The sequence below is a fragment of the Coffea eugenioides genome, chromosome 1 (assembly GCF_003713205.1).
Source record: "Coffea eugenioides isolate CCC68of chromosome 1, Ceug_1.0, whole genome shotgun sequence".
NCBI classification, from domain to species: domain Eukaryota; kingdom Viridiplantae; phylum Streptophyta; class Magnoliopsida; order Gentianales; family Rubiaceae; genus Coffea; species Coffea eugenioides.
The window spans coordinates 21,443,330-21,515,418 of NC_040035.1; the positions used below are offsets into that span (position 1 = coordinate 21,443,330).

Genomic DNA, 72,089 nt, shown 5'->3' on the forward strand with positions numbered 1-72,089 from the left:
TACCTTCTACTATCTCCGATGGTTCAGGTAATGTCTGTTGTTCCAAGGCGTACACTCTAGCTGGCACTCTTGAGTGGTTCCCTCCTACATTCCCTTGTTCAGGGTTTAGGTGTGATCTACGGGGACAGGTTGCAAGCTGGTGCTCGGTACTTCCACACCATAAACATTTTCCTGCCTTTCGCCAACAATCATTCTCCACATGATTGGCCTTCCCACAGTACCCACAAGATACTTGAGGGGCTGAGGTCTGACCTCCTTGTGAGGCACCTCTTGCTTGGCCCCAGCCACGCGAAGCTCCCCTTGGAGTACTTTCCTTAGACATCCCTGAAGTTTTCTCACCACCATCTCCTCGACCTATCTTAAAGGGTGGCATATCTAATTCACATTGTCCTTGCCTATGACTTCCACCAGGCGCACCTCTCCTTTTTGCATGAAAAGCCCTCACCTGTGCCCTAGCAATTTATATTCGTTGGGCCTTCTCTAAAACCTTCGTAAACGTGTTAATTTGAGCTGCCGCTAAGGCTTCTTGTAACTCCACATTTAGCCCTTGCACAAACCTCCGTACTTTTCTTTGCTCCGTAGCTATCAGTTCAGGGGTAAATTTGGATAACTTTGTAAACAGAGTCTCATACTCAGTTACACTCAACATTCCCTGGCGGAGTTTAATGAAATCGTCCTCTCGCTTCTCCTGGACGATGGGTGGAAGGTATTTTTCGTTAAATTCCCGTACGAAGTTTAACCAGGTCCATGCAGTCGCCTCTCTCTCCCACTTGGCCCTCACTACGTTCCACCAAGCCCTAGCTGACCCCTCGAACTGGAAAACAGCGAATTGGACTTGCCTCTCCTCTGTATAGTTTAGGGCAGCAAAAATATTTATCATGGCCTCCTGCCATTTCTCGGCCCTATCCGGGTCTGGCCCTCCTAAGAATTTGGGTGGAGATAACTTATGGAATCTCTCTAAGGCCCTATCTTGCCCATTGTCAGGGTCCCTAGGTTGATGTACAGGGGCTTGACCCTGTTGTTCCACTAATCGACCCAGAATGTTAGTCATCTGCTGAATGGCAGTTGCCACTTGATCTCCCCCTGCAGCTTGGGGTTCAGGTTGTGGTTCAACCGTTGCCTCTCTTTCCTCTCTCGGTTCTCGTACCGGTTCCTGGGCTTGTCTACCCCCACGGCTACGACTAGGACCGCGTCCTCGGTTAGTTCCCCTAGCTTGACTTCTTCTACCCTCCATGGTTCGTAGCGAATCAACTATAACAATATAACAAACTAATCAATGATAGAATATAGCCACTAAGTAACTAAATAAATATAAACAGCACAAAACAGAATAATGCAAATCATAAACCCCTCTAAATCATAAAACAAGGCAATACAACACATTCAATCAAAACAAGTCACATAACTTATAAAGCATTAACCCTAGGTATCGTTCAGGCACTACACTTAATCAAGGCTCGAAACACGTGAATAAGAAGGAACCTGAATCCCATGAATATCTTCAATATATTACAAGTCCAGGCTATTCGCATTCCCCTTGCCTTTGCTTTCACAATCCAAACTTATCCCAATATTACGCGAGATCTCAACTTATCGTAAAGGTGTCACTCTTTGGTATTCGGGGACAAGAATCCGAAAATATGATAATTCACCACTCAAGCTGGCCAGGATCAAGAGCAAATCACCCATATTATTGATTCCTACCCAACATACATATCTAAGGTCCACAACAATAGACAATTGTTCCACACTTAACAAGTCAATCCCCACAGTCCGAGAACCCTCTCCCGGCACGAGCTCAATAGGAGCTCTGATACCTTCTGTGACGACCCCACCTCCCCCTGAGGCGTACCAAAAGGTTTGGCAGACCACCTGCCCAGCTCTCGCCAGGACTCACTCACTCGTATCACGTGCATTCATTCATGGACCATAAATAACATCGCAATTCAAACTTAGAATTTACATTGATGAAAATCAAGGTACAAAGCCTCAATATATAAAACATTCTATTCGAGGAATAGCGCTAGTACAAGTCAAAAGTCAAAAACAACTAGACTACGCTAGTCTTTACACCTCTCACGCCTCGCTCGTACCCCCTGTAAGGAAAACAAATAGCGTGGTATGAGCTAAAAGCCCAGCGAGGTTCCAAATAGCAAATTGACCATTATTTATAAGTACAAGTTTTCGATATAGCAAAGTAACGAGCATGAAGAGTTCATAAAAGTGAGCAATAACACTTCAAGTAGCAATCTCAAAATGAGCGAGTGTAAAAGTTTTCAGAAGAAACAATAATCCAATAAACAATATTCATTCCAAAGCATAAGGATACGGATGGCTCTCAGGAGCCAACTTCCCATTTTATCATCAGGAGCTTGATCACGTAATAGTTGACACTCCGTCAACTTTCAAGTAAAGGAACCAATCCAGTAGAGCACCACTTACACTACTCTCCGTCCACCATTCACACCCCCTACTGGGCCCAAAATCCTCAATAAATACGGGTGGTAATACTCGAGTATACCGATTAGTCGAGGAGATATCACTCCACTCGACAAAACAAGAGACCCAGGGTTCGTTACCCAATCGACCAAGCCCTTGCCGGCTCGACTAGAGTAACTCGCCACAGGGTTTCTGGAATTCCAAGAAGTGCGCACATCATAAACAAGTATATCAAGTCAATTGTAATCAATAAACAAGTATATCACGTAAGGGCAAGTGCGATAAAGTACACTCTTGCCCTATCAATTCACGTATATAACATGTACTCATATTGGTCACGTATCAAGTTCAAGTATCTAGTGTAATTCGGTATTTGAAAGCACTCACCACAAGATATAGTGCCTTTACTGGTCACTTTCAGGTTATACTCCGGGTTCGGAGTCCAAATCTGCGATAAAACTCAGTTTGAGAACTTTGAAACATGACTAAGATTCGAAACTTAGACGTTTCATTCAATAAAAATCAAGAAATTGGAATTCACTTGGAGAGTAGTCGTGAAACACTTGCTCGCCTTTTTAAACAGTAAAACTTTGTAATATTTATACTTGAAATTGTCATGCGAGTTGAAAGTACAAGGAAAACATATTTCGAGCAATCATGATTGCATTTCTCAAGGGTACAAGTTCGGCCAAATCCTTACTTATATACCTCGAAACAAGAAGACTCAAGTACCCTAGATGGTTCAAGTACTATTCATATCAACTCGACCCAAGTCGCAAGTGTATTTTTATAGTCCTCGAGCGTAAATTTGGGCAGCATGCCCTTTGTGTTTACCTAATTTTCCAGCCATTTAGGCTTCATTATTTTTCCTCAGCCAATCCCAAAGTCATACATATCATAGATTCAAGTATATAGCCGTTCCATAGGCTCATAACAATCATAAGAACAAAATCAAAGTGATAACAAGTGCGGAAATGTAACCTAGCAAAAGACAGATTTGACGTGTTGTTGCGGAAATAACACATCCGAGGCTATGCTTATCTGATTGAGGCGTAACTTATACCGTTTCGAAGCTAAGACACAGGAATACAATGTTCATGAAGATGACTTAGTCCAGTTTCCAATGAAACCTAGTCAAATCCTCAATTTACAGAACCAAAATCTAACTAGTCGGCTATTTAACCGCTCTGCACTTGAATGGTCATATATCAGGTTACCAAGGTCCGATTAAGGTGTTCTTGGAGGCGTTTAAAAGCTAAGTCAGAATACTAAAACTTTCATGTTTTGGTAAAAAGCTAAATCAGTACGGATCCTAGTGAATAAACGTGATAAACTGGATAAACTGACCAAACGAACTACTGGGAAAAACCTTAAAACAGTGAGCGTATTTTGGTCTTTTCACGGGATAAATTGCTCCGATTGAGCTGAAATTTTGTAGGCACCTATAAAATACCATTATCTACAACTTTCATGTTTTAGGACAATCCTAATTTTTCCTCTAACTATGAGTATTAAAATCGGACAGAATGTAATCCTGAAATTCCAGAAATCTGGAATTTTTGAATTCTCAAGTCAATCCTTCCATTTTCTTGCTTCCAATTCTACCAAAGCCCCTTATCTACTCTTATATACAACATATACTAAATATAAAACAAGGTTAGGCAGAAATTAATCAAACCCTAGCTTGCATATCTCATCCAAGAATCATCACAACAACTTGCTTATCTTGTAATCAAGCTAAAACATGATCTAAATAACATCTTAGACCAAAATTTAAAGGAGCAAGGATCATGATCAGATTTTTACCTCAAGAACAAGGCTTGGAAGAGTGATACTCCACTTCCTTTGAAATTTCTTAGTTCCTCTAGCTTCCCCACTCACCAACTAACACTTTAATCGGTCTAGTTTCCTTTCTTTCTCACTTGGTTGATCAAACTCAAGATGAAATGGTTGTTTTTCTTGCTCTCCCTTTTCTCTCTCTCTCTCGTCTGTGATGGTGCAGAAATGAAGAGCTTTGGAGTTGATTTTAGGGATAAATATGATGTAAATTCATTAGTCAACCAACCAAGGAAAGACTACCACTTGTTCCTTCAAGATTGGTTCTTAATTTTTTTCCTTTTCCTTGTTGTTTTTGGTCAAAAAATTCGGCCAGCTTGCTCAGCTTTATAGCTGATGTTTGGCTGTAATATTAAAGAGATTAAGTATATAAAAAAATGATGGTCAAGTGGTGTGTTCAATCGGTAGTGCACGATACCCGTCGGTTCGCACCGTTTTTCTTAAAAACACACGTACTAGGATTTTTACTTCCTATTCACTAACCTTATATCATTGCCCCTAATCACATATTATTTCTCACTTAAAAGTCACTTTTAATCACCAAATTTGATCCTTGCTCAGTACCGAAAATTCATCCGGCGAAAAATCGCGAAAACCCTAATTTTGCTCCAATCTTGAAACCAAAAGTGAAACCCTACTTTCTAGGTTTATTTGCACTTATTGTGAAACGATTGGGTAGTAGGGCTTTAATAAATAATGAATTTCCAAATAAAAGGAAGTTTTTAAGAAAAACGTGAGGGTTTTACAATTTCAGTGATTAAAATTAGGGTTTCTAGTCTTTTAAAACAAAATAAGGTTTTAAATCAAATCCAAAGAAATACACTTTAGTATCTTCTTTACAAACAACCTCCCAATATTCGGGGTGTCACAATCTCCCCTCCTTAAAAGAATTTCGTCCTCGAAATTCATACATGCACTTCGAAATAACATAGGGTATTTCCTTGTATATCCGTTTCTAGCTCTCAGGTCTCAATATAGCCAAATCTTAGTTAAACAATCGAAATCACGCATCGTACCTTCTACTATCTCCGATGGTTCAGGTAATGTCTGTTGTTCCAAGGCGTACACTCTAGCTGGCACTCTTGAGTGGTTCCCTCCTACATTCCCTTGTTCAGGGTTTAGGTGTGATCTACGGGGACAGGTTGCAAGCTGGTGCTCGGTACTACCACACCATAAATATTTTCCTGCCTTTCGCCAACAATCATTCTCCACATGATTGGCCTTCCCACAGTACCCACAAGATACTTGAGGGGCTGAGGTCTGACCTCCTTGTGAGGCACCTCTTGCTTGGCCCCAGCCACGCGAAGCTCCCCTTGGAGTACTTTCCTTAGACATCCCTGAAGTTTTCTCACCACCATCTCCTCGACCTATCTTAAAGGGTGGCATATCTAATTCACCTTGTCCTTGCCTATGACTTCCACCAGGCGCACCTCTCCTTTTTGCATGAAAAGCCCTCTCTTGTGCCCTAGCAATTTCTTTTCGTTGGGCCTTCTCCAAAACCTCCGTAAACGTGTTAATTTGAGCTGCCGCTAAGGCTTCTTGTAACTCCACATTTAGCCCTTGCACAAACGTCCGTACTTTTCTTTGCTCCGTAGCTATCAGTTCAGGGGCAAATTTGGACAACTTTGTAAACTGAGTCTCATACTCAGTTACACTCAACATTCCCTGGCGGAGTTTAATGAAATCGTCCTCTCGCTTCTCCTGGACGATGGGTGGAAGGTATTTTTCGTTAAATTCCCGTACGAAGTTTAACCAGGTCCATGCAGTCGCCTCTCTCTCCCACTTGGCCCTCACTACGTTCCACCAAGCCCTAGCTGGCCCCTCGAACTGGAAAACAGCGAATTGGACTTGCCTCTCCTCTGTATAGTTTAGGGCAGCAAAAATATTTGTCATGGCCTCCAGCCATTTCTCGGCCCCATCCGGGTCTGGCCCTCCTAGGAATTTGGGTGGAGAGAACTTATGGAATCTCTCTAAGGCCCTATCTTGCCCATTATCAGGGTCCCTAGGTTGATGTACAGGGGCTTGACCCTGTTGTTCCACTAACCGATCCAGAATGTTAGTCATCTGCTGAATGGCAGTTGCCACTTGATCTCCCCCTGCAGCTTGGGGTTCAGGTTGTGGTTCAACCGTTGCCTCACTTTCCTCTCTCGGTTCTCGTACCGGTTCCTGGGCTTGTCTACCCCCCACGGCTACGACTAGGACCGCGTCCTCGGTTAGTTCCCCTAGCTTGACTTCTTCTACCCTCCATGGTTCGTAGCGAATCAACTATAACAATATAACCAACTAATCAATGATAGAATATAGCCACTAAGTAACTATATAAATATAAACAGCACAAAACAGAATAATGCAAATCATAAACCCCTCTAAATCATAAAACAAAGCAATACAACACATTCAATCAAAACAAGTCGCATAACTTATAAAGCATTAAACCCTAGGTATCGTTCAGGCACTACACTTAATCAAGGCTCGAAACACGTGAATAAGAAGGATCCTGAATCCCATGAATATCTTCAATATATTACAAGTCCAGGCTATTCGCATTCCCCTTGCCTTTGCTTTCACAATCCAAACTTATCCCAATATTACGCGAGATCTCAACTTATCGTAAAGGTGTCACTCTTTGGTATTCGGGGACAAGAATCCGAAAATATGATAATTCACCACTCAAGCTGGCCAGGATCAAGAGCAAATCACCCATATTATTGATTCCTACCCAACATACATATCTAAGGTCCACAACAATAGACAATTGTTCCACACTTAACAAGTCAATCCCCACAGTCCGAGAACCCTCTCCCGGCACGAGCTCAATAGGAGCTCTGATACCTTCTGTGACGACCCCACCTCCCCCTGAGGCGTACCAAAAGGTTTGGCAGACCACCTGCCCAGCTCTCGCCAGGACTCACTCACTCGTATCACGTGCATTCATTCATGGACCATAAATAACATCGCAATTCAAACTTAGAATTTACATTGATGAAAATCAAGGTACAAAGCCTCAATATATAAAACATTCTATTCGAGGAATAGCGCTAGTACAAGTCAAAAGTCAAAAACAACTAGACTACGCTAGTCTTTACACCTCTCACGCCTCGCTCGTACCCCCTGTAAGGAAAACAAATAGCGTGGTATGAGCTAAAAGCCCAGCGAGGTTCCAAATAGCAAATTGACCATTATTTATAAGTACAAGTTTTCGATATAGCAAAGTAACGAGCATGAAGAGTTCATAAAAGTGAGCAATAACACTTCAAGTAGCAATCTCAAAATGAGCGAGTGTAAAAGTTTTCAGAAGAAACAATAATCCAATAAACAATATTCATTCCAAAGCATAAGGATACGGATGGCTCTCAGGAGCCAACTTCCCATTTCATCATCAGGAGCTTGATCACGTAATAGTTGACACTCCGTCAACTTTCAAGTAAAGGAACCAATCCAGTAGAGCACCACTTACACTACTCTCCGTCCACCATTCACACCCCCTACTGGGCCCAAAATCCTCAATAAACACGGGTGGTAATACTCGAGTATACCGATTAGTCGAGGAGATATCACTCCACTCGACAAAACAAGAGACCCAGGGTTCGTTACCCAATCGACCAAGCCCTTGCCGGCTCGACTAGAGTAACTCGCCACAGGGTTTCTGGAATTCCAGGAAGTGCGCACATCATAAACAAGTATATCAAGTCAATTGCAATCAATAAACAAGTATATCACGTAAGGGCAAGTGCGATAAAGTACACTCTTGCCCTATCAATTCACGTATATAACATGTACTCATATTGGTCACGTATCAAGTTCAAGTATCTAGTGCTATTCGGTATTTGAAAGCACTCACCACAAGATATAGTGCCTTTACTGGTCACTTTCAGGTTATACTCCGGGTTCGGAATCCAAATCTGCGATAAAACTCAGTTTGAGAACTTTGAAACATGACTAAGATTCGAAACTTAGACGTTTCATTCAATAAAAATCAAGAAATTGGAATTCACTTGGAGAGTAGTCGTGAAACACTTGCTCGCCTTTTTAAACAGTAAAACTTTGTAATATTGCATTTCTCAAGGGTACAAGTTCGGCCAAATCCTTACTTATATACCTCGAAACAAGAAGACTCAAGTACCCTAGATGGTTCAAGTACTATTCATATCAACTCGACCCAAGTCGCAAGTGTATTTTTATAGTCCTCGAGCGTAAATTTGGGCAGCATGCCCTTTGTGTTTACCTAATTTTCCAGCCATTTAGGCTTCATTATTTTTCCTCAGCCAATCCCAAAGTCATACATATCATAGATTCAAGTATATAGCCGTTCCATAGGCTCATAACAATCATAAGAACAAAATCAAAGTGATAACAAGTGCGGAAATGTAGGGCTTTAATAAATAATGAATTTCCAAATAAAAGGAAGTTTTTAAGAAAAACGTGAGGGTTTTACAATTTCAGTGATTAAAATTAGGGTTTCTAGTCTTTTAAAACAAAATAAGGTTTTAAATCAAATCCAAAGAAATACACTTTAGTATCTTCTTTACAAACAACCTCCCAATATTCGGGGTGTCACAAATTCAGCTATTTTTATTTATACAATTTTTTACTAATGAATTGCAATCTGGTGCTTGAGGATCAATTCAGCTATTTTCATGTATAAGTACATACATTTTTTTGCTAATAATGGTAAATGACAATTACACAAAATTTAGTTATAATTTTGAAGTTGTGTTTGGATAGATAATTATTTGAATTTTGTTTTAGTAAAAGTTTTTTTTTTTTGCTTTATTATGCATGTGAGACAAAAAAATGGTTGGAAAGCATATTTGTGATGAGAATAATTTTTTTTGGTAGATAAAAGAATAAGACCTAATTAGTGCACATTTGGAGTTGAACTGTTTTATTGAAAAGGGATAATTTCAGAAACCTCCCTTGATGTTTTCAACAATTTCACTCAACTCCCTTCAGATTTCAATAATTACATAGACCTTTCTTGGTCCTATCAAATGATTAAAATGTCCTGCACTTAATAGTTAATTCATAAAGGGACATTTAAAGCCAAAAAAGAAAAGAAAAAAACTTTACTTCTTATTATTCTACTTGTCATTTCCTAATCTCAAAGAACAATATCCATTCATTTTCTAGTTTTCATATCTTTCTGTCTCCCTCCCTCCCTCTCTCTTTCATACTCTTTTATCTTTCCTTCAATAACTATTTCTCCCTCTCATCAAATATTGCGCTCCTTTGTTACCAACCACACCACTATCAATTTTTTACTATCTACAATTTATTTGCATTTTTTGTCTACTTGTCTCTTTCTTACTATACAAATTTTAGATGCTTTCTTTTTTTTTCAATACTTTTATTCTTTACAAATATTAACCAATTGAAATTGCCAAATTAACAAGGTGTAGACTGTGGATTTTATTGTCAAAATAGGGGAAGATGAAGAAGGTGATAGTGATATAGGGAAAAAGAATGAAATTGAGAGTTGGAAGATAAAAAAGTGACTATTATATTTGTTAAGCTAAAAAGTCTAGCAATTAAAGAATTCATTGGTTCTCTCTTTTATTTCCACCTATTGATTGTGGTTTTACTACGAAAGTAGAATTTTGTCTCTATTTCTAGAGGTATTAGACCAATGATGAATTATGTTTTTGGGGACATAGAGGTATTTCTTGGTTTAGTATTGGTAGTGGTGGTAATGAGTTGTATTAGGTAAGAATTAGTATGTAATGGATTTTGAGGTGAGTTGGAGTTGTTGGACTCTATTTGCTTTAGTAGGTATGCCATGTACAATAAGTTAAAGATTAAAAGTTTGTTTTGTTTTGTCTTGCTCTCTAGAAGAAGGGTATTTTAGGATATTTGTGAAAAAATACATGCTATTGGACCTATATCATTACATAAACCTTAAAAGCAAGGGATGTAAGTGTAATTTTTGAAACTTGAGAGGAGCTTTCTGCAATAGTTGGAAACCTCAAGGGCGGCTTTTGAAATTATCCCTATTAAAAAATATTTCATCTAATAGAGTTTTTAATAAAATCACTTATTAAGTACGTAAGTATGTTGTTTGGATGCATACTTAGATAAGTATTTATTGTGTTAGATAATATATATTGGATAAAACAATTAAATTTCATATCTTATTTTTAAAATACCAAAATTATTGTAAGAGTACCAAATGTGTGTAATTTGCTAGATGTATTTTAACACCAGAAGCTCTACTCATAAATTTGTGAGGTAATGCTCATTAAACACCTAAAAAGTATTTTTATCACCTAAAATTATTTTTTTGCAAAAGTACCGTACTCACAAACGGGCCCTTACTTTTTGGGTTCTTTGCAGTTAAATATTCGCTGTACCTAATTGTTCTGTGTTTATCTTGAGGTCTAAAATTCGCACACCGGTGTGTGAACAAAACTTTTTGATCTTTGTAGTTTAGACCCCAAGGTCATATTAAAATTCTAAACAATTCCCTGAGGGGAAAAATGTAAATCCACCAGACACCACAGGCTAGGGTAAAAAGGTAAAATGACGAACAATACAGGGGATATCGGCACTCTAACCAGTTACGTCAACTATTGGTGGGAAGGATACGGGGCGGGAACGGTCATCAGATTGACCGTTCCCGAGCTGTTGTCTCACAAAAAGAAAGGTAAGGCCAGAAATAAACCACGTCAAAAGGCTTCAATTTGGCCCAAAACGACGTCGTTTTATTAAGTGAGACAGTCAAAAAAATGGTTATGCTCTGCTGACCGTAACGGCAAGAAACGGAACGTTATGACCACTAGTAAGCAAAATCCCGCCCAAAGCGAAACCTCGAAAATGAAAAGGCGCACTTGGACTCCCACCCAAACCAGACGAAGCAGTTGCTTGCGAAAAGCCACGAAGGGAGAAATAAGAGGGGAAAATGCGAGATTGGCAACACTCTCCGGCGTGACATTTCGAAAAGCTGTGGAAGTGCAACATTGGATACGGAAAAAAATAGCAAGGAGAAGCAAGAAGTGGTGGAGTGGTGGACAAATTTCTGGTGATTCGGATTTATTATAAGAAGAAGAAAGGTGAACCCAAGGTTGAAGAGTGGAAGATCGTAGGCGTGGGAGTAGTGAACGACCGAAAATCAGTCAGGTATTCAAATTTTTTTGAGTCCTACGATGATGTAGTAACGTGTGTGAATTGACATGCTTGTTGAAGGACCTTACTTGTGGATGTTGTTGGCGTACAGTATGATGATCGCTTAGAGGGATATCACGTGAGCACAATTTTGTGTATAGTAATGAGTAAGTGCAGCATGATAGGAGTATTATGTGTTAGTTTTTGAGCATGACAGAGTGAGAGTGGGAAAGAAGGGGGAAATCGTGCGGCACAACTGCTTGAGAAAATGTGTGTATGGGTTCTGGAGTTAGTATTGAAAAAATGGGTGCAGATTATAATTAGTATGCGGTAAGTAGGTAGTACAACGTGTTGAGTGTAGCATACACTGCTACATTCGTTGTTATGCATAAACACAAAACTGGAGAAGTAATGCAAGTTGTGGATCAACGGGAACATGACAGAAACAGAATAAAAATGTTATCATGAAATTGGGATGGCGTTTTTGGGTCTTGAATGGTGTAAGTTTATTGTATTAGTTCGTGTGCACGAACACAGTGTTGGATAATTGTTACATGTTGTGGTTGAATAGGTACATAGAAATAACAGAGTTCAAATGTTTTGTACTGAGTTGTGCGTCTCATACTTGCTAATGGAAATGTTATTTTGAAATTGAGATGTCGTATTTGGGTCTTGATTGGTGTAAGTTTATTGTATTAGGGCGTGCGCATGAACACAGTGTTGGATAATTGTTACATGTTGTGGTTTAACATGTACAGAGAAATAACAGAGTTTTACTGTTTTGTACTCAGTTGTGCTTCTCATATTTTCTTCTACATTGATGTTACAGGTTATTGGTTTAGTTGCATAAAGAGAGACAAGTTTCTAGGTTGGAAGTGAATGAGTACGAGAGTAGGTTATAAGTTGGCAATGTGAGGCAGACGGAATAACAAATCATGAGGTTTAGCATAGTCAGTGTGGAATAACGGTTAAGAATCTTACTAGTTATTGTAGGTGCACATCATGTTGGATAGTCATTACATGCAGTCATTTAGTAGTGACACTAGCAGAAGTGCACTGTAAAATTGGATGAACATACACGTAAAATTGTTTAACGGGTTTGTTGCTTCATTCATATTGTTCAAGAGTGTGATAAATAAAGGAGAAGGTGATTGAATCGAACTTGATAGACAGGGGAATAGATTATGAAATGACTAAATGAGGGATAATTAACCAGAAAATTTGGTATTGAGACAAACAAATTGTGAAAAGGAAGATGACTTGTACAATAATTGTTCTGGTTGGACATCATCTTTGATAGTTGTTACACGTAATAGATCAGAAGTTACAATAATAATACTGGTCTATAGAATATCATGAAGATACTATAAATTTGGATGGCCCCCTATTCTACTGCATTGGTATTGTACAGTAGCATAATAAATAGAAGAAGAAAATGATGGATGAAATACAATTTGATAGATAGAACAACAGATTATGTAGATTAGTGGCAGTTGGAATAAATAACAAACTGTGAAGAATGAGTTACTGAGTGTGAGAAAAAATGTTACAGGTTGTACTATAACTAGTGTGACTAATATTTGATGCTCATATATTATGTTTAGCAGTACTTCATGATATGTTATGACTGTGGCTGGAAATAAAATTTTGGAACTGAAGTGCAATATGTTTGTTAAAAACATTAGTTTACATGGCAAGAACGCGAGCAGGAAGCACACTTCAGGAAGCAGACAGAGAAGAACTTGCCGAAACAAGTGGTGGTACAGAACACGGTGCAGCACCCACTTCATCGAATAGGCAAGTGGCCAGTGCTTGCGTAAGGTCTTGGCAGGTTAGATTTGGCATCATTATAATGCATTACAATGTTGACTGTTCAGGGGCAGGATGGGAAGGAAAAGAAGCAGTAAAAGGAATGATCGTTTAGGTGGGGAGGAAGAACTGGTTATAGCGGGAACAAGCGAGGTCGCAGAACCAGTCCCACCATTGAATCCATGGATGAAGTTCAGGTAAGATTATTGAATTTGAGAAAAAAATAATGGTACTAAATAGCACATATAACTTTGGAGTTTTGAATGTGGACAGGAAAGAGTATCAACACACGGTTTCGGCGAAGGGTGTTAAGCTGACCGAGGTATGCTGTCCTAGCAAAATAAACTGAAGAATCATTGAACTGATGGGGTGCCTAAGGGAAAAATAGTAAAACGAGCAATTATTTTGTGTTTAGTCTAAAGTGTTTTTTGACTTAATTTATTCAATGCAGTACAATGACATTGCCCGGACAGCATTTAATAAGTTGAGTGAGGAAGAAATGAGGAAGCGAAAGGAGGAGTATTTGAAAGAGAAAGAAGAGTATGAGAAGAAATAGAACGTCTAGGAAAGCCGATATTGCGAAAAGCACGTGTTCAAATCAAGGTAAATACACGGCATGATTCATCAAACACGGATACGAAACTTATATTAGTCTAATGCATATATCTAAAAAATGGTGTAGAATCAGAAGTACACTATCCGATGCTCGCCAAAGCAGATGTCAAGCTTCGTTTCACGAATCGATGAAACTAAGAAGCAGCAGATTAGAGACATAGGATTTGGAGGGCTGCTAGACATACAGTGTCACTGGATTCCTAGTGGCATAGCCACCTGGCTTGTTGACAACTTTAATCCGACATTGAGCAGTTTAAATATACATGGAGATGGTGTGCTACCTTTAACGTCAAAGGATATCAGTTTAATCCTGGGGATCCCGAACGAAGGTCCCGTTCCAGTTGAAGACACCGATACAACCGAGGTTGGGGGAACTGGACCAAGTCATAGGACATACAAATGGAATGAGCTCCCAAATGAGTTGGTAGCCATGAATGCAGGGGAAGAATTCTTAAGACTATTCGTGGCATTTTGTTGTGGATGTCTACTGGTTCCAACCACTAGAGCCGAGCACAAAATAAAGCTTTGGAACTGTACGCAATTGGTTGATAGGGTAGCCAGATTGAACTGGGCTGAGTATGTGAGGATCGTACTATGCAATAAGGTGCTAGAGGTGCAAAAGAAAAGTGAAAAGCAGCACCAATACGTTGGCGGTTGTATCTTCGTTCTGCTGGTAAGATTAGACAGTTGTAGTCATGACGAAATATGCTCTAATTGTTACACAGTGCACCAGAGAGTTAATTAGTTTTGCGTGCCTTCATAACTACTGTCTGTATTTCCACATTTTATCGAATTCAGTGCGATGGATTGATTAGATTATGCTCAAATGAATGCGTCTACGATGATGTTTTAACAGTGTGGTCAAGTTTATCTACAGTTGAATTAATTGCTGTATTGTATTGCAGATTCATTATCTTGATCGGGTACAAATACTGAAGCATAAAGTGTCGAGGACTACTCCGCGAGCTAAGGCATGGACAGATGCTCTGATCTCTGAAAGGGATGCACTTGAGATTAAAAATCTTGGAGCTTATGGAAAAGGAAAACTGGTAAAATGTTATATATTGTTGACCTCATTTCATATAAAAGGTAGTGGTCTATGTAGTCCAATGTTTTTGCTATTGAAATGGTTGGTTTAATTTGTTGTTAAAGATTGGACAATATGATCCGGATGATAATGAATATGATGGGCAGAGTACTGAACTACCCCTGATTTGGTAGGGATGCTGATGAACAGCGGGCACGCCGATATCGGTGTAAGTGGGTCTGTTCCATGATTTAATGAAATTTGTTGTTTGATTAGACGTAATTACTGCATATTGTAAGAAATATTATTGGTTATTGATAGGCCTATCAACTTCATTCATGTTGTAGTATCATGTTAATATGTGATACCAATCCCAATATTACATCCCTGTCCAGAGAGTTATTAAAAATTAAGTCACATGAATGGAAATATAGAAATATAGTGATGTCTTGGCCAATCATGTTATAAATGTCTGAAGTTTCAATGATCCCGGGTGACCATTTTATTTTTTAGTATATAAGTTACAGTTATAGAACCTATGGCCGCAATTCAAATGTTAAATTAAGAACCTTTGCGTAAATGTACTATTGTATATGCCTGTATTGTATTCCATTGTTGAGAGCATGTGGCTCATTTATGGATTGATAATTTCATCATCTAACTGCAGGCTGAGCTAAATGAGCTGTATAACATTGCTGTTAGTAGCCAACGAAGGATATTGAAGATTGCAGAAATCCTCTCCTCTCAGCCGAGAGCAAAAGCTTCCACTTCTGAGCCTGAAGCATTGGACAAAGGAAAAAAACCTGTACAGGAGGACTATACAATGCACAAGAGTCCTGATACCGAAGAAGAGCTGGAATTTCAATCTGCCGAAGAAGGGGCTAACGACGAGGATGATGATGCTGAAGAAATTGATGCGAAAGGGTCTGATGAAGACGAGCATAATGCAGTGCAGGCCGAGAAAGACGATGCCAATACGAGGACAAATATTGAAGGTATCCCAGACCCAGAGCTGAATGAAGATGTAATGGACGTAGAGAATCCAATTCCTACCTCATCAGTCGTACCCGATAACATCAGTCGCGGATTGGAACAAGGGACCACCATGACAACAACTGCGCAGGGAAGCATTATACAGCTTCAAGAGCAAGAGCAGGAGCAATACAGGTCAAACGTCATAGAACCTGCCGAAGAGGGTCAATGTACGGTGCAACCACCTTTGCACGCTACTGCATCGACGTCACATCTGCTTGAGCAAGAAATACCACGAAGGTTGCGATCATATGGTCGAAAGTGGAAAGGTTGGTATACTATTATTATTCATAAGGTTCTAATTCAAGTAGTATGACTGTAACATCTATTATCATATACGGTAACTGTGTTTATACCATCATGATGGTCTGAACTCTTGCTTGTCATCATCGAAAACTTGTTAGGCATACTGTCATACCCTGTCCGATGTGAAACACATATGAAGTTGATGTAAAAACGTAATTAGGCATCGTAAGAAAGTATGACTTTATTCATGTTAAGAAATTAGTGTGTTTCGAAAAATGGTAGTTACATTGCGGTGGAAAAATGTTACAAAATAGTTATTGAATAGTTACAGTGTGTTTAAAAATTGTTACCAAAAAATTTGGTAACTTATAGATTAAAAATTAGTATGTTTGAAGAATGTTTACATTGTGCTTGAAGTTTGTCACAAAATAGTTACCTGAAAGTTACAGTTTGCTCTATTGAATACAAAACTCCATATTCGGGGATCGTTAGTCTCGAAATTTATTTTACATTATTGTACAATAGTTACCGGAAAGTTATACTGTGTTCGAAAGCTGTTACGAAATAGTTAATGGGGAAGATGCTATTTCATAATTAATGCAAAGTCCGTAATTCAAGAATGTTAGTTACGAAGTGTTTGTAACTTGTTACATTAGTGATTATTTAGACGAAAGTTGAATGTTATTGAAGACTGTTAGTCATTATAATTAATAGATAAGTTATAGTTTCTAAAATTAAAACATAACTCCATATTAAATGATTGCTGTTTAAATGTATGTTTGTAGGTTGATACTCACTTATTTATTGGTCAAAGTGCATTTGAAAACTCTTAGAAACAGTTAATTTAGCATACTGTTATGGTGTGATTGAAGCCTGTTACAAATTAGTTATTGAGAAGTTATAGTGTGTTTGAAAATTTATCACAACTGTTTGAAAAGTGTTAGTTACAGTGTGTTTGAAGAGTCGTACAAATAGTTCTTAGGACAGTTACATTGCATTTGAAAAATAATCGATTGGTGTTTGATGACTGCTAATTGCATTGTGTCTGAAGAATGAAGCAAAATACCTTATAATTTGTTAGACGACAACAAATGAATGTCATATGAAATGCATGTTATTTGCCTTTTGTAGGAGGCCTTGACGTTGAGGTGAAGCACAAGTCTACACGTGCAACAAAGAAGAGCACCGTTCTGCGGTCAGCAGAGTTCATTCTACCAGCACCTGTGACAGTTAGCCTATATGAAAAAAATGTGGCTGCATATGCATGGGATCCGGACCAAAATCCCAAGTAAGATTCTTGACAAAACTATTAATTCGATCTTGTGATCCATTCACTACAATAAGTACGCGTGTGGTTCATAATAAGATGGCATAGAAAAACAGATTGAATATGGATGAGATTCGAGTTCATATACATTAGTCAGATTTTCGTGTTTTGGAGTAGGAGTAATAATTATTAGTAAATCGTTTAATTGTGTCCTGGATGTGATAGGGACATACTTGTTCAAATGTATCAATTTTCGCTGACTCGGCTTGACTTGAAGATACTGGAAAATGGCATGCATGTGTCTAATCGGGTCAGTAGTTCATTACTTTTAGTCAAAAAGTTTGATTATGTATCTATTGATTGGAATAGTCATACGTAAACTCACCCAAGCAACACTCAATTATATGTTTTGATCACCATTTGCCATTGATTAGGTGATTGATATGTTTGCCCGTCTCATGAATTGGGGTGGAAGAACTACCAAAATTAGGAAGCTTGAACGCTACATCGTAGAACCTGTTGCAGTTGTGAGTTTGAAATTTGGACTGCATCCTACAGTTGTGTTAAAGTTTTTCATCATCATATCTGAATTGGTATTACGATCCAACGCACCATTATTAATGTCTTCTATGCACCTTTCACTCGGCTATGTTATTGGTTGCAGGAAGGAATTTTAAAAATGGGAAAATTCGACAAGCTCTCTGATGCCAGCTTATCAGCTAAGCTTCTAAAGCTCTTCAAGGTTCGCAATAACAATACGGGGGTTGATCCTGCAAATTGTGATTGGGTATGCAATTATCAGTTTTAATCCAAAACTTCTTATGTGACTGTTGAACATTCAAAACATGTGTGAACTCGGTTATGTAGAATGACCTGTCTGACCTTTTTCATACCTCATTTGGCTCAGATACTTGTGCCAGTATGCATAGAGGGGTCTTGGTTTGTCTACAGCTTTGGTGTCTCAGAGAAAGAAGTGCACATGCTAGACCCTGATAGCACTCAAGCAAAGAGCAAAGACATTAGTGTACTGAATCGACTGGTATGTTGGACAAATTGCTAAATGCATTACGCGATATGACAGTGACACATTAGTGGATTGTAATCAGTTTTACATAATCTTTGGTGATATAGAAACGTGCACTGGGTTTGGTCGTGGCGGCAAAGTTTGGCAAGGAAATTGACTTCTCCAGTTTCGGATTTTCTGTTGTCGATGTCCCTCATCACTCACCCAACAAAGTGTAAATAGTTTGACTTCTCCCGTCATTATTGTTAGAGCGTGTACTAAGTTTTTTGTCCAACATATACACCATAACTGACTAATGAGAAGACAACGTGAACAGGTGTGACAGTGGTGTTTTCGTTATGACATTCCTAGAGCATTGGAGCGGAAGGTTGGCTGTTCGGCTTACAGAGGTATTACAATTGATATCCCTTTTCTCCCTACAATCCATCTGAAATTGATTTAATGCTTGTTACCTCGACACTCAACTATAATAATTCCTACCTCTTGTACTGATAGGAAAATGTTGGCAAGTATCGAGTGCTATACACAGCTCGATTGTGTAACTCAGCGGAGAACTCAAAGTTTCCGGACAGCTTCGCAAACCTGCAAGTACCTAAACGGGCGCAGTTGAATGTTGGTAATGCCTGATTTATAAGTATTGATGACTGGGAGAGAAGGAAGTTCACAAAATTGCATTTGACGTGCTTTTGTATATTATTACGTGTATATGATAGCTTTTGGATTGCTGTAACTAATTTTATTTTGGAGTCTACTGAGAAGGACCTTTCTTTTGAGACAGTAGTTTTGTTTTTCTGGAGACATTAGCATCAATACTGATTAGCAATTTGTATCGTGGTGCTGTTTATTTATCATTTGTGGCCATAAATTATGAATTTAATTCAGGTTTTATGTTGACACTAGAATAATGTCAGTAATAACATTAACGGAGCATTAATTGGTTCAAATGTGTCGTGACTCTATGGTTCAAAGATGCTCGTCGTGATTCTGTGCCAACTATACTGGAACCTACCTTGAACAATGTGTAATTATAGAACAAGCGCCCAATTGTAAGGCTATTTGTTCGTTATGCAATTGGATGTAACTTGTCAGTAAATAATTGACATATGAACAAGTCAGTAAATAATGCAACGATTCATTTGACATGGGTATATACAAGTTGATGGGTATATACACCAAATACTTTAAATTTGACAAGTTGTACGCAGAAAATAATAAAGGGATTGACCCTCATCCAAAGGGAGAAAAGGCAGGGACGGTTACCCTCTGTGACAGTTAATGGCCAAGATTTGGCTAACAAAATTTGTTAGGGTCAGAATTTAACGTGTGCTACTCTTGTAACTGATTACCAACAAGGGGCCACCATGACAACAACTACACAAGGAAGCATTATACAGCTTCAAGAGCAAGACCATAAGCAATATAGGTCAAATGTCATAGAACCTGCCGAAAAAGGTCAAGCAACGGTGCAACCACCTTTGAACGTCAGTGCATCGACGTCACATCTACATGAGCCAGAAATACCACGTAGGTTGCGGTCATATGGTCGAAAGCGGAAAGGTTGGTATAGTTATATTATTCATAAGGTTCTAATTCAAGTAACATGACTGTAACAGTTATATACACACACGGTAACTCTGTTTATACCATCATGCTGCTACCTATATGGGTCTGAATTCTCGCTAATCATCATCGAAAACTTGTAGGCATACTGTCATAACACACCAATGTCAGCTGCATATAAAGCGGACCTGACAAACTGAATTGAGCATAATAATTAAGTATGATTTTATTCCAACCACATCCAGGTAAGGCTAATGTCATATTAAGCTAATTGGGAAGTTACAGTATGTTTGAAAAATTGTTAGTTACATCGTGTTTGAAGATTGTTATAAAATATTTATTGGGAAGTTACAGTGTGTTTAAAGATTGTTACAAAAAAAATTATTTTGGAAGTTACAGATTAAAAATTAATACTGATACTCCGTATTTGAAGACTTTTTACAGTGAATTTGTAGTTTGTTGCAAAATTAGTTATTGAAAGTTACAATTTGAAAATTAATACAAAATTTCATACATGAAAGCTGGTAGTTACAAAGTGTTTGTAGGTTGTTACAAAATAATTATTGGAAAGTTACAGGGTGTTCAAAGACTGTTACAAAATAGTTATTTGGGAAGTCACAGTTTCAAAATTAATACAAAACTTGATATTTGAAAATTGTTAGTTACGATGTGTTTGGACGTTATTACAAAATAGTTTGATTATCAATTTATTTATTGGATTAGTGATACGTAAACCCAATTGTAACAGTCAATTACATGTTTTGGAAACTATTGGAAATTGATTAGGTGATTGACATGTTTAGTTGTCCCATGAATTGGGGTGGAAGAACTGCCAAAAGTAGGTAGCTGGAACGCTACATCGTTGAACCTCTAACAGCTGTGAGTCTGAAGTTTGGACTGCATCCTATTATGCGCTAAATTTTCTCAGCATCATATTTAAATTGGTGTTACGAACCAACACCAACACACTATTATTGACGTCTTCTACACTACTCCCACTCGGGATACCCAAACACATAACCTAACAAATTCGGGTTTTGTGTTTGTTTTAAAAAAACATGTTACTTATTCTATACTTACTAATTCTCCAGAATTATGTTACTAGCTAGCTTATATCGTTTCTTGCCACATAATAACTCCCACCTGTGTGTTGGTCCGTAGCTCCTGATCGACACACAACCACTACTTCAACGGAAGGTTAAAACACAAAAGCTTATGTGGCCCAAAAGGAGTTTTAGATCGTTCAAATGTCTTCATCGAGCAATTTTGGTGGCGGATCTTCTGAGTTAAGGTACCAATATCGGTACTGTCACTGTGGAAAAAGGGCTGGGCTGAAGATCGTGGAGTCACAGAAACCAACGAAGGGGTTGCTGTACTTCGTCTGTGAAGGAAAAACTTGTGCTTTTTTCGCTTGGTGTCATTCAATAGGGAGGAATCATGAGCAAGTTCAGGCTAACTACTGCCCTCCCTCACCTAATCGACAAGCAATAAGTAGAGAAAGCTCCTTCGACAGTCCCGGAACAGTGCAAAATGAACCAAACTCTTTCCCGTACCATGTGCACCGAATCGAACAAGATATTCGACAAATGAAAACCTTCATGACGATATCGGTAGCGGTCACCTTTCTGTTGCTCCTAATAGCAATTTTTCGCTGACAGCACTTTCAATTTTTCGACCCATATGATATGAACTTCGCCTGTAGTTTGTCGGAGATATATCCTCTATAGGCAAAGTTACACTGACGTCCTTGTACTGTTGACTTTTCATTTTGGCAGTTGATCTAGAAGATAGAGTAAACAGTAGATGCAGTCGTATAGTTGAATGAAACTGGTGAAGTCACATTGAAAGTTTTTTGTGAAGTTATATGATTGCGTATTTTGTCTGAAATCACCTGTGTTGTTCAATTGTTTTGTGTTAATGACTCCAACTAATTGAAACTATGAATTGTATAATGATGCACAAATGGTTACCTTTATTGTAAATTGTTACAATTCGTACGTTCTTACTTACAGCTTTGTTCGTCCTAAGTTACAACATTCAAGGAAATTAGTTGTCAAATTGAAAATCTTTAATGAAGCATCAGGAGCAGAAGGAGGTGCTTATTCAGGTACTATCACATTGTGGGTCATTGAATGACCAAGGCCATTCAGTTTTACACATCTGACTCTGGGCCAAAAAACTGACATTCATTGTGAGATTTTATGCACAATGTTTTACGTATTACTGTGTATGCACATTGTCGAAATTAAGGTCACTGATGTGTAACTCTGTATTCACATCGGTACCCTTAATGTTGCAATACAGGTCTTACCATGATAAAAACTGTAAAATTTATTTTATTTTCTGATGCTGATTAGTGACACGACGTAACACTTATTAAGAGTATCGATACTAAAAAAATAGTTCAACATTTTGTCCATACGATTGACAAACTGTTCATATATTGTTACAATTCGTAAGTTCTTATTTACCTCTTTGTTCGTTCTGAGTTACAACATATATAAAATTTCTAGTCGAATTTGAAATCCCCTATAGAGCATTGGAGCAGAAGGAGGTATGAACTGCTCATAGAGGTAGTAAATTTGGGTCATACACTGACCAAGGCCATAGAGTGTTACACATCTGACTCTTGGCTAAGAGACTGTTGTTTTGGGCTGTCATACCTCCCTGTGACAGTGTAACTGTGTATGCACACAGTGAAACATACATGAATCTAATATGTAACTCTGTATATAGGTGCTCTCTTAAAAGTTGGTGTACAGGACCAAAACATGATAAAAGTTGCAAACATGTGTTGAAGTCTGTAAACGATTAGCAACAGCACGTAACAAGTATATTCACTGTCGGTACTACAAATCTGGCGCTTTGTACGTAACAAAACTTATCCGACATGGTTCAGTCACTGCATGTGGGTCTACAGTTTCTTCTCCCGTGATGTACTAGTTGCCCTCATATGCGTTCGGGAAGATCTCACTATTTTAATGAGATGTTCGAGAAGATCTCGCTACGCAATTGTTTTGGGGTTCGAAACGATCATCGTAACTATTCTCAATATATACTTAATAAAGTGTCTAACAAATTTAATGTGTCAGTGGGAAGAATTATCGTTTCTGCCAAGGGCAATAGCACAAACAAGAGAAGAGGAAAGGTTCATCGAATATTAACTAGTTGTATTATCACTAGTTGTAATATCGGAGAATATCTAGTTGGAATATTATTCAGTTTTAAATAGAGCAGACGAAAAGCTGCTGATTGCAAATTCATTAGTTATAATAAATTGTAACATACAGCTAACTGGTTGTAACGCAATCCGTACATAGTGAAACGTACAGGTCACTGATGTGTAACTGTTTATCCACATGACCCTTAATATTGGTGTACAGGTCATTTCATGACAAAAACTGCATAATTTGTTTTATTGTGTGAACAGATTTGACACAATTCAATGGCATGCATCGAACTCTACAGCTTCCACTAATTCGACAAAATTGTTTGGCCTGAAATACGTTGTCCAGTGATATTTTACCACATTGTGAGGGTCCTGCGAACTATAAAAGGGGGCGGTTGCAAAAGTATATCCCTCAACAACAAAAATTTTCCCGTCCACCTTTCATTGCTACACAAACATTTTTCATTTTCAATAACTTCACACTTCCCATTTCATTCTACTGAAGGGTGGCAATGAACCCGTGCATGAAATTTATTATGATTATTCTTCAACCCTCCTCTAACCTCAATTGCAGTGACATCAATAGAGGGTTCACACAAAAATCAAGTTCTTGGGTGCTAAATAGCAGCCAGTAGGTTGCATGATATTCGAGAAGATCTCGCTAATTTAATGAGATGTTCGAGAAGGCCTCGCTACATCAATTGTTTTGGGGTTTGAATCGACCATCTCTATGTTCTCAATAGACACTTACTAAAGTGTCTAAGAAATTTTATGTGTTGGGGGGAGGACTTATTGTTTGTGTCAAGTGCACTCGCGCAAACAAGAGAAGAGGAAAGGTTCATTAGATATTAACTGTCGGTAGTATCACTAGTTGTAATATCAGGAAATTTCTAGTTGTAATATCACTAGTTTTAACTAGATAAGATGAAAAACTGCCGATTGGAAATTCATTAGTTGTAATGAATTGTAACATATACATAACTGGTTGTAACTCAACATGTACATGGCGTAATCAAAATTTGTTGCATTTTAAATATTAGTTACCCTACTTTCAAATTACTTGTCCCAACGAAGTATCATGTTCTTCTGCGAAACTGTTACTTATTATGTGGTCATGTGGAACCAAGCCGAGCCGCCAATTGTAACTTCATTTCTGTACTGAAGGAGTAATACCTATTGAAGTGCCTGTAATACTATCTGTAATACTCATGTAAAAAAAATTGTAAACAAATTGTCTAAGTTTTAACATACGGGCAAATGACAAGGTGACTGTACAAGCACATCAATAAGCGGTAACGGCTTATTAACTTCTTGTAACGTACATATGCTGGTTGTAACTTCTTGTCACATATGAAAAGTAAGGTGACTGATGTATAACTGGGTATTCGCCTGACCCAATTGTTGTTGGAGTACAGGTCATGGCCCGATCGAATTGAATCATTATTTCATCAACACACTATACATTTGACCAAACATTTAGTCTATTCTCTCGTTAATAGGTGGCTGTCATGCCTTCATCTACTCACCCAGGGGTACTATCCCGTGGAGAACAACATGAAATAACACAACAAGCAGTTGGTCAAGTTGCCAGAAGAAACCATTTACTATGCATGGTCTGAAACAGGTGCTCCGTTAAAAATTTCTACATCTTTTTTTCTCCCACCTAATTCTTTATCAGTAGATCCTTCCTTTCATCCAACCAAAAAATAGTAGGTATTAGCATAGTCATGCAATCCACAAACGAAGGATCTCATACAAGCTCACCATCAAATGTTCGGCAAAAAAGACGGAAAGTATCGTTGGGTCCAACAAATGCCATAAGCAAATACGAAACACCAGACGGGAGGATTTTATATGGTGCCAAACACGAGTTCAGAAATGCTCCACTTAACACCAACAACTCTCTGGGACTAGCTGGTCACATTTTTAAAAATACCGTCAACGAGCATCTACCGTCTGGCTATTTCGTTATGGACCATGAACCCATATGGGAGCCTGCTCGTGAGCGAAGAATGGAATTAGAGGTATTTTGTTGTTGGCATGGCCTCCGCGTCCCGAGAAGTCGATCAGCAGATCTTGTTATAGGACCACAAGCCAATGATGCAAGCATATTACATAGACTACAGCGAGAAGTTATGCAGATGGAGCGTAGGCTTCACAGGTTTCACGAGATCCAGGCCGCAAAAAGACATGGTGTTGGAAAACATTTTGATGTTCAGCATATTTTAGCAGATCCCATGCTTATATCCGACCCGGACCTATCTGACTTTACTGAATCAAGCGACGATGACTTTCAAAGGTATATACCCCATTGTCTAATGCATGACGGAGTTCCCAGGTGTTGTATGGGATACAACTAATAACAAGGGATGTAGTCCAATGTTCATCAGGGTAGCGATAAAACTATACTCATTATAATCTCTACTCAAATAAATTGCTTACCATATTTGGATATTAATCATGCCGGTTAAACAGTCGTAACTAGTTGTAACGTAACAGTAACATATCCCTAACTGGTTGTAACCCATTGTGTACTGTTCGTTCTTCCTTTCTATTGCATTGTAAAACTTCATTTTAATGTTACAAATTAGTTCTCCAATGAATCATTTTCTTATGTGCACCTATTACCAACATGTGGTCGTGACCTGGTTTGACCGTAATTCAATTAACCTAAAATCTTGTAATACCAATTGATGTGCCTGTGATACATCATGTCAATGGTGCGCTAAATTCATCAAGCGATCCAAAATAAATGGCCTAAATGATAATGTTTATATAAAAAATAGCCCAATAATAATTCGAATTTAGCATCGTAACAAAATCAAGACAATTTATACTTTAGATTGTGTTATCTTATACGTAAGTACCTTTGGCGGTGCGATCTATACCAATAAATATGTTATTAAGGTAAGCAATTGAATGTAGTAGAATGGTATACATATCACGATAGCCATTTAACTGTTATGGTCGATTTAGGAAAAAATATCCGATCACAAAAACACGTTCAATTCTATTGTAAAATTGTTACTTCAATTTTCTACCAACTTTATAATTTTCTAACAAGTTTATACAACCCAATACAAACTATTGATGACTACTAACACTAGATGCGATTACAATAGTAATCCACTTGTCTAAATTTGAAAAGAGGGTCCATCAATGGTGCCTGTACAACCTCGTCAATAAGTTGTAACAGCTTATTAACTGCTTGTAACGTACATATGCAGCATTCCCAAGTTGGGACAACCACTTAATGTGTCGTTCAAAAAGTATAGTTAAACATCATTTATCAACCTCCTTCTCGGGGGAAGCGACATCAACGCGTAGTTGCAATCCCTGGGTGTTATTTCTTCCCTGAAATGAGTAACGATGGCAAATCAGCAAATATTATTAATGAAACATACGATTAATGATATACGATATCCAAGTCTCCAATTAATAACATTACATAAATATTTGCTGTAAAGATAAAAGTTTGTCACCTGAGGTGATAGTGCAAATACATGATATGCATCAACATCACAGTGTGTTGAAATTGCCCCACGCTCCTCCTACATTATATGGTATAAGTAATCGACTGTCAACAAATTATTACCAGTACCTATATTGCTCACTTATAAAGTTAAATTAGACTAGACATTATAACAAAAATGATATATCAGACCATTAAGACATCTCTGAAGGAGTTATGATTGAAAAAAATAGAAAATCTGGGATGCATCTATTCTGTAGGGACATTTGCAGGAGGCCCCTGATTAGTCAAACGGTGGACCTTGGAATAATAAAAAATAATATGTTATTAAAGCGAGCATACGTTAACTACATAATTTGCATGATTTGACAGCTTTCGGGTGCCCACCATTACAATTAAAGAAAAAAAAGTAACTCAACTACACGAACAAGAAGGTCTTTATTTTAACTACTAAATGTATGCATACCGTTTGACTTTCATCGATATCGGGAGCAACAGCGTTTGGAGGGCCATTCACTGTCTGACTCATTGAATGCGTCTATGAGTTTCGTATGGGCCAAATCATTGTATAAGACAAACAAAATAGGTATATCAGGAGGAATGACGGCTGTAACAATATTTTCACACAATGTAACATCAATGTAACTATTTATGCTGTTAGAAACATCCAAATAAAAGCAACAGTCATGTCCATTTTATACTAACCGAAACAGAGTCAGTAGATGAACGACATCCCATAAACATGTATTCCTCAAATGAAACCGATGTCGGCTCCGATTCTGAGACCTACAGAATTGACACGGCAATAGTATTATTTCATAATGAATGATACCTAAACTTTAGTTAATAGTATAACGATAACTTAGTTTTAGCATAAATGTTCCCCAAGTACCAAAATTTGATCCATACCGTAGTCTGTGTAGTTCTTGATAATATGGATTTTCTTTTTACTCTGTCAAATTTATCGATCCAACTTCGCATCACTCTACTTTTCTTCCCACCGCCTCGTTTTTTAATGCCTCTTGCGACTACTGCCTCCCCCATTTCATTCACAATTTCAATTTTATCCCGTTCCTCCATATTCAGATTTTTTTGATTTTGCAAAGGTTGCTCTTCGCTTTCTGAGAGGAGGAGCTCAACTCTCTTTGCCAAATCGGATATGACAGTGATTGCTACTTTGCTGGTGTCCTCCGACATTGCTGCTCGAGTTGCGACCTTAATCATGGCTGGAGCGAGCTCCCGATAACGAGTTGAAATCATTATTTTAGGATCAGCCACAACTTCCCGTCTTCGCCGATCAAAACAGTCTCCAGCCCGAGCTCTTTTTGTCCATCGCCTGTTAATGTATTCAGGAAGAATTATTTTTATGCCCACAGTATCAAACACCTTCAACGCGTGCCCACATAAAATGCCTTCATTCTCGTATTTTTTGCAACTACAACGTACACTTAGATCATTCCGATTGAATACCACTATTCTTTCAGGTCCTCCATCATACCTCATGACCGCAAACTCCACAATCATCGCTGCATCTTGTTGTCTCAATATAACCATAGCTGTTGACTCGCCATATTCATTTTGGAATGCAACAAATACGGTTGGTGAATACGTCTCTGATGCATGCACAAGCATAGGTGTTTGCCTAAACCCGACCATGGGGAGCTTTTGCCTCATTTCATATTCTGCGATCAGTTCATTATGTCTCTTTTCATCAACCACCCGATTGAAATGTCTAAAGAACTGCACAAGGTCATGATCTAGTTTCAAATGATTTTTAATTGCTGCATTTAGGCTTTCGCTAAGTTGGGTGCTTCGCATTCCCGCGGTCCATCTTTCTTTCATCATGCACCTTGCCCATTTATCACGAATTCTATACAACCCGGAGAGCCATTCATTATTTTCAAGATTGTGTTTCTTCACCATCGCCTCCCACACCCTATTGAATTGTTCCACTTCTTCAAACTCATACATGCATGCACCCACAATTTTCCTTGTAGTGATTGCCAAGATGTTTCATAAAATTACGCCTTATGTGAAACGTACATAGACCGTGAAATGTTTCAGGCATAACAACTGAAAGAGCGGCTGCCATGGCATGATCTTGGTCGGTTAGTATGGTACTTGGACGCTTTCCGCACATTGTTTCTAGAAATGTACCAAACACCCATTTGAAAGAATCTATAGTCTCATCATACATAAGGGCAGCACCGAATATCACAATTTGCCTATGTTGGTTAAAATCCACAAACACTCCAAGTGGCCGGTATTCTTTATTTGTTTTGTAAGTTGTGTCGAATGTGACTACGTCTCCAAAAAATTTGTAGTCAATTAACATTCCTGCATCAGCCCAAAAGATATTCGTTATCTGCTCTTCACAGTCCAGCTGTACGGCATGAAAAAACGATGGATTCTCGAGTGTTTGCTCTTGAAAATAATTCAGCATGCTACCTGCTTCTCCATATTTCAAACTCCTTTCCCGTCGAGTACGAAGATATAGTTTCAGGTCTTCCCGAGTATATCCCATATTTCCCATCCCACCTGCCTCCTTTCCCATAAGCTCATGGCTCTGTTTCAATGAAAGCCCAGCGTCCTCGCTTATTTCAGCTTGGAATCCTTGAGCCTCGCTCACTTTTCTTTGTGATGGCATCATGTGTGCACATTGAGCAATGTGCAACTCATGGTTATGCTCTAAAACAAGATCATGCACACGGTACTTCATTGTTCCTCTAAACAACACAATAACCATTTTAGCTCCACACCCTGTTTTCGTCGGAGCTCGTGTCCTCTTTGGCATCACATCACCTTCGTACTTGCGCTTCACACCTTCCTTGCAGCAACTATATCTCCTAGACGTGGTCACGCCGTCTTTGTCTTTATTCAGATAGTCTTTACGTACACTAAAACCCATTTTAAAGGCATATTTGTTGTAAAACTTGTACGCATCCTCTTCGCTGTTGAACTCCATTCCTAACTCAGGGGTCCCATCTTCTGCCAATTTGCTGCAATCCATTACTTCTGATCCTGCCAATTATGCATCAAACACCCTAATTTGCAACACTTCATGAATAGTATGTACATAAACGACAACATAAATGTATATTACCATTCATAATGTGTTATGAATCATACATTACTCGTATACCAAATTCTATTATTACGCTATCAATATGATTAATGATTCACATCACCTTACTTTTACTCTAAGACAATCTGTGTACAAATACAACTCCATGTACACTAACTTATACGGATTGTAATGTATTGGTCACACGATGTAAGTCTATTTTAACTGTATGTACATCCACGCTGGTGATTATATTTTGATTCTAGATTCTTTAGCTCACTGGACCTTATGTCATTCGTTAATGACAACCGCATAAGCCAACTCCGTATTTTCTACTATTTCTACATTTTGAGGGCCAAACAATCACTTTCTACTCATTGTAATATATTTTTTACATCATGTAATTTACTTACAATACAAGGTTCACCCATTTATTATTCACACATATGTCTTTTCCTCAGTTTCACCTCATTCAACTCTACACCTCTATTTTATACACACTACACGGTCAAGAGAGGGACAAACTAATATTACTCCATGAGTATGGACCAATTACTAGATGCACAATGATTCATATCAATTGTAATACGGTGGCTATAACATGTAACTAATTTACAACAAGATGTACATTCATTCACTTGTTAAATGTGACTTTGTTTCTCTCATCTTTCCCTAATTCTGTTCGATGGTTTACTTGAATACATACCCCTAGGTCTTCCAAAAACTACTATCCCTTTATAGTCCATCACTGAAAAACTAAATGGTCACACACACACAGATACGGTACACACATGCAAATACAGTACAACTTCACTATTCTTGTATCATCTTCATATTATGTCTTCAGTGACTCTAATTTCATCCTTCATTTAACAGATGTGCATTTGGGTGACAAATTATTGGCCACAGTTACTGACATGGTTCAGTCATGTTACCTTGGTCTGCTAATACGCTTCACGTTTCACCGAAGTCGGAGAGCGTAGCTGCATCTGCTATTAAGTTGAAGGACAAAATCTGGCTTCGTGAGATTTTGTCCTTCCTCTGTTTGCATTCAAAATATATACAATACGAAGCCAGATTTTGTCCTTCCTCTGTTTGCATTCAAAATAGATACAATACTCTTATACCCAGTTGAAGACCATAGCTGCTTCTGCTATTCAATTTTCCGTCCAAACTTGGCTTCATCTCTGTTTGCTTCCACCTTGCCGCCTGCCTCTCCACCCACTTTTCTGTCAATTGCTATTTTCATCAGAGTAGACTACACCCACTTCACCTAGAAAGAGCTAGTAGGTCGAATTCCCCTCGAACTTCAGCTTTCTACCTTCAGTGAGCGGTCGGTCAGACTGTCAGAGTAGAGCTCCTTCAGAAGCACGCCAAGACTCTTCCCTCAGTTTTGTTTTCTGCGGCTAATTCAAAATTTCAACTTGAATTTCAAAATCTACTTCTCTTCCGTTTGCTCCGTCTGCTCACGTTTGGAAGTCAACATTTTTTTATTTGGAACGGTGCCGTTTTTCTGCCCTGCTTCAGCCTTGCTGACTTGGCTCATTTGTCTCCTCACGTTTTTTATTGTGAGGACCGCTCCTGCCCCGTATCCTGGTGGGAAAGACACTGAGACGGTCGCTCTATTCGAAATTTTAAAAAATCAAAATAAAAAAAGAACCCGCTAGACTCGTCTTCTTTCACCAAAAATGAAAATAAAAAAAAAAAAAGAAAACGCGTACTATATATATATAAGGACAACACATTCAAATTCGACTTTCCTATTTTCAGCGTCTTGCTTTCGGCAATACGACGAAGAGATTGTCTCTTCTCTTTCTGTCGTTCCACCCAAAAACCCTAATAAAATCCGCCACGATCTTTCTACTCTTATCCAAATAAGCCCTTGGTATCCCCAACTTTTTCTGCCAAAAAGGGTCACCAACCGAAACAGGAAAAAGAAAGTTGTAAATCTTTTAATTGGTTAGTTTTCGATAATCGACTTGTTAGAATTTTTTATGTATTTTTTGTTGTTATTTCTCACTTAGATGCTTTTCTTATATATATAGAATTTACGAAGTCCAGTCCTATCCCTGTTCTCTAAGACGACTGGGGATAACTCAGTTTTTCTTCTTTTTTTTGGGTGTAATTTCTTGTGAAGTAGTTCATGGGAGCGTTGAATTTTAATTTATTATTGTATATTGAGCGTGAATGGGAAGAATTATACATTTTAGAATATATTCTGCTAGTATCAACCTGTTTGGATTGATATTGGATATGTTAAACTGCTAAGTTTGCGTAGTCTACTGGTTTTTATCGATTAATTAAAGAAGAACTTATGATTTTGGGCTTTTTTCTTCTGATTTAGATTTAATTGATATTGGATCTCCGAATAAAATGGTTATAATGCCATTTTTTTTTTGTTATATTCTTTTATTTTGCCTCGGACAATTTGATTGATAGATTCAATGAATTTCATGTGATGGTCAGATTTGCTGATTGTGATATTATGGACGAGGATATGGAATTAATTGGGGAGGAAGATCTGAAAGCTGCACTTTTGCAGCATCCTAAGGGTGTTGGAGTCCCTGTTTCTCATACAAACCGTTGTGGAGATGAGGTGAAAATCCGAACAATTGTTTTCAAAGTAATTGGCATGACATGTTCCTCTTGTGCGACATCTATGGAATCTGCACTTATGAAGTTGAATGGTATCAAGAGTGTTATGGTTTCCCCACTTCAAGGCCAGGCTGTAGTCAAGTACAACCCTGAAAGTATCAGTGTGAGTCAAATGAAAACAGTTTAGCTCAAATTTGTGCTGCCAAGGTTACGATATTTATTTGAGAATTAATAAACTGCTTGTCAGTATTATAACCATCAGAATTTTGGGCTATGGTGTTTTCAAAGTCTTATGTAATTTAACCATCAGTTTCTTTGACTGGTGCATATTTTTATAAAAAATTCTACTAAACTACTCCTTGAATATTAGTGGAGTTGGAATACACACATTCCATCATTTGCCTTTTTTTTTTGTGCTTTATTGCACTTATAGTGTGTATAGAGTTTACAGTATTGTGGATGTTATCAAAATATATATTAATAATTAGTTAAATAAGCCTTTAGTTTTTAATGTCTTAACTTACTCATCTAAGGAGGTTAGGCATGCACTACCACCAGATCTGAAGAAGTTCAGTAGAATGCCTACCCTTTTCAAACACATTGTTGAATTGGGAAAAGAATATAGTGCAGTCATTTGATTTTCCTGAATATGTTTTTTTTCCCTTTTACTTCAACATTTAGGCTAAATTAATAAAAGAAGCCGCAGAAGAAACAGGTTTTCAAGTTGATGAGTTTCCGGAGCAAGATATTGCAGTATGCAGACTCAGAATCAAGGGAATGGCATGCACAAGTTGTTCTGAGTCTGTTGAACGTGCCCTTTTAATGGTTGATGGAGTGAAGAAAGCGGTGGTTGGTTTGGCTCTTGAAGAAGCAAAGATTCACTATGATCCAAGTATTACCAATACTGACCATATAACTGAAGCAATAGAAGATTCTGGGTTTGGAGCCAATCTAATAAGCTCAGGCAGTGATTTGAATAAAGTGCATCTGAAACTAGAAGGAATCAGTTCACAGGATGATCTTAATGTAATTCGGTGCTCATTGGAGTACTTGGAAGGTGTGAATCATGTTGAATTTGACATCAAAGAACATGTGGTCAGTGTCAGCTATGAACCAGATATCATTGGGCCAAGATATCTTATACAGTGCATCCAAGAAGCTGGCAAAGGATTAAGCTCTTATCAGGCAAGTTTGTTTACTCCACCAAGCCCACAAGATATGGAAAGAAGGCATGAAGTCCAAATGTATAGGAATCAGTTTCTATGGAGCTGTTTGTTTTCTGTTCCAATTTTCATTTCATCCATGGTACTCCCAATGCTTCCCCCTTATGGGAATTGGCTAGAATATAAGGTCTTGAATATGCTCTCAATCGGATTACTTCTAAGGTGGATTCTTTGCACACCTTTGCAATTTATTATAGGGCAAAGGTACTAGATTTTGTAGTTTTCTCTCAAATTGTAGAAAATTCATTGAAATCATACTAATTTTTAATGTTCTTCTCAGGTTCTATGCTGGATCCTATCATGCACTCCGTCGAAAATCTGCAAATATGGATGTTCTGGTTGCATTGGGCACAAATGCTGCTTACTTCTATTCAATATACATAATTATAAAAGCATTGACATCAGAATCATTTGAGGGTCAAGATTTTTTTGAGACCAGTGCCATGTTGATATCTTTTATCCTCTTGGGAAAGTACTTGGAAGTCCTTGCTAAAGGAAAGACATCAGATGCTTTGGCAAAGTTGGCAGACCTTGCACCTGATACGGCTTACCTTCTGACAATGGACGGTGATGGGAATGTTCTTTCAGATGTGGAAATTAACACTCAGCTGATACAGAAAAATGACATACTTAAGATTGTTCCTGGAGCAAAAGTTCCTGTTGATGGTGTTGTTGTTGATGGTCAGAGTTTTGTGAATGAGAGTATGATCACCGGAGAAGCAAGGCCAGTTGCTAAAGGACCTGGTGATAAGGTATAGACTACTAGTCCATTGTAGATTTTAATTTTTTCCTTTCATTTAAGTACATCATTGAAACCAGGTTAGTTTTCTATTTTTGCAGGTAATTGGTGGGACTGTAAACGAGAATGGCTGTCTTGTCATTAGAGCTACACATGTTGGTTCAGAGTCGGCACTTTCACAGATAGTTCAATTGGTTGAAGCTGCTCAGCTTGCCAGAGCTCCTGTTCAGAAGCTGGCTGACCAGATATCAAGGTTTTTTGTTCCCACGGTGAGTTACTTTTACCACTAATGTGAAGCAGCTTGATTCTGTCAGCCATTCTTGTTATGTATGTAGACTCTCGGCGACACTTCAAAAAGGCACTCCTGGTGTTGGACAACTTATTTTGCATTTATTGTGGAGAAGTGAACATGCTGTTACCAGTTGTGGGGAGCTGCAGTTATGGATGTTGCAAAATTTTTATTTCTTCTGGTGCAAAATAAATTCTTAGTTTTGTTTTTGGCTTAATACTAAAAGTATGCCCACTTTCCCTGGAATGATAGTTTTAACAATACGTATTGTTTTGTATTCAGTACTTGATGCACTCAAATATAGTGAACCAATGTTTTCCTACTTATCTAAGATAAATTAATCAAACATTAACAACATTCTTCTACTTTCATCTAACATCAATTAATTTGGGGTTCCGCATGTTTATTACTTTCTCTTTAAAAGGATATATTTTCGAGTCTTCCTTAACTTGTATTTGCTGTCAAGTTAAAACATATATTTGATTCTCTTATCCCTCCTCTTCGCTTCCTTTTTCCATTTGTCTTAAATGTTGGACAGCTGGAATTTTCAGATTAAGTTTTGGTTCCTCTGAAGGTTTATTGTTTCTAAAAATGATCTTCCTGCTTTTTTCTACTATTTCTGTTTAATGACTATTTATGCATCTTTAGAGGAATATGGTTTTAGTTGTCAAAATAGGCACTTCATGAATCACCCGTTGCAATGTTACAACGTTACAAAGAAAAAGAAGATAGTTGACCATGATGGTTTTGGCATCAAAGAAAACAGCATATTGAGTAGCAGCAATCCACTTGGTGTAGTTTTATTTTTTCTGCAACATAAGAAGTAAAGAAGCAATTTCTGTGGAATTTAATCAGCAAAATTAATCTATTGAAATAATCATCTCTCTCCTGCTCTCTTTCTACTTGATTCTTCCTTAACCTATAATCATCTCTCTCCTGCTCTCTTTCTACTTGATTTTTCCTTAACCTGAAATTTCCCTCAGCCATTTGTTGTCTGTGTCACTCATCTATTTACTTGAAAGTCAATAGCAAATACCTAGTTTTTCTGAACGTGGCAACTTATTATGAGATTTAAGTGTTAGAGAAGCTATCTTCATTTATTAGCTGCACAAAAGGTTCAGTGGGAAAGAATCTAGTTACTATGACCATAGTCATCATAGTTGGATGTATCTTCCTTGTTTTGGTATATTCGAGTTTTGTCTCGTGACAAGTTGCTCGTGTTTTTGAATGACAGGTTGTTGTGGCTGCATTTACTACATGGCTTGGATGGTTTATATCTGGAGAAGCTGGTATTTATCCGAAGTGGTGGATACCTAAAGCTATGGATGCATTTGAGCTTGCATTGCAGTTTGGTATTTCAGTTTTAGTAGTTGCATGTCCTTGTGCTTTGGGATTAGCAACTCCTACTGCAGTGATGGTGGCCACGGGGAAAGGAGCTTCGCAAGGTGTGCTCATTAAGGGAGGGGATGCTCTTGAAAAGGCACACAAGGTATGGTCCAGCTAAAGTGTTCCATTAATATGTCTAATGGCCTCATTTGCGTGACCTGCTTTGCTTATTTACTGAATTAAGCCAAGCATCCACAAGAGGGGCTGGCGGCAAGTAGTGATATGGAATAGCATAATGGAAAGAGTTTAGATGCTTTTCTGTTGGTGATCTCTGTGTAGAAGGTAGCTTTCAGAAGTATGAACAGTGCAGACAATAGATATGAAATTTAAGCAGTGCACATGATGTAGAGAACTAAAAAAAGGGCCGGGAAAATGAGAAGAGTTGTGAGATCTGAGGCACTGTATCTAAGAGACAAACATTTCATCCTTGAAATTGTTCAGTTGTTCTTTGTTTCTTGAGTTACCCATATAAGCTGATACATTCAAGCTTTTATTGGACTCAGAATACTCAATGTTCAAGTAAACTTAAGTGCCAAGTTTTGGCAAAATGACTACACACAGATGCTCATAAATATTGTTTACAACTAGCCTTTTCTGTAATAAGCTTAGACAGGCATTACTAGTGCAGGACCCCTTAAGTGAAGCCTATGGACACCTTAAGTGAAGCCTATGGACAGAATACTAAGTTACTCTTTGCATGAAATATACCACAAAGGGCAAGATAGTACTAGAATGACGCAGAATCCTCTCTCTCACAATTATACCATATTTGTTTTCAGAACTCAACTTTACTATTTTTTCATTTTTTTGGAGGTCATTTATTTCATTACCATGAGATTTATACATCCATTGTTTTAGTAGCAGAATGTCTCTGAATTCTATCATGCCTTTGCCATTACTAGTTGCAAGGAAGTTGCTTTTTTCCTTTTTACTTTTTGGAACATCTGTTCATTTCCTGAAGTTCTTTGATGGTCATTGTCTATCTTCTAGTAGGTGAATTATATCATAAGTTTTGCTTATTTGTTAAGTCAAAGAAGGGTTTTAAAATCTTGACTATTTCTTTCATGTCACCTTACAAATTAATTTTATTAGGATGGCTTCATTCTATATAGAAATATTTTGGATGCTTCACATGCTTGGGAATTGTTGCCCTAAAAGTTCTGGACACCATTAATAAGTGACTTGCTTTTTCGGCCAGTTCATATGCCTCTCACAAGGTCTGTAAATCTGGTCATGTATCTATTTCTGTATGATATTTTTAAGCTTCACTCTGGGTTTATATGTATATCTGCAATTATATGGGTTTATTTCTGCCTTACCGAACTATATAATTTTTCTTGTACCATTATGAATGCCAATGTTTTCATTTTTTTTCCTTCTTTTTGGTGAATTTATGAGTAAGGTTTTTTTGGTTTTAGTTGTAATAGAGCCGTATTTTATTCTGCAGGTCAAGATAGTTGTTTTTGATAAAACTGGGACATTAACTGTTGGAAAGCCTGCTGTAGTGAGTGCTGTACTCTTTTCCAACATTTCTATGGAAGAGTTCTGTGATATGGCAATTGCTGCGGAGGTGAGATTATATTTTTGTCACCATGAAATTCAGAATAATGCTGAGAGAAGAAGTTTGAGTTGATATGACATAGAAGAATTTTCTTATCTTAGAAACTTGTATAATTTAGTCACATAATTGGTTCAAAATTATCTGCAGTCCAATAGTGAGCACCCTATTGGAAAAGCAGTGGTGGAGCATGCTAAGAAGTTCTGCCTGAACTTTGGGACCCAAAAGGAGTGTCTCACAGAGGTAAAGGACTTTGAGGTTCACACTGGAGCTGGTGTGAGTGGGAAAGTTCGAGAAAAAACTATTTTCGTTGGGAATAAGAGGCTCATGAGGCTTTTTAATGTTGCTCTTGGTGGCGAGGTTGAAGCTTATATTTCAGAAAATGAGAAGCTTGCTCGTAGTTGCGTGATAGTGGCCATTGATGGTACAGTTGCAGGAGCTTTTGCTGTTACTGATCCAGTGAAACCAGAGGCTGCACGTGTTGTATCTTTCCTCCACTCAATGAACATTGTAAGTGTTATGGTCACTGGTGATAATTGGGCGACAGCAACCGCAATAGGGGAGGAGGTTGGAATTCAAAAGGTGTTTGCTGAGACAGATCCCATAGGAAAAGCGGATAAGATTAAAGAATTGCAGGTAGGTTCTCCTTTCCATGAGTAGTGAATTGGGTGGAATAACTGATGTTGGTTATAAATGAGTTATAAATAGTAAAAAGTAAGTTGATAACATTTTCCTGTGACAACTTGAAGAGAGTTCTATTAGCCTAAACAAGGAAAGCAGTTGTACTAGAAATTTAAGTTACTAAATCCGGAATGATGGCTGGCTTGGCTGATGATAGATCTCATATTTTTCTCCTTTATATATTGAATTTTTTATACTATTATTAAAATCTTGCAGTAGGCAAGTTGATGAAATTTCACAGATATCTTTAAGAAGAAAATTTCCACCAGAACTTTTAGTTTAGTTGCAAATTGCGCGTAGTCTAGTGAGGCCAGTGGTTGTGCAATGGAGACAAGTACTTTGATTGTTGATTCAGGTCAAGATTTCTGTGAAAAACTAAGAGAAAACCTTGATTAGGAGGCTAAAAGGTTGAGATACGCTCAGAAGAGGTGATTTCGTTGAATGTCAGTAATCAAAGTAATTGTTACAAAACTGTAAAGGCTAGGTTTATAGGAGTCTAGTTCTTAGCTAGCTAATTGGAATCCTCACTCTCTGAGAAAACAAGTTGGAACTTTGATAGCAAGAAAAGAATGACTTTCAAGAATTTATTCTTGGGGGGAGGGTTGGGTTGGGTTGGGTGGTAAGGTGGGAGGGATTGTAAATAGCAGGTCTTGGGTTCAAGACCTCCCTCTCACCAAAAAAAAAAAAAAAAGAATTTATTTGAACATTGTCTAACTTTTCACTACCGGATCAAAACACCCTTGAAAAATACTTAGCCATCATTGATACCTGGATGCAAACAAAAAGTAGGAAGTTTCTATCTTAAAAGAAGACATTTGACTTGGCACCCCTGAAAAATACTTAGCCATCATTGATACCGGGATTCACACAAACAAGTGGGAAGTTTCTATCTTACTTGAAAGACATTTGACTTCCAATATTTTATTAACATATGGATAATTGAACATTGATACAGTTGAAAGGTTTGACTGTGGCAATGGTTGGAGATGGGATTAATGATTCACCAGCACTAGTTGCAGCTGATGTTGGCATGGCAATTGGTGCGGGCACTGATGTAGCCATAGAAGCAGCTGATGTAGTTCTTATTAAGAGTAACCTGGAAGATGTTGTCACTGCAATAGATCTCTCTAGAAAGACAATGTTGCGTATTCGACTCAATTATGTATGGGCTCTTGGGTACAATGTGCTTGCCATGCCTATTGCTGCTGGAATTTTGTTCCCATTCACCGGAATTCGGTTACCACCTTGGCTCGCTGGTGCTTGCATGGCTGCTTCATCTGTTAGTGTAGTTTGTTCGTCACTGCTACTGCAATCTTACGAAAAACCTCTGAAGGTTCAAGCTGTGTGAGTGCGCTAGATTCGTTTGGCCTCACTTTTCACTGGTGGTAGAAATTGGTAATATAAGAATAAAGAAAGTTATCTAATCCATAGTACGTCTGTTGACTAGTAGTAATACATAATATTACGATTCTTCGTCCGCTACACGTGATATGAATGAATGCTTGTTTCTAAAATTTGTCTGTACTCGTGTTACAGAATTTTGTGACAAAACATCTGATCTCGTATAATTAATGAAGGTTCTGATTTCCCTGAAGCTGGGGAAGAAAAGGACTCTCAGAGATTGTTTAGCATTTTGATTAAATGTTAGTACTCTTTTCTTACTATGATGGGATGGGTGAATGGTGTGTCAAGGTATTGAGTGAATTGTCAAATGTACTTTTGGAAGACACTTTCGTAGTAGTTTGTGATTAAGGATATATGAGCTAAAGATTGGGTGAAGTATAGTGCGCTCTCATATTTCATTTTGGTCGTGTATTGGATTTATTTAAGCTTTGCTTCCAAAAAAAAAAGGATCTCTTTATTTATTTATTTATTTTGTGTTTTAGGTGAAGGGGGAATTGGAAATGATGTAATGTGTGATTTAATTGGGTAAAATATTCAGGTCATGAGATTTGGATGGACGTGCACACTTGCATTTCCAAACATTTTTATTTTTTTCCCGCCTTTGAGATTGCTTTTTCTTCTATCTGATTCGTTTTTTTTTTTTTTTTAAATCTCAGCCAAATTGCTATCTTCAACCATAGAAGGTTGCTGAACGGTGGTTGTCCTTTCCCAGTGACCGGCCAATAAGAGGCACTGGTTCTATCTTGTTGCAAAGCCAAATATACACTTGCTACCCCTTTAGTGTTGATGTAAAACTCAAACCCTTGATAAGGAAGTCCCTTGTCACCAACTCACGTGATTGACCCCACCAAAACCTGCATTTGGTCAGACTTTTAGTATTGCTGCCATATTAAATTGTCTATTTTCATACCGCATATGACCATGACAAATCTACGGAACATGGCTAGGGTCAAACTTTTCCGTTGAATTCAGTCGGGTATTGCTTGATCCTTTTCCAATACGAACCAGAAACGACAAGTTGGATTTAGATTGACTATTTGAAGAAATATGGCAAGAATATCATATAGTTTGAATTTAGATAACCACACTAAAAACATCCACTTTTCAAGAAATTATGGCAGCTGTGTGAGATTTCGAAATTTTACTTGTCTTTATAATCCTTATGTGAACTCACTTACCTTAGATTTTTGATTGTTTTAATGGTTGAATTTGAGCCAAGGGAGTGAATTTTGTTAATAAAGTTTCATAATCTCAAGTTATTAGAAAATCTAGAAATTTTCGCAGGAGGCTCTGCGCAATTTTGGAAAATTAGCTATAACTTCGTATAGGAAAGTCGGAATTGAGTTCCGTTTATTGCGTTTGAAACTAGACTCAGAGGACTTCCTATGATGTAAAATTTAGAGTTTGATTCAATGTTTAAAAAAACTAGGAAATTGGCACAGTTGACTGAAAATTCTGCCCTGCACAAGTAAACATAGGAATGTTGTAGTAGCTTATGGCTCAATTTGGACCAACTTATGAACTAAATCTCTTTGAGGTGTCTTTTAAAGATTATTAGTATTTGAAGTCTAGTTTTTAACAAGTCAAGTTGTATAAATTTTTGATATTTATAACTCAAGTTATGATTTTTCTAAAGGAAGGGCATATGATAGGGGTTTTGTGCATACTAGGGTTTTGGTGTGTGTTTTTGTGTGCATTTTGGTAATGTGATTGTGAGGACTTGTAAAATCCCTCACATTTTCTTAAAAATTCCCTTTTATTTGGAATCCATTATTTTACAATAGCTTTACTACTCATTCACTTCCTCAATAGTTACAATTAATCATATAACCAAGGGTTTTCTTTTTACTTTCATCGTTAAGGTAAACTAGGGTTTTTACGTCTTTTGGCAGTGTAAATGTTCTTTTGTTAAGCTCTTTTGTAATCGAAAACCTTAGTTGGATTTTAATCAAGTATCACATTTTGAATTGTAAAGTTTTCAATGTATGTATATAAGTGTTTAACCCTGTATACTATTTGTTCTTGATTGAGATGGTACGTTTTATGGCTTTGGGTGAACTTGTCTTGGACTCATTAGATGGTCGGGCAAGTATGGAGCTTGAACAAAGTAAGGAAAATTCTGGCGAGAAAGGTTTGAAGAGAATCCGGCCGTATATCCGGCCAGTTCTTGGCCGGATTGTCAAGGGAAAAATGGAAAGTTTCGTTTTGGTTCACTGCCTTGAATCCGGCAGACAATCCGGCCAGATCTCGGCTAGATTGTGACGTGGCCCCAGTGCTTTCGTTTCGTTTTCAATTTTCGTTGGAATGTTATATCAAAGGTCTATTGCATCTTTCAGTTTAGTTATTTTAGTTTCCAAAAGGTCATTTTTCAAAGTTCTTTTGAACGTCTCGTAGGGTTTTCGTGCGTTTCGGTTTAGTAGTCCTGGCGAGAGTTGGGCAGGCGGTCCGCTGAACCCTTTGGTTTGCCTTAGGGGCAGATGGGGCTGTCACAGGTGGTATCAGAGCTATTTCGCGTGGTCTCTGCGCGGAGTGAGCTTGGGCCAAGTGGTGATATGGTCCCGATTATGTGAATAAGTGTAAAGGACTAAGTGCTCTTATTGGACGTAAGCTATGAATCATGCCTATTATAAGCAGAAATCCCTTATCATGGATAGATATGTACGTCAGGTAGGAATTTCTAGTAGGGGTGATTTACTCTTGGAACCGGCCGGCTCGAGATATGAATTATCTTATTATGGATTCTTGTACTTGAGTACCAAATAGTGGAGAGCACTAGAATAAGGGTCTATCTCTCGATTGAATTTGAGATAAATTTGGATGGTAAACGTCAAGGCGTGAAAGATTCTAGTATTAGACTTGAGATTGAACTGATCAAGGAGAGTGGAGCAATGAGTGTCGTCATGTGACGACCCCACTTCTCCCAAGGGCGAACCCAAGGGTATCGGCGGGCCGCCTGCCTGGCTCGCGCCAGGACTCAAAACTTAAAGCAATAAAAGCTAGGTGAACCCAAAAGAGCACTATTCACAATATATACAATCCCAAAAGAGTCCTATTTACATCCCCAAAAGCAGCTAGTCAAACCACTATATTACATTATGATAACCACCAGAAGAAAGTGAACCCTAAGGAGGGTCCTCATACAAACCACCAAAACAAAAACAAACATCTTAAACGTCTAACTAAGACAAACAAACCCAACTATACTAGTGAATGTGCCAAGGAGTTCCCCGCGTCGTCCCCTGCTAAGGAAAACAAAGGAAATGGGGTAAGCTATATGCTTAGTAAGTAAACAGGGGTAAAACGGTAAATTTCATATTCAACTAAACATATACAATACAAATATTTCACATCAATACAGGAATGTAACATCACAATGGTAGGATACGGGTTGGCTCCAAAACCAAATCGTTTGCCATGCGTGACCTCCTGTCGACACTCCGTCGACCATAAATAAGGTCCGTAGAACTCCACTTGTACTCCCACCTAACACTTTATCACCCTCACTGGCCAGTCACCTCACAAACTTGCTCGAGCGAACGAAATTGAGCTTGGTTCACAAGTTCGGGTCACAAACTTGGTTCACATACTCGGTGAACCGGATTCACAAACTTGGTGACCTCAAACTAGGTTGGACTGACTTCGACCAAGCCCTGACCGGCTCGAATAGTCCATCTAGGTCTTGAGATCGGGCCCCAAACTCACGAACTTCACAAAATCACCCAAAAGTCACCCCGAGCTACAAGCTCAAGGGGTTCAAACCCAAAACAATTCATGTATACACATCTCATAAAGAAACATAGGTACAAACTAGGGTTTAGGTCGAGTGTGATAAAGTACACCCTCGCCTAAGTCCCCCTTTTATTCACATCAAAACACATAAGCAGTTTAGACACATAAACGGCCTGAATACTTACCCAAAACACAAAAGTAGTACAAGAGCAGAAATCACGTCGTGCGTGTTAGCTAGGAATAGGCCCCACCGGCTCCGCCTAACTCACCACGGTCTGAAATAGAAGATTGCATCACGTTATATCACAAACGGCTACTAACATGCCCAAAACAAACAAAACGGCAAAATCGGCACGTGCAAGTGCGGAAACGGCAAGTTGGACACACACGCGCGCGCGGAACGGCACACGGAACGGCCAAATCCGCCATCTCAAGCCGTTTTGATCAAAAATTAGGCTAGGAATATCGGATCAAGGTGGGTGAGACACCGTTTCGAAGCTATGAGGAAGGGCTACAACTTTTATTTAGACATCTCAACCCAGATCTCAATAGGTATTGGTAAAAAATGCACAAAATAGTTCCAGCTATTTCATTTCGGGTTACCAAACAGGCCCTGTTTGAAAGACCATAACTCACGGCTCAGAAATCGGAATCAAGAAATTCCAGAAGCGTTAGAAAGCTAAGACATAAGGCTATAACTTTTATGTTTGGACCAAAAGCTGAATCAATACAGAGTATGGAGGAAAACGGGTCCAAACATTCTTGTCAGAACTGTCCAATGCGCAGGCAGTTCTGACAATCGATCTTGTTTTGGTCATAACTGAAGCTACGGGACTCGGATTTGGATGTACTTTATACCGTTTCGAAGCTAAGACCAAGATCTACATTTCTTATGAAGAGGTCAACACCCAGTTCGTACGTTATCAAAACGGAAAAAACACGGTCAGAGGCTGAATCCAGAAACGTCACCAAAATCACAGTTTTGCATGACTATAAGTGTTTTAGTCATAACTCAGGATCTGCTGATCGGATTAGGCTGAAATTTTGCAGACACAACAAGGACTTAATGGGTTACAACTTTTATGTTATGAGTAAACCCTGAATCCATACGTAACATCAAGAAAAATGGAACCGAAGTTCAGATGTTGAACTGCCCTGGTTACCCGTTTTGCCGGTTTCCAATGTCGCAACCGCATGGTTCATTTCTATGGTTCTTATGCAAGGTTTCCAACCAAATTCATACCAACTAAGCACACATATACTAACTTCTAAATGACCTACAAATGGTCCGAAATTTTCCCTCTAAGCCACTACAAAATTGCCAAAACTAACCATGATCCTTAAACTAACTTTATTTGCATTACCAAACTTAATCTAACAACTTACTAACCAAACCCTAACTAACTAAACATTAGCCAAGCTAAACCAACCTAAGGAAGCCTAGAGTTTCTTAACCCAAATCAGTTTTTACCACTCACTCACCAAACCAATGAAACCAATCATCAAACACAACCACTACAAGTTCAATAACACAAGATTAGAGCTAACTAAAATGTTTAACAAGAAACCCTAATTCTTTCATCTCTTGACCGAAATTCCAGCAGCAATAACTCACTAAAATTAACCATTAAACTACTCAAAAGTCATCATACAACCCATAAAAATACATAATCACAACAAAACTTCACTTACATGACTTCAAAACTTAATCACCAAACTTTAACTTCAAAGAAAGATGTTTTACCTTCAAGAAAGCTTTGTAAATGAAGAAAGCTACCACAACAAGGCCCCAAGCTGTTTCCCTTAAGCTCCAACTACAAGATGGAAGCTAGAAATTGAAGAATTTTGAAGGAAATTTCCTCTCCTTTCTTGCTCTCTCTCTCGGCTCTCTCTCCCTCTCTTTTCTTTCTTATTTTGTTTTGTTTTCTTATGACAATCTTGCAATCCTATGATATATATAAGATGGTCAAAGTGTAAGAAGATATTTTCTCTCTCCACCAATCACATAAAAGTACCTTATTTACTTTTAACTCTTACACTTCAACTTAGCTTTAGTTCCACTCTTGCCCTCAAACATTTTGGACTCTTTCAATTAACTCCATAGGTTATAACTTAATCTAGTCCACAACATATAATCACACTTAATTACTTCACTAATCACCTTCCTATCTTAATCACCTATACTTAATCATACTTAATCCCACATAAAAGCAATTAAATAACAACCTTTTTGTCAAGGGCAAAATTAGGGATTTAAACTTAGAAACTTTTCTTGTTTAGGATTTTCCTAACTTTTAAACTCACTTAACCTATCTAAAATGGATCAAATCTTATACGTACCTGTACTAAAACACACACACTAGCATAACTAGCTTTAATCACCACTCAAACTTATAAGTAATACAAAAACTAGGGTTTCAATCCTAATCCCAACTTAGGGTTTTCGAATTAGTCCCAAAACCTAATGTTACTGCACAAATAATGAATATAACCTAATATCAAACTTAAGAACGGACTAGGGCCTCACACGTCATGGACTGGTTTCGTGCATGTCTAGCTAGGGTTTCTAGGGATGATGGCTGGTTTGTGGACGTCGTGAATGTTAAGGCTCTAGTATTGTAGTTTGTTTCATTTCTCCCGTACCTGTGTATCCTTGTTCCGTGTCTTTATGATTTTGCTACGATTTGATTATCGTTACACATGTATTTCTTTTAAACTTATTTTAACTCTTGCTTGACTATTTATTTTCTATTTTCTACCCTTCTACGATACCGCATAGAAATTTGATTTTGATTATTATCGTGCCGAGATTGAGAGTTTTTGAAACTCATAGGTATTTATGATTTGATCGAACTTTATAGCCACTTTATTTTGCTTATACCTATAAGTCTATTTTCAAAAGAGGCATGGAGGGTAGTACTATGAGTAAGAGAAAGCCACTTAAGAATTGGAGGAAAATCCTGTAACATCAAGTTTTGTGCGAGCAAAGGTTCGAATTTCGAGGACGAAATTCTTTTAAGGGGGAGAAAGTGTGAGACCCCGAAATTTTACTTGTCTTTATAATCCTTATGTGAACTCACTTACCTTAGATTCTTGGTTGTTTTAATGGTTGAATTTGAGCCAAGGGAGTGAATTTTGTTAATAAAAGTTTCATAATCTCAAGTTGTTAGAAAATCTAAAAATTTTCGCAGGAGGCTCTGCGCAGTTTTGGGAAATTAGCTATAACTTCGTATAGGAAAGTCGGAATTGAGTTCCGTTTATTGCATTTGAAACTAGACTCAGAGGACTTCCTATGATGTAAAATTTAGAGTTTGATTCAATGTTTAAAAAAAATAGGAAATTGGCAAAGTTGACTGAAAATGCACAAGTAAACATAGGAATGTTGTAGTAGCTTATGGCTCAATTTGGACCAACTTATGAACAAAATCTCTTTGAGGTGTCTTTTAAAGATTATTAGTATTTGAAGTCTAGTTTTTAACAAGTCAAGTTGTATAAATTTTTGATATTTATAACTCAAGTTATGATTTTTCTAAAGGAAGGGCATAGGATAGGGGTTTTGTGCATACTAGGGTTTTGGTGTGTGTTTTTGTGTGCATTTTGGTAATGTGATTGTGAGGACTTGTAAAACCCCTCACATTTTTTAAAAAATTCCCTTTTATTTGGAATCCATTATTTTACAATAGCTTTACTACTCATTCACTTCCTCAATTGTTACAATTAATCATAGAACCAAGGGTTTTCTCTTTACTTTCATCGTTAAGGTAAACTAGGGTTTTTACGTCTTTTGGCAGTGTAAATGTTCTTTTGTTAAGCTCTTTTGTAATCGAAAACCTTAGTTGGATTTTAATCAAGTATCACATTTTGAATTGTAAAGTTTTCAATGTATGTATATAAGTGTTTAACCCTGTATACTATTTGTTCTTGATTGAGATTGTATGTTTTATGGCTTTGGGTGAACTTGTCTTGGACTCATTAGATGGCCGGGCGAGTATGGAGCTTGAACAAAGTAAGGAAAATTCTGGCGAGAAAGGTTTGAAGAGAATCCGGCCGTATATCCGGCCAGTTCTTGGCCGGATTGTCAGGGGAAAAATGGAAAGTTTCGTTTTGGTTCAATGTCTTGAATCTGGCAGACAATCCGGCCAGATCTTGGCTGGATTGTGACGTGGCTCCAGTGCTTTCGTTTCGTTTTCAATTTTCGTTGGAATGTTTATATCAAAGGTCTATTGCATCTTTCAGTTTAGTTATTTTAGTTTCCAAAAGGTCATTTTTCGAAGTTCTTTTGAACGTCTCGTAGGGTTTTCGTGTGTTTCGGTTTAGTAGTCTTGGCGAGAGCTGAGCAGGCGGTCCGTCGAACCCTTTGGTTCGCCTTAGGAGCAGGTGGGGCTGTCACAAGCTGAGTCATGAGGAATCGATGCTCGGTAAAAACTTCACTCATTTCACCTCAGATAATGTATAAGCTCTATATTTCAGAAGGAAAGGCAAGCAGTTCCGGGCTGGATTGGAGAGAGCCATAATAAAGAGGTTTCTGCATATTATGCACTTAGGATGAGACTTAATTCAGCCTATATTGATTTCTCATTTTGTGTAGAAAGAGCAAAGAGATGACCAATCTTTCTTCTAGGCAACCATGGCTTCAATGACCACCATAATTTGAAAATTGTCTTCCAACTCTAGAGGTCCCAATCAAGGTTGTGGCTTGACAGCCTAATGAAGTTTAATGAAAGAGAGGTTAAAACTCATGATGCAGTCTTGAACTGTTGAATGGACTCTTTACAAGAACTAACAATTAAACCTTTCAAAACCATTTCAAGGTAACAATTAAACCCTGCGAAACAATTTCAAGTTGGTACTTTTTCAAAGTGGTGTTCTTTAAAATTCAAAGAGACCATTCTATTTTCTCTGCACCTTAATGATATTCCTTTTTGTTTTTTCAAGTTTGCTCTCGAATGTTTGCATAAAAATTCACAAATTCTTCAAATTATTAGTCAAGAAGCTTGGGAATGTTTTGGAGATTTTATAATAGTTGTTAGTATGTTTTAGGGGATGAAGTAGGTTCTTTAGCTAACTAGCGCAAGTCAATGTAGAGTTCTTAGAATTAGTACTCCCCATTTAATATGCTTACCAAGATTGTTTCTGGGAATTGATATTCTCAGTCCTAGTTTAACTTCTTGCAATCCAATCTATGCACTAAATAATAATGCCTCCAAGAAATGCAAGAGGTTAATTTGGAAGTGCAAAAATCATTTCCCTTATTTCTTTTTCATTAGAAATTTTGTTAGTGTATATGTTAATCACCATTGAGCCCTGCTCGGTAAATTTGATTAGACTATTAGACAAGTTGATAATGATTCTATGAGTTTCCATTTAATGTGGACCAATTTTTTACCATCATAACTGTATGAACCAAAAATAGACACTCATAAATGATCCGACGTGAATATAACCACATTGTTAATCAGCATTGAGCCCTACTCGGTAAATTTGATTCGACTATTAGATAGGTTGTGGACCAATTTATTACCATCATAACTGCATGAACCAAAAATGGACACTCACAAATGATCTGATGTTGATATAACCACATGCGTAGAAAGAAAATATTACGTTGGATGTACAATGAAACGATAGGTGCTTAAGATTACCAGCTTATAGGATTATCAAATTAGCTAATAATTGTGACTATTGGTTGATTATGCTAAAAAATAAATTAAATTGAATATTAGAACTATTTTTAGAATCCTAAAATTATATGGTTAAGGAGATAAATTTAACACATTAAAGTACATGAGAGGAGACAAAATTGACTTGTGTAAAATATGTGCTAGAGAAAAGAAATAAAAACAACTAAGTAATGTCAATTAATTAACTAGAACAAGAATCTCGAGTATTCATTATATTTTGGGGAGTAAATTCTAAAATAACATACTTGTAACCCACAAAATCTGGAGAAAAAGAAACAACTAAAACATTATATGCATTACCTAATATGTTACTCAACCTAAATTACTACAAACTTGACTAAGAATACCCATGAGAGAACTACTACAAACTTGTTATTATGCGGAAAGGCATTATTGAAATTTTTAGAAAATAACTTTGTGACAACCTAGCCGGACCCCACTTTGGAAATCCGACTGAACGTCTACTTGGCTCTTGCCAGGGCTAACAATAAAATTATATCCTCTATACTTTAGAATGTTTAAACTAATTATATAATACACTTTAAACCTCCATTTAAACTTTCAATATATCCCGGATATAGTGTTCTTGTGATAGCCCCACCAAACCCTAGGGCGTACCCAAGGGTTTGGCGGACCGCCTGCTCAACTCTCGCCAGGACTCAGTCAAATAACATGAAAATTTACAAACAGACTCTCAAAAGAAAACAGCATTAATTACAACCAAAGAGTCGAACTTGCCAAAAATCAAACCAAACAAGTCGGCTAGACACCTATGCAGTGCTCACACCAGGAACTAACAAACTTAGAAGAAAAACGAGGCCTTCCTCAGTTCAACCTCTCATGTTCTCATCCCTATAAGGAAAATAAATGGCGTGAAATGAGCTAGAAGCCCAGTGAGATTCCAAGTAATTAAGTGGGTAAAGCATGAGACAAGATAGCATATTCAGACATCAAGAAACAAGTCAACTTCGATGAGATCATAATCCAGTATATAATTAAGCAAGTAGCGAGATAAAACATGCAAAAGGGCACAGTAAGGAACACATTCATGTCCAAGGATATAGGTTGCTCTCAGGAGCAATTTCCACAGTAGCTTGATCAAAATCCGTTGACTCTCCGTCAACCATGAAAGTATAACATCCGTAGATCCCCATTTTACACCAGTTTCCGTCCACCGATCACCCCCTACCGGGCCCGCACTCCATAAAGTATGTGAGGGCCTCAAAATTTATTATTTTAATAATAATAATATTATTATTACTATTACGTTTATTTATTTTATTGTTTTATTTATTTTATATATATTTTTTGAAAAGTTAAATAATAAATGTGAAAATAACTATATTATGTATTTATATAAAATTACATGATCTTTATGTGCATAGTTCACATTTTCATAATTAAATGATTTTCATTCGAACAAAATTTCAATGTTTGACCGACTAGTGCTAAGTTTAGTTTTGAGCCGTGTCGAGGAATTTAACTTTGGTGAAAGATTAGACTATGAGTAGCTTTTAAAGAATTATAAATGAGATAGAACTAAGATAGATAAGAAAAGTGTAGTGGACAAATTTAAGTGGAACATAAGCATTGGTCAAAGTTGGACAATTTCCGCTAAAACTAAGTTTTAATCTTGCCATTGTTTCTTCCATTTGATTTCCTCCAATTCACTTCAATTTCTTTTCCTTTCTTCCTTATTATAGTCGAGAATCCCCCTCCCTCATTAGCCAAGATAATCACTTTCATCCCCATTAAATTTACTCTTAAGACATTAATATGCAAGAGGGGACATGATCCTTAAAATAGGGCTTTAAGTCCTATCCTTCTCTTCCCAATATAATGCTCCCAAGTTTTCAAACCTTTCATTCCTTTTCTTCTTCCCTTATCAGCCGGCCACCCTCACACACTCTCTCCCTCTTTCTAGCCAAAGCTCTATCTTCTTCTTCCTCAACTCAAACTCCATGACCAACCAACTTCTAGCTTCACTCCATCTCCTATTTTTTTTTTTGTTGTTGTTCTAGCCGAGAGAAAGAGAGGGAGAAACCGAGAGGAGCTCCTTGTGGTGGCTGGCCAGATTCTTAGAGAAGGAAAGAGATCTCTTCTTGGTGAAGATTGGACATCCTAGCCTTGGGAAAATCAGCTAGAACCTGAGGTAGCTCTCTAACCCAAAAGCTAGAGCTTTCATGTTATCTCTTGAAGAGTGAATCTTGAAACTTCATTGGGTTGAATTCTTGTTGGATTTGGTTAAGGTACGGGCTCTTGGGATTCCCACGAATGTATGATCTTGGTTGCTAGCATGATTTTTGATTGGTATATGTGTGAATATTTGAAGTTGTGGTAAGGGAAGAACCTTAACAGAAATCGGGAGAAAGGGGGGGAGAGAGAGAGAGAGGGGGACCGAAATGGTTTCTGTTTTCTCTATTTTTCTTGGCTGTGTTTTCACAAATTTAAAGATTGATTTGGGAGCTAAAAAGTTAAGCTTTAAGCTGTCATTTTCTCTTACAAAAAAAAACCCCTTCAAATGGTGTTGCAAAATGGTTCCAAAAGAAGGTTTCAAATCTGGAAATTTCAAGGGAGAGTACGGTCCGAAATTTCTGTGATTATTCGAAAATGTTTGGGGCTGAATTAGCCTTAGCACATAACATGAAAGTTGTAGAGAATTGAGTTTAAATTATGCCTGTAAATTTTTAGCACAATCGGAGCAGGGTAGTTTGTGAAATGACAAAATTGCCCCCTTCTGCCTTGTTTCTATCAGAAATGATAATCAGCCTCTGTAATTGGTTAGTTTGACCGGGAATATTATTGAATTGGTTGTTGATGTCTTCTTAAGAATTGTAGCCTTGTATCTTAGCTTTCAAATGGATTTGGAATCACCAGAATCGGAGTTGTGTGTGCTGAGTTATGATTAACTGAATCAGGACTGTCGGTAATTGTGTCAGTGAGAATTAAACCTAGAAACTGGGGCTGTTTTGGTAAATTTGACCTAGTTAGGGTGACAACTGGGTTGAGATATCTTCATAAGAATGGTAGAGATATGTCTTAGCTTCGAAACGGTATATTGTTTGTTTCAATCCGATAAGTGTAGCTCGAGTTGTGCTTAAATTGCTAAAAGGATTTGGTAAATGGATTTACGAACTGTACTTTCTTATTAGGTGCGACATGTGACTTTCCACTATTTGAGTGACCTGTTTACCAATGTGTTTATGTGGTCAATGTGGTTACTGGACGCTTGGTCGAGGGTGTACTTTATCACACTCGATCTAAGGCCATTGGTTGGTTGTTGTGTATTGGATGTGACTTGTGTGTGTGATATGTGATGTGATTTGTGAATTGTGATTGAACCCCTTGAGTATTGGTTCGGGGTGATTATTGTGGCTGAACCCCTTGAGCATTGGTTCGGGGTGACTAGCTTGAGGATTTTAATTGCTTTCTTGTTTTTGGCTTGATGATAGGTAGAGGTCTGGAGGTATTATGAGCTTTAGATGCATATATGTGATAAATCTTGCTTTATTACATGTTTGGCTTGTTAATTATTGCAAGATATTCCTTAATTTGGATGGATGAACTTGTGTGTGTTTAAGTATAGCAAGAGGAAAAATTTTTGTTTTGACTCTTTCATGTTGGTCGAAATTTTTGGGACAAAATTTTAGATTTTTGGAGCTTTTATTTGAGTTAAAGTTTTGCCAAAATAATGGATTTTAAGTGTATTTGGGTTGATTAAACTGATTGGCTCTTCAAAGGAAAAGAAAGGAGTGAACTTGCTAAAGTGAAAACTGGAAATCTGCTTTCTGGAACATCTGACCAGTTTCGGAAAAAAACAAGTTATATTTTCATGTATGCCACTCCAAATCGAGTCCTGTCTGTTTTTTTTTTTTAAACTAGACACATAAGGTTACAAACCATGTAAATTTCAGGGGCTAACTCATTTTCTGTGATTTTTCAAAGTCCGTTGGAAAAACAGAATTTTCCCTGCCCTGCATTTTACTGTAGCAGTCTATTGACAGAAAAACTGGGAAAAATCCGTATGGAATCTCATCAAGGTGTCTTCTACAAAGTTTTAGCCCTTTCAATTAGGTTTCCAACGGTATCAACCATGCAAATTTTGGACTTGTAAATATTAAGTTACGATTTTCTAAAGATTTCTACCATAAACCTCCAGTTTCCTGATTTTTACAATAAACATGAAAACGACTTCATATTTTTGCTTGGCCTTGAATATGCACGTGAATGATCGTGATTATACATGTCTCAGGTGAATACGAGGACTCCGAAGAATCGTTTAGCCGCTTAACTTTTCTCTCTCATGACTTTTGGTGAGTGTCAAGTGCATGCTAAGTGTTTAAATGAAATGTTTCTCGTACTTGCTAGTTATGAGGGTAGGGTGTACTTTACCGTCCTTGTCCTCTCTTTCATGAAATTGCTTGCTTGATAAGTGATAAGTGTTACATGTGAATGTAAATGAAAGTGTTTTCCGTGAGCATTGAGCGGCAGAATGTATCACGCCCTTTTAGGATGGGAGGTACCGCTCATCCCGTCTCAATGCTATGACCAAATCTTGTCGATTGGAGTTTCGTCTCATCGACCCAAAAGTGAATGGGGGGGGGACGCTCCAACCCATTGGCTAGCCTTGTAACTCGAGCCGACAAGGGTTTGGTCGAGAAACTTGGTGAACCTTGGGAAGTGTTATAGCTTGATCCAAATAAGGGGTCTTGCTAGGTATACTTGTTAAGTGATACCACCTACATGCTTGTTTGGTTACGGATCCAAGAGGGTGTCATGGTGGCTGGAGGTAGTAAGTGGAGTTCTACATGAATAACTGTGAAAGTTGACGGAGGGTCAACTACCTGAGCTTGGATCGCGCGTGGATTAGCTCCTGAGAACTTCCGTATCCTTTTAATTGTGATTAAATTCCCTACTTGCTAAATGTTTCGAAGTTACTTGTTACTCAAGTTATTGCTTTATATTGTGTCTTTGCTCGCATGCTTGCGTGTTTTTCCCTTGGCCTCACTGAGCGTTAGCTCACCCCAATTTGTTTTCCTTAACAGGTTTGGAAGTGGAAGTTCTGAGGCTTAATTAGTGACCCCCATTTGGGTAGAACTAGTCATTATCTTTAATTTTGGGACTCCATAGTGTAAAACTTATGATTATTTTGGGATTTCGGTATTGTAAAAGTACATTGGAAATCTTGGATGTAATATATAAGCATGAATCGTTCTTTTATATTTTAGAGTACATGAATGTTTTAGTGGAGTATTTCATGTGATTACTTGAAGATTGTAGTGAGTCCCGGCGAGAGCTGGGCAGGCAGTCCGCCGAACCCTTTGGTTCACCTTAGGGGGAGGTGGGGTCGTCACAAAGTACCCAAGGTTCGTCGATCTCCTCGACCAAACTCTTACCGGCTCGATTTCGACCAACTAGCCCTAGGTTGGACTTATAGTCCCAGATATACAGTAATTCAGGATATGGCTTATAGCCCCAGTATTCAGGAATCAAAATTGGAGTCGTTAGCCGTTATCCAACGCTCACACAATAAAGCTTGGAGACGTTAGTTGTCACTTAACGCTCCGTATTCAGAAATAAACAGTGGTGGTAATATTCGAGCATACCAATTAGTCGAGAAGATAACACTCCACTCGACAAAACAGGATAGAGGTACTGAGACGGGATGAGAGGCACCTTCCACTCGGATGGAGTGTGGTACATACAGCCGCTCAGCCCTAGTGTCGATGAGATAACTCTCCAATCGACTTAATCGAGATAAAAGTACTGAGACGGGATGAGAGGTACCTCCCACTCGGATGGAGTGTGGTACATACGGCAAATACAAGCACTTGCAAGGCAAATACAAGCACAAACACAAGTACAGGTCAATCAAGTTCAAGTGAGTACAATATCATTCAAGAAAGGGAGGCCAAGTGTGATAATGACACACTCGCCTAGCCAGAATCAAGTCACAAGTAATGTCCAATAATTCATATTCTCAAGTATTCCAGTATTGTCCAGTAATTCACACTCTCAAGTAATGTCTAGTAATTCATATTCTCAAGTATTCTAAATATTTCAAGTCAATATACAAATCAAGTTACTTGTTCATGCGTGAAGGAGATATCAAGTGTTTAGTCAAGTCGGGTCAATTGAGTGTACATAAAAGCACATTCGCCTAAATTGGTTCAAGTCACAAATAAATTCAACATATCATGTTTCAAGCATTTCAAGTATCTCAGGTCCAAACAGTTGAAAATCGGATGGTTACGAAAACTTGATCAAATAAGAAAACTAGAAGAAAGCCGTAGAAATGAGAAACTTTATCAGTAAGTCCAGCCACAAATTCGATCTGATGTTGGCCAGATTAAGGGCCAGATTGATAGGAAAAAAAAACTTAACAATTTTGAAAACTCACTGCCTCAAATCCAGCCGAAAATCCGATCAGAAAGTAGCCGGATTCTGGCCACTTTTCAGTTGTAACAAAATGGCTAATCATGTTTTAACAAAATATCACAAGTTTAGTCGAGTTGGGTCAAGTGCGAGAAAGTACACATTTGCCTATGAGACGAGAAAACAAGTACTTAGCATTGTCTAACAACGATGAGCGATTAACATGTAAGTCGGTGGAATAACCATTAGAGGGACCAACAAGTCAAGTGTAAAACCAACAAGTTAAGTGCAAGACCAACAAGTCAAGTATAAACAAAGCACTTCATTTCATATTACTATCACGAAGTAAACTACAAAGGATCGAGTATGATAAAGTACATCTTTGTCCTAAAGGTTATCTATTCAAGAACAATTACGTTAACCAAGTAAGCATGTTATTCAAGCAAGGAGACATTCCACATAAATATTTTCATGTACTTGGAACACTCACCTGTCAAGCAATGTAGAGTTCAAACGTCAAGTTCCTTGGTTACGTTCACCACCGTTTCCCAATCCTAGGGCAACGAGTGAAATCATTAACAAACTAGATTCAATTCTAACCCAAAAGTGAGCTCATTAGATGACCAAGTGAGTGGTTAAATCTACTCAATTCATCATGCAAGTTAGGCCCAAAATGCAGTAAAAGTTCATGAGAAAACAAGTTTAACAAGTGCAAGAAAGTTGGGCAAAAGAAAAGTTTCATCCAAGCTCAAGTTGTTCTTCACGGGTAAAACAGTCGCACCCGTGCAGTCTTGGGAAAATGGCTATATCTCATTGTAGGAAGGTCGGAATCAGGTGCCGTCAGTGGCGTTGGAAAGTAGACTCAAAGAGCTTTCCAATGGTACCAAGTACACACTCTAGTTCGTCTCCTATCAGTACCAGTAGCTCGGACAAGATGGCTGATTTTTCAGTTCTGATCAGCTTCAATGCCTTAACAAAGTTACACTAATTCTTGTTGCTAACTTCATTTGTTCTTGTTCAAACTCACCCAATTCAATCTTCTAGGGTCCATAAACAGGGGAGTAAGTTAACTAGTACCATTGGAGCTCAAAATGCAATACACAACATAATTAAGAGGATCAAAACAGTCTAGCCAACCAAAGGAGCCAAATCAGTCCACTATTAGCTCATAACAACTACTTTTCTTACTTTATTTCCACTTCAACTCACACACAAGCTTAACCAATGTCTAGACAAGTTACTTAGGCTTGATTAAGGTGCAAATGAACCATAAAATCAAGAGAAACCTCTCCTTCCAAAACCGGTCAGCCAAGAAGAAAGAAAACAGTCCACAAGTTCACTTATTTAACCAACCTTCATCCTTTCATGGTTTTCACTTAAACAACATGTCAAGTGTTAAATCTAACTCGAAAAGGTCTAAAACATGTTAATACTTCAAAAATCACCATGAACAAAGTTCAAACATTTCATCAAACACGTGGTAGGCATACTAACTAACCCAACTACTACTTGTTTAATTCAAGAGATTAACCCCAAATCTCTTCCAAAACAACTTGTAGTTTGCCTTTAAAACTTAAAGTACATGATATAACACCATAAAACTATAATTTAAAGATCATTTACCTCTCTTGTAAGAAGCTTGAACCACCAAAACAATCCACCAAAATGAAAGCTTCAAGCTTGAAACAATCACTAGGGTTGGAGGAAAGTTTCTCAACTAACTCAAGATCCTTCTCTTTTGGTTTTTGCTCTTGATCAACTAGGGTTAGAAAGCAAGAAAATGGAGTTCTCTCTCTTCCTTGACAAGCTTCAAGGTAGCTGGTCACAATAAGAAAAAAAAAAGATCAAGTCTAGTTTAAATTGTCTTCTAACCTTTGGTCAAACAAAATACTTGGCTAGGGTTTTGCCACATAGCCCACTTCTTGTCCAAAACTTCTCTTAATTTTTTGACTAATGATGTTTCAACCCTTCCAAATGTACCAATGCCTATTTAACACCTCTAATCTCTCATATAAAGTTCCTACCACAAATAAAAGCCACTTGGTAAAATGTAAGTGGTGAATTATTTAAAACCAACTAAAAAAAATGTTTTACTTCAAGTAAAAGGAAATGAAATGTAATGCATAGGAAATGTTGTAACACATAGGGAATCTAATGCAAGGGCATATAATAAGTGGTCTAGATCTTAGAATAAGGCATGTAATTAAGGAAAATTATAGTTTAAAGTGAGGGTTCTCACAGTTCTAAAGTAAATATCAAAATTACAATCTTCCAAATTATAAATACTTCAATGTCCCGCAAGGTTTTGGTTGAAAACAATGTTTGAATCTCCATAATTACTTGTAAAACACTTTTCAAATAATGTATATCAAGATACGGGAACTCAAGAATATATTCAATTAATAAACAATTAATTTTGGTAACTCAGCATAGTTGCATTAAATGGTTATAAACACATGTGTCACAATTACATCAAAAAGTCAAATAAACAACTTAACACATATGAAAAGGATATGAGCATTGATAGCGGCTCTAGAGGTGGCTCTTGCCTGTTTCCAGACGTAGCAGTTAGCCTTGTTTAGTATTTTACTCTACCCACAACTCTAGACCCAAAAAGTGTAATAATCTCCAACATCAAATCCTCATCATTCACATACCTCAAACTCCAATTGGCAATAACTATGGTTAATCAATTTGAGTGGCTAGCGAGCCACTTGCAAGCCACTCGGTCAGTTGCTCACTCGAACTCGTCATTGATCGAATTTGAGTCAAACCCGAGGTGCTTGGTAGAGGCCATGAGTTGAGTTTGAGTGTAAATATCCCAGGGTCGAAGGATTAACAAGCCTAATTAGGTTTTTATATTTTAATTATATATTGTATTTGTATATTAATTATTGAATTACCTTGAAGCCGTATCAAAGTTGTTGATTTTACAACAAATACCTATTTGTATCAAATTTTTTTAAGGGTGTAAAAGTCTTTTTGATATAGATTAAACTTAAAATAAAATTTGAATTGGGAATTTGAGATTTGTAAATTAGGGTTCATTTTCTTCTAATTTCTCGTGAACTCTTGCTGGTCTGGTCTTTGAACTTCTTCTGTGACTGAGGCACCGAGCGAACTCCTTTAGTTTGAAGCTAATCCATTGAAGCTTGATTGCATCACCGACACAGCTCCATCATTAAAGTGTGAAGATGTTCAAAGTAATGCTACTGGAGTAAGAGCTCATCTCATTCGATTGACCTGACCTCTTTTAACAAACATAACTCCAAAGTAGACAAAACTCATAGTTAAGTTAGGCCAAAAAAAGCCCTCCTCGACATGACACGACCTCGCACCTTACTGAGATTAGTCTATCATTTGGAAAACTATATATGAGATTGAACATTTAAAACATAACCAATTCGAGGAGAAGAGAAGACTTTGCAAGAGGAAGAGTTTAGAGTGCCATAAAGATGATACAAGTCAAGCTATGCCATCGAACAAGATTCAAGTGCCACCAAGACCGATTACATGAGGTCAAGCTAAGAGGTTGCGAGAGGCACTTCAAGGGCTGGTTCGTGGAGTTCAAAGTCAAGAGGTTGCTTGTGACAGCCCCATCTCCCCCTAAGATGTACCAAAGGGTTCGGCGGACCGCCTGCCCAGCTCTCGCCGGGACTCAGTCGAACCTCAATTAAATCTGGAATGCAACCAAAGGAATAACATACAACAATCCAAAACTTAAGCGAAACTTATATACATTGCTATCTCAAAAGGAAGTACAACCATCAAATGTACAAAGGTTCTCACTTCACCATACAACCAGCTCGTGCCAAGCACTAGGGCGAGAACCATTACAAAACCAAAGAAACCAGTCTAGGCTAGACTCTACCGAGCTCTCGTCCTTGCTCGCCGTCCCCTGTTAAGGAAAACAAAACTAAAGGAATGAGCTAAAAGCTCAGTGAGGTTCCGAACACATAGGCAACAAGAAGTTCAATGCATTCACTACATATAACCAATAATTCAAGATACAAATACAAAATAAAGCGATAAACACATTCATTAAAAGGATACGGGCTCACAGGGAGCCATATATTCGTTCGTTCGTTCGTTCTCCTGTCATTCCCCTTATTCCTCCGGTCAATTAAATAAAATGCATTTTTGGTAAATAAAATCCTCGTTCGTTCTTTCGTTTCGTTTACCCCCTCCTGGAAATTGGCCAGGCTCCACCAACCTACAAGGTAATACTCGAGTATACCAAATTCACCCAGGGTCACCATATCGCCCGACCGAGTCCGCTTCTGGCTCAAGTCGATCGGTAACGAAGGGCAGGGCCCAGTTCAGCCAAAAGGCTTACATCATGCGCAACTAATGTAGCAATCATTAAATCATTGAAAATTTCACGTTTCATTTAGGTCGAGCGCGGTAAAGTACACGCGAGCCTAGAAAACTCGTTTTGAAAATCCTTGAAAGCACTTAACACATTATCAAACAAGAACACAAGTCATAAAGTCAAGAAAATACAGCAAACAAGGAACACTCACCTATGTACGCAAAACAACGTGCAAAATATTCTTCCGGATATTATCCTTAGTCACCGAGAAAACCTAAGATTAAACGAGAAAGAATATTACAGCTCATCTAGCACAAACAATTAGGTGAAATCAAAGAAACTCAACAATTGATGAGTAGAACGTATAAAAAGACTTTAAAGTGAAACGAGGACATTTGGACCCGTGGACAAGAATAATTAGGGTTTCGTAGACCAAACGTAAAACCAAACTAAAGACAAGTCAGAATCCAACTAGATAGGCTAAGAAATACTATTTTCGGAATCGTTTATATGGTTCAAAATCATCTCATATTCAAGTAGATATTATACACTGAAGGTCTTAATGAAATTCATGAAAAAAAAGAGGTCAAACTACCCAAGAAAACCCTAAACCACTCCTCTTTATTTGGGTAAGAGTAAGTACACATTTGGAGTTTCCAATTGAAAAAGGATCATGTTTTAAGATGGAAAATGGTCATAGTATTTGCCAAACAAAAAATATACAAGTTCAAATAGAAACTTAGCCCTCGAGCGAAAATTTAGGCAGCACGCCCTTTGTATTTACCTATTTCCCAGCCATTTATGGCTTCATTGTTTTTCTCAATCAATCCCAAAGTCACACACAATATCATCTCATTTCAATAGCCATTCCATAGGCTCAAAATCATATAAGGACAAAAATCAAGCTAACAACATGTACGGAAATGAAGTTTAACAAAAGACAGATTTGACGGGTTTTGCGTAACGGACACATCCGAAGCTACACTTATCGGATTGGGATGTAATTTATACCGTTTCAAAGCTAAGACAGAGGGCTACAATTTTGATGAAGACCACTTAGTCCAAATTCTAGTGTAACCTAGTCAAATCCCAATTCCCAGAACCAAGTTCCAACTAATCGGCTAATTAACCGTACTACCTTTAAATGGCCATATCACAGGCTACCAAAGTCCGTTTAAGGCGTTCTTGGAGGAGTTGAAAAGATAAGACAAAGAACTACAACTTTCATGAAGACCACTCAGTCCAGTTTTCACCCTAACTAGGTCAAATTTACCAAAATAACTCCAGATTTTCCAGTTCGAAATTCACTGCAGAAATCAACTAGCAGTCCTGTTTTATTCACTCATATCTCAGCACACACAACTCCAATTCAGGTAATTCCAAAGCCATTTGAAAGCTAAGATACAAGGCTATAATTCTCAAGAAGACATCATCAGCCAATTCGGTAATATTCCTGGTCAAACTAACCACTTACAGAGGCTGATTTTCATTTTCGGACAGAAACAGGACAGCAGGGGTATTTCAATCTTTTCACAGGCTACGTTGCTCCAATTGAGTTGAAATGTTTCAGACAACTATAAAACATCATTCTCTACAACTTTCATGTTTTGTACTAAGGCCAAATCGGCCTCTAACTAGGTGTAACAGTACCGGCCAGAATTGGGAAAAAAAATGAAACCCTAATCTGGAATTCATGCATTCAAGTGCTAATCTTCCACAAAACAACATCTAAAACAACTAAAAACCACTAATAAGCAATTAATTGAAGTAAAGAGGATGTTCTTGGCAAAATACCTTAAAACCACAAGAAAGGTAGGAGCTTAATCTTTCCCCCTCCAAAACAACTCCACCAACACCTTTAACCTTCCCTAATGATCACTTGTATGGTGTAGTTTGTGATTTGGTTGGTTGAAACTCAAGATTTGGACAAGAAATTGAAGTGAAAGATGAAGAACTCTCTTGGTTTCTCTCTCACTAATTTCAGCCAAAGGAGACAAGAAAATGAATGAATTTTGGTCAAAAATCTGATTTTAGTAAAGTTACCAATCTTGGTCAAAAGTCCAACTTCTAATAGCATAGTGACACTTGGCCCCTTTTAGGGTTGTAAGCTTATCCTTTTGTCTACCAAGGGTAATTTATCTAGCTAACTTCCAATTGTCTCCTAGCACCTTGTAAAAGAATAATACTTAGCACAAAAATCACTTAATCACCAAAATGTTATCGCACTAGCGGGTCCCACGTCCATAACGCACTTCAAATTTAACCCGAACTAACTTATCCTAGAAAAATGGTTGGAAAAACTATATTCACTTATAAAGTGTCCAGAAAATTAATGTAGTAAAATAAAATAAGGAAAATGCATGAAAAGGAAAAGAATTAAATGGTATAAATTAAGAAAAATTTTACGGCTCTCACATTGCTCCAAAAGCCATTGAAGGACTTGAGCATGATGATTTGAAGTTGATCCACCTTGTTCAAGTGAAGGAAGGTCACGAAGGACCAAGCCCTAGTTGATACTTGACCTAGGGTTTGGGCAAATCCGATTTCTTGTCTAGTCGAGCCATGGTGATGTTTAGTTAGTTATTTGGAGTATTTTCTAGTCATGTTTTAGTCATTTCAATTAGGGAAATAATTCGGCTAGCTTGCATGCTCTTGAAAGCCGATTTTAAGTGTCCTATTATTTAGGAAACTTTGTCATATTTTAGTCTTTCCAAGTCACATTAGGGTTACCGTTTGTAAGGCTATAAATACTAGCCTAAGTGTCGTTCTTTTACACATTGAATAATATTCTAGATTTGAGAGTTTTCTTTCTCTTGACTTTTACGAAAGCACCTTGAACATCTTAGAGGATTCCTTTGAGTGTTCTACGACTTATCAATCGAAGATCACGTTCGATTGTGGCGTCATCTACCTTATACCAAGGTTCGTTAACCACGTGATTAATGGATTAAGGCCTTCCGCTTCCAAACTTTGATACCAATTCTAGATCTTTGGGCATGTCTTTTACGGGTTTCGTCACAACGTTTGTGAGAACCTTGAACAAAAAAAAAATAATATATACATATTGCATTTGCATTTTAGACTCTTAATAACCGTTACTATTGTTGGTTTTTAAATAAGTATGTGACCATAATTTTTATATATAAATAAGTTAATTGTGCAAATATTAAGTTACTTGAATCTTGCTAAGTTAAATTAATATTTCATGATGTAGAGTATTTTATTGCTTTAATATTAATTCCTTGAATTTCAATTGCTAATTTTAAGTGTTAATAACGTTAGGTGTTAACGGAAACCTAGAATTAAGACGGAAATGACTTAGGTCAAAAACCTTATAATTATATTTAGGACGTTGAATCTCGATAATTTAATTTTGCGAGACTAGTGTGCTAGTAGGCTATCGAATTTCATTTGAGGTAAAATCTTGGAGTTAAGTTACGAATGAGGAATCTAAGTGGATGGTCGAACAAGATGTTAAAAGACCAAATTAGCCCTCCTCCATTTCAAATTAACCATGCAGCCATGGAACCTCCTAGAACAAGCTCCAAATACAAACATTTCCAGCATGCCGGTCTCATTCTTTACACTTAGCATTTCCATTCTAGCCGGTTCCATTTCCTTTTATCTACTCCACCATTCCACCAACCATAATGCCGGCTCACACCCCACTATCATACTCCACTATATCAACTGCATTCCACCACAACAACACTCCAATTCTATTCCTTCCTCCTGTCGTGAGCCGAGAGTGGAGTGAGAGAGAGAGGGAGCCGAGTCCTTCATTTTCCTTTCTTCCTGTCCGCAAGCTATAAAAAAAAAAAGAGACCTGCTGTTCTGAATTCCTTCCATCCGCGAGCTGGTGAGGAGATTGAGTGCCAAACTTCCTCCATTCTAGTCGCAAGCTTGAGCAAGGGAGAGGGAGAGCTAGCGAGCTGCATGTTGGACTGCCGAGAGAAGAGAAATATTTCAGCTGCTAGTTGCGTGAGTTGAGCTTCCAGTTGAGGTAATTTCTGGACCTAGACTAGTTGATTAGAGGTAGATGATGTTGATTATAAGCATGCATGTGAGAGTTGTGTGGTAGGATGAAGAATTAGGACTTAGGAAATCTGATTTTGAAGAAATTGGAACTGTCCGAGAGTGTGAGCTGGAAATTTCAGCTTTTGTTTGATTAATTTGTGGTAATCTGAGTTTAAATATGTGTTTAGCTAACTAAAATCTGGATGATTAAGCTTTGCATGAGGTTAATTAGCTTTGATTAAGCAAGAAAATTGAAGGAAACAAAATCTACTTGCATGCAAGCCAACCGAGAGCCGACTTGGATGAATTTCGGGTTGGTTAGTGATTTTGATGTTGTCCGACCTTGGTTTTGGATTAAAACTGATAGATAGCTGTTTATTTGGTCATGCATGTAGCTGATGAACTGTGATAAGAAAAAAAAATCTGAAGTCCTAGAGTTATTTCAGCTTTTGTTCAGCTTTTGTTTGATTAATTTGTGGTAATCTGAGTTTAAATATGTGTTTAGCTAACTAAAATCTGGATGATTAAGCTTTGCATGAGGTTAATTAGCTTTGATTAAGCAAGAAAATTGAAGGAAACAAAATCTGCTTGCATGCAAGCCAACCGAGAGCCGACTTGGATGAATTTCTGGTTGGTTAGTGATTTTGATGTTGTCCGACCTTGGTTTTGGATTAAAACTGATAGATAGCTGTTTATCTGGTCATGCATGTAGCTGATGAACTATGATAAGAAAAAAAAAATCTGAAGTCCTAGAGTTATTTTGCTGGAATTTTTTTTCTAGGTTGTCCGTATGAAGGAAATGGTGAAGTTTCCAGCTATCTTTATGAATTTTGGTTTTGAAGCTCTATGTCAAACTGTAATCCATATCATATATTGTCTTGATCTGAACATGCGTGAAAGATTTGAAGATAAATTAAAGATGTTTTGGAGGAAAATGTGTGTTTGGCTGACTGATGTGTGAAAACTGGAAAAAAAAAATGGCCGAGAGAAGGGGCTTGAGCACTTGACTAGTTTTCCTTTGAATTTTAGCTAAGATGCTTATACTAGATATTTAAGATTAGTTTGTAGCTTGCTAATCACTTTTGCATGTCAAGTTGAAAAAAAAAAATTGGAGAAAATTATGGACAAGGCTCTATAAGTTAATTGGTTACATTGCTGGAAATTATATGGTGGTTAGCTGAGTTAGTTGAGGTTTTGGTGAGGTTATTTTCTGGAATGGTGTGTTATTTATTTTGGTTTTGGTTGGACAGATTATGAGCTATGTTTCTAGTGTTTCAAGTAAGTAAAAGATGGAGGTTTAATGGACGTTTTGAATTGTCATTGCTGGAATTTTTCTTGGTTGCCAAAACAAGGGAAAAAAAATCTGAATTTTTAGAATTTTGGGAGTTAAGTTGGCCGTGGCTTTCTTTTTGTTTTGGATTGAAATTCTGAATGAATTGTGGTTGGAAGTGATTGTTTGTTGTCAAGAGCTAATGATTGATGAAGCTCTTGGCCATTTGAGCAATTTTTGCAAGAGTTTAATTCGTGGTGGAATTGTTTAAACGGTTTGGCCGAAATGTACTTGGAAGGCCATGAATTGTGGTTTGGAATCGTTTGATATCTTGGACTTCCTTTGTTTAATTTCGATTAGAATTGATTCTGTTGAGACTTAGGGCTAATGATTGATGAAGCCCCAGTGAAATTGATGTTTGGATTGTGATTTTACTACATTGGTGACTTGGAATATAATGTATGAGTAATTTGGAGTCGTGAAGTCCGTTTTGGTCCTTTGAATTCGAGTATTTTTTATCAAGCCTTATTGAAATATTTTGTCCTAGTATCGAGCTTTAGCAATTGAGTATAGTATTTTAATGCTCAAACTCGAGTGTTGGAACTTTTAAAACCTCGCTAACTAGTTAATTCTTTTCTTTGCTTAAACTAGTTTTACTACTTCTAGAAAATAATTGCATTAACTTTCAAACTTTAAGTTTTTGTAAAGTTATCCCTGGTCAGTTGTTTTTGAGGAAAATTGTTACAAACATGAGATTTTAATAATTTTTTTTAAAAAAGAAAGGCTTAGAAAACTTGTTCGGCAAGAAAACTTGTTTGAATAAATTTGGTTCTAGTTTGGCCCTCTAGAAGGGATATACCTTTAAAGAAACCATACGAAATATTTTATTCCTTTACTAGCCTTAATTCTAAGAGATGTATTGATTTATTTTGAGGAAATGAACTAGTTATATACCAAATAATCTTTTATATATATAAACTAAGAGGTTGTATAGTAAAACTTATAGTTTTAAAACTTGGTTTTCTAGGGTTTAGCGAAGACGTGGACTTCGATTCCCAGCTTGACTTTTGAGCTTCACTTTTGGTGAGTATCCGTGCTTGTTCTATGACTAAAAGTGTTAAAGTGCTTTCTTGACTTGTTATGTGATAATTGGAAAGTGGTTTTCCTGAACCATCGAAGTGGCAGTGTGTACTTTATCGCACTAACCTTTCGAGTGGTGACTTGCTTGAAATATTTTCTCGAATATCTTGCAATTGTTGACTGGAGCATGGACTCGTCAACTAATCTACCATGCAGGGGAGTGTACCACACCTTAGGGTGGGAGGGCCTCTTATCCTGACTTGGTAAAAACGTGTTGTGACGTCGTTGGGTGAATCCCTCGACTAGTTTATAATTGTGACGTCGTTGGGTGAATCCCTCGACTAGTTTACAAAAAGGTTTACTCGAGTAATACCAAACTCTCTCGTGAGAAGAACGGGCCCAGTGGGAGTAAGTTGGTTGGAGCGTGTTAAGGAAAAATAATGAATCTACATGGACCTTTGATAGTGAGAGTTGACGGAGGGTCAACTACGATTAATTTTGATCAAGCTTGTGGAAAATGGCTCCTGAGAGCCCTGTATCCTACCCTGTGCTGTTATACGCTTTTCTACTTGCTGAATTTAAGCTTGAAGTTATGATTTACCATTTGTGTTATATGATTGCATGTTTTGGGGCACCACTGAGCTTTAGCTCAACACACGATATTTGTTTTCCTTAACAGGTTTTAGCATTCGAGAGATTTGAAGTCTGCTTTGAGCTTTTGTAAATGTTGTTTCGAATCGTCTGTGTATCTTTTGTTTTGGGTTGCCACTTGAAGCTGGAAAAGTGCAAACCCTAAGTTTTGGCTTGTATAAATTTATTTGAACTTTACGAATTCACCGTGTGGTTTATAATATATTTTTGTAGTTATGTGCTGAGCTGGTTGGGGGTGTGCTTAAGAGTGAACGTTCAGATGTCCAATGACAATGTTATCTCTGAAGTTAATGTGTTCTTAGTATCCTGGTTGTAAAGGTTTGGCTTGTTCGGGAGACGTATGGTGTTATGGTTTAGGTTATGCGTGGAAAATTAGTCGGTTTGCTTGCGTGAGTCCTGGTGAGAGTTAGGCAGGTGACCCGCCAACCCTCTGGTTCGCCTTAGGGAGAAGTGGGGCCGCCACAACGTTGGCGACGTTCGGTATCAGAGCTGGCATCAGAGTTGGTTGAAAGTATCGAGTTATATCCTTGTCTTGTGTCAAGTATTGTTTCTTGTTTACGTTGTTCTAGGGTTTTTTTGTTTCTGTTTAGAGTCCCAAAAAAGAAAAGTTAGTATTCATTGATTACTATTAACCGTTAGTGTTCATCGTGATTACTGTTCATCTGAAAAAAATCTATTTGTGTGTTAAAAAGAAAAGGGTAAAAAACAAAAAAGCCCCTCATGGTTTCAAAATATACAACACGACATCCCGTACTTTGAACTAAATTGTAAAGATGACGGAATCCGTTAAATTTAACAGAAATGGATGAAATGACCAAAATGCCCTGATATAATTAAGCAAAAGACAGCTCAAAAAAATCATTTATTTTTTTCTCTAGATAGAGAGAATTGAGGGTTAAGGGGTAGAACAGGTATATTTGTTAAAAATTAGGTATAAATTTTTTTAGGTTCCAATAAGTCATTTCCGTTAAGTTTAACGGATTCCGTCACCTTTACAATTTAATTCAAAGTATGGGGTGTTGTGTTGTATATTTTGAAACCACGGGGGACGTTTCTGTATATTAGGTTTACCACAGGGGTTTTTTTGTATTTTACCCAAAAAAATCCAGATTATAGTTCGTGTTGTTCCTTCGCTAGGGTTTTCGTTTGCTTCTTTGTCGCGTCTTGTGTTTCATTGTTAATTTGCTGCCCGAATCTATTGGTATTAATTGTCATTGTTTCTTTGTGTTTCTGGAATTTAGAGTGTCAATTTGTGGCTTTAATCTTGTGTTCTAGTGTCAAAAAAAAATTCTGGTTGAGTTCTTGTGAAGAAATCCAAACAAGTAACCTAGGGTTTCTTCCACAACTTTGTGTTAGTTTCGACTTGTGTGGCTAAACATACCTTGTTTCTTGAGTTTTTTGGATCAAGTTCCTGTCTTTTCTTGAAATTCCAGATTGTATAAACACCAATCTTGAAGTTGTTGAAGACCAAAATTTGGTTCTTGAAACGTTGGAAACCATTGGTGGAAAATTTGGAAACTTTGGACTTGTTTGGGAAAACCCTGGGCTGTTGGAGGAAGATCTTGGAAATCTTGTTTTGATCTTGAATCCATGGGGGTTTATAGCTAGTAAATCTTGAATTTCTTGCTACAAAATTCGGATCTTCTTGGAATTCTTGAGTCACATCTTCAACGAGTTAAGCAACTAAAGTGCAAAACCCTAATTGTTCTTCCTTGAATTCGAAAAGTTCTTGGCTGTTGTGGTATAAAAAAAAAGAAAGAAGGAAAAAAAAAGAGAACATCAGCCATGAATTTGATCTTTAAGTACTCCAAAAACAAGTGTTGATTGTGTTTTGGCAACTCAATAAGTTGGCTGAAGTAAAGAAACTAAAACAGCCACACCAAAGCTTTCCTAATCCAATTTGGATTCTAGTTCTAGCCTGTAATTTCATTTCTTGTGAGACTAAATGTGAGGACCCAAAAATTTTCTTATTTTATCTCATATTATTGGCTTATTTAAATAATTATTCATCCGTTTTCTCCGAAAAATTTATTTCAATCATTTTAAATCCATTTACATGGAACTATGACTTACATATATTTTTAAAACGTCCCGTTAGTAAATTTAATTTTTGGAAGCTCGTTTAGTAAGATTTAGCGAATACGCGTTTGGAGGCAATATTCGATCTGAGAGTACAGTGACCTTGGAGATTTGAGGACTCATGTGTTAGTTTTAAAATAGTTATTTTTATGATTAATTACCCTAGCATTAGTTACTTATAGTATCGTTACAAGAATTCCTTTTAGGTTTCGCTTTATTGCGCGCGAATTGGAAGTTCACGTATATCGATCTGGAGCGGTTAATTGGAGATTTAAGAAATTTATTCTAGACTACTAAGAGTGAATAATTATAATGTTAAAGGAAGTACATTAGAGGTTTAGTGCACACGTGAAACAAACCCAAGAGAAAACGGACACAAAACGAGCGCGTGCGCGCACTATTAAGAGTTGAGTTTTGAAGGAATTTTAACCACAAATTCTTAAGCTTCTCCAAGAAGCTTCATTGATCAGCCTTTCTCTCTCTCTCTTCCCTCACCATAGCCGGCCAACCTCCAAGCAAGGAAGAAGAAGAAAACTCCTCACTATTTCACTCCAAATCCTACTCCAAATCACCTTAAACTTTGCATCCAACCTCAAAATTTCTTGGAGATCTACTTAAGCTAGAAGAAAGGCATCATCTCATGGTTTTCTTGGGGCTTTAGAGGTGAAAAAATTTCTGATTCGTCTCAAGGATTAGGAGGTAATCATCTAATCTTTTAATCTTGGCTTTAGTGAGTTAATCTTGGCTAAGAAGCTTGTAGCTTCATTATTGAGGTTGTTATTTGAATTGGAATGATTGATGTGGGCTCTATGAAATCCCACCTTGGTTGTATGGGCTGTTATGATGATAATAAGTGTTGTATGTTTTAATTATGTGTTAAACAAGATGATATTAGTTAGAAAAGTGAAAGGAAAACCGAAGGAAAATGCATAGGAAGACCGGTAGAAATCTGTCCTGTTTTTGCCGGGCCTTTGGTTCGAATTTTTGTTGCTCAAATAACTTTGAAACTGATGTAGATATGTTGTATATGAGGTGAGGAAAGTTTCGACCAAAAATCATTTGATTTGGTTGAGTAAAAGTTGAATTTTCGAAATTGTAGAAATCTGGAAAAATGTGTTCAGGTGGTCCGGACAGAGCATCTTTGAACGAACATAACTCTCTGCTCAGACTTCGGAATTGAGTGCCATCAGTGGTATTCAAAACTAGACATCTGTAGTGATTGATCAAAGTCTGCTGCCCTATTCTGTTAGCCCATCCGAGAGAAAGGTAGAAGCTGCGACTTGTAGCTCTAATTTTTCTCATTTGTGAACTGAATTTCAGAACGATTTCTTCTGATGAAATGTAGAATTATGAATCTAGTTTCCAACGCCACTAACCACGTTCAATTTCAAGTTGTATTGAGTGAGATATAGCCCAATTCCCGAACTGTACCAAAGCTGGAAAACCCTAATTTTGCTAGCCGAATGGCCTAGTTTGACTTGGGAAAGGCCTATCGAATGGCCTACCAAATGTATATTAGATGTTTCCTGGACCTTAGTGTCACCAATGAACCAAATTGGAGTTGATTTCTTTGGGCAAAATGTTTGAAAAGGGAAAAGGAAACAAGAAGACAGATTTGTCTTCGAAATTTCTTGAACTTTGGTAGTTTTGTTAACTACCTTCCCATACGAGTTTTTACGTGAAATTTGATAGAGGAATAGCCCTCATATGGAATTTGAATTGTACCAATTTTGGTGTCATTCTAAGACTATTTTGATATACAAATGATAGGCCAAAGTTGTTCTTCAAAATCTGGAAAATTTGGAAGCTTAAGGTGCTAAGTGGTCTCTTTTCTTGTGTTGATAAGGTGAGTGACTATGGAACCCCTCTCCTCTATCTAATGATGTTTAATTAATGACTTGTGGTTGTTATAAGTGTGATTTGGTGGATTATTTCTTGATTTTAGTTAAGATTGGTGAAGTTTTCTATTTATTTGGGATTTTTCTGTTTGCATATGATTAATATTATGTGGTCATGTATGATGGTTGTAAATGATTGAGAATGAAGCTAGTTGGTGTGTATGGTAGTTAATTGCAGCAAATTTCTGGTTTGGAAGATAAATTAGCAAGTTAGGGTTTCAAAGTTCTACTTTTTACCTGGCACTGTTCATCATAGTTAGTGGCCGAATTAGCCTTTGGTTAAAACATGAAAGTTGTAGGGAATGATGTTTTAGAGATGTCTACAAAATTTCAGGTTAATTGGAGTAGCGTAGCTTGATAAAAGACAGAATTACCCTTGCTGTCCTGTTTTTACCCGAACTTGAGAACTGCGACTGTAATTGGTGAATTTGGTTGGGAATTCTTAAGAATTCGTTGTTGAGGTCTTCTGATGAATTGTATCCCTGTTTCTTATCTTTCGTATGGCTTTGGAATCACTTGGTTTGGACTTAGGTAACCTGACTTATGATGTTTTAACCAGAATGCGGTTTGTGAGCCTGTTTTTACGGTTCTGGGGTAGTATATGGCAATTTCGACCTGGTTGCAATAGAAAATGGACTGAGTAGCCTTCTTCAACATTGTATCCTCTTAAGTCCTGAATATATCTGCAAAATTTCCGGTCAAACGGATCTGTGTAGCACGAGTTATGACCAAAACACTCGCAATTGTTTTGTACCCTGAAATTGTGTACGTTTTGAATTTCAGCTTCTGACCGTGCATTTTTCCGTTTTGATCCCGTACGATCTGGGTGTCAACTCCTTCATAAGAAATGTAGATCTTGGTTTTGGCTTAGAAACGGTATGAAGTGCGTCGAGATCCGAGTTCCGTAGCTCCTGTTATGACCAAAACAAGATCGATCGTCAGAACTGCCTTGAATCTGGACAGTTCTGACGGGTACTTTGGCACTCAATTTTCGTTCTGTTCTGAGTGGATTCAGGTCTTGGCCAAAACATCAAAGTTTTAGCCTTATGTCTCAGCTTTCTAATGCCTTTGGAATTTCCTGATTTAGATTTGTGAGCTGGGAGTTATGGTCCAGAAAACATACCCTATTCGTTACTCTAGAGTGCGAATTCCTGGAACGGTTTTCTGTACTTTCGACCTATTTCCGTTTAGATCCGGATTGAGGTGTCTTCATGAAAACTGTAACCCTTCCTCTTAGCTTCGTAACGGTACCTTATGTACCTTGATCCGACACTTGTAGCTTCAATTAGGCTCAAAACAGTTTTGAAGGCAAAGCGATTAGGTTACCAATCCCGTTTCCGTATGCCGTTTCCGCACTCGTATGTGCCGATTTTGCCGTTTTGCTTGTTTTAGGCATATTAGTAGCCATTTATGATATTATGTGATGCAATCTTCTATTTCAGACGGTGGTGAGCTAGGTGGAGC

General features: G+C 37.7%; 3 protein-coding genes across 3 annotated transcripts; 1 reads left to right on the plus strand and 2 right to left on the minus strand.

Annotated features, from left to right (window-relative positions):
* Positions 1-26,404: 26,404 nt before the first annotated feature.
* Positions 26,405-28,517, minus strand: LOC113768941 (protein FAR1-RELATED SEQUENCE 5-like). The gene is made up of 5 exons (XM_027313444.1): positions 27,504-28,517; positions 27,300-27,380; positions 27,061-27,132; positions 26,605-26,673; positions 26,405-26,476 (listed from the first exon to the last, which is right to left on the minus strand). The coding sequence occupies exons 1-5, from the start codon at positions 28,515-28,517 to the stop codon at positions 26,405-26,407; spliced, it is 1,308 nt and encodes a 435-aa protein (XP_027169245.1).
* A 40-nt stretch (positions 28,518-28,557) lies between these two features.
* LOC113768950 (protein FAR1-RELATED SEQUENCE 5-like) lies at positions 28,558-29,604 on the minus strand. The gene has a single exon (XM_027313452.1). It carries the CDS (start codon positions 29,602-29,604, stop codon positions 28,558-28,560), a length of 1,047 nt encoding a protein of 348 aa, XP_027169253.1.
* Positions 29,605-31,435: 1,831 nt separating this feature from the next.
* LOC113782392 (copper-transporting ATPase HMA4-like) lies at positions 31,436-39,790 on the plus strand. The gene is made up of 9 exons (XM_027328287.1): positions 31,436-31,617; positions 32,125-32,416; positions 32,935-33,680; positions 33,757-34,228; positions 34,317-34,484; positions 35,739-35,993; positions 37,338-37,460; positions 37,599-38,084; positions 39,085-39,790. The coding sequence occupies exons 2-9, from the start codon at positions 32,144-32,146 to the stop codon at positions 39,475-39,477; spliced, it is 2,916 nt and encodes a 971-aa protein (XP_027184088.1). The 5' UTR covers positions 31,436-31,617; positions 32,125-32,143; the 3' UTR covers positions 39,478-39,790.
* Positions 39,791-72,089: the final 32,299 nt, after the last annotated feature.

Bases quoted from the DNA above. Each gene is read 5' to 3' on its own strand.
- LOC113768941 (XM_027313444.1), bottom strand. From the start codon at position 28,517: ATGGTGAAGAAACACAATCTTGAAAATAATGAATGGCTCTCCGGGTTG. The intron at 26,674-27,060 runs GTATGCATACAT...CATATAATGTAG, and splicing joins ATATCGATGAAAGTCAAACG to GAGGAGCGTGGGGCAATTTC. The intron at 26,477-26,604 runs GTGACAAACTTT...TACTCATTTCAG, and splicing joins TATTTGCACTATCACCTCAG to GGAAGAAATAACACCCAGGG.
- LOC113768950 (XM_027313452.1), bottom strand. From the start codon at position 29,604: ATGGATTGCAGCAAATTGGCAGAAGATGGGACCCCTGAGTTAGGAATG.
- LOC113782392 (XM_027328287.1), top strand. From the start codon at position 32,144: ATGGACGAGGATATGGAATTAATTGGGGAGGAAGATCTGAAAGCTGCA. The intron at 33,681-33,756 runs GTACTAGATTTT...TGTTCTTCTCAG, and splicing joins CAATTTATTATAGGGCAAAG to GTTCTATGCTGGATCCTATC. The intron at 37,461-37,598 runs GTGAGATTATAT...AATTATCTGCAG, and splicing joins ATATGGCAATTGCTGCGGAG to TCCAATAGTGAGCACCCTAT.